This window comes from Emydura macquarii, unplaced genomic scaffold (genome assembly GCF_026122565.2).
Source record: "Emydura macquarii macquarii isolate MOO-44397 ecotype Brisbane River unplaced genomic scaffold, CSIRO-AGI_Emac_v2 contig_499, whole genome shotgun sequence".
In the NCBI taxonomy this organism is placed as follows: Eukaryota; Metazoa; Chordata; order Testudines; family Chelidae; genus Emydura; species Emydura macquarii.
Genome location: NW_027130636.1, coordinates 14,995,592 through 15,056,539, shown reverse-complemented (window position 1 = coordinate 15,056,539; position 60,948 = coordinate 14,995,592). Strand labels below are relative to the sequence as shown.

The 60,948-nt window shown below is 40.7% G+C and overlaps 1 protein-coding gene and 1 long non-coding RNA gene across 4 annotated transcripts; both read left to right on the top strand.

Moving 5' to 3' along the window:
• The first annotated feature begins 2,440 nt into the window (after nucleotides 1-2,440).
• Nucleotides 2,441-25,404, top strand: LOC137147008 (uncharacterized). 2 transcript variants are annotated; one of them, XR_010918130.1, is made up of 3 exons: nucleotides 2,441-2,589; nucleotides 11,063-11,197; nucleotides 25,271-25,404. It is a non-coding gene; the product is annotated as an uncharacterized lncRNA (long non-coding RNA). The 2 variants fall into 2 exon arrangements; XR_010918129.1 differs by lacking the exon at nucleotides 25,271-25,404 and adding an exon at nucleotides 12,251-12,425.
• Nucleotides 25,405-46,851: 21,447 nt separating this feature from the next.
• On the top strand, nucleotides 46,852-52,766 carry SCG2 (secretogranin II). Of its 2 annotated transcripts, none has more exons than XM_067538658.1 (2): nucleotides 46,852-46,907; nucleotides 50,437-52,766. In XM_067538658.1, the coding sequence occupies exon 2, from the start codon at nucleotides 50,451-50,453 to the stop codon at nucleotides 52,320-52,322; it is 1,872 nt and encodes a 623-aa protein (XP_067394759.1). In that variant the 5' UTR covers nucleotides 46,852-46,907; nucleotides 50,437-50,450; the 3' UTR covers nucleotides 52,323-52,766. The 2 variants fall into 2 exon arrangements, with proteins under 2 accessions (XP_067394759.1, XP_067394760.1); XM_067538659.1 differs by having other exon boundaries at nucleotides 46,877-46,907; nucleotides 50,442-52,766.
• The last annotated feature ends 8,182 nt before the right edge of the window (nucleotides 52,767-60,948 follow it).

Genomic DNA, 60,948 nt, shown 5'->3' with positions numbered 1-60,948 from the left:
CTATTCAGATGCTTCCTCTACAGGCTACTGCTAGAGGCAGGATCCCAGACCCTGCAGACTAGTAGAATGGAAGGTATGGTAATCCCAATGCTTTCAGTCTGTGCAGCCCTGAGGTATCCTCTGGGTCTGTAGCAACTCAGGTGATATTTCCATATACATAAGCATGCAAATGTCCTGTCACAGAGCATGAGTTGAGGCCAGGAAATGGTTGGGGCTGACTGGTACCTCAGAGTCTTTCTCACATAGAGTAGCCTGCTCAGTGTTGCATTCATTTTGCTTTGTGATGAATTTTGCTTAGATGAATGACCTGTTCATGGATGTAGATAGAATTCACGTGAGAACAATATGAAGCCATAGTCTGAAAACATTACAAGCATGAGTTGGTTTCTTTCACAACAGTTAATTCTGAATTAAAAAATGAATAGGATGCCTTTCTTCTTACCACCACTAGATGTTTGTCCTCTAGGTTCATGTCAATGGGAAAATAGTCTGAACTTGATTCCTCTTTAGCAGAAATTGCTTAATTCTGTGTAGTAATCACTTACTGGTCATGTAAAATTCTAGTATTGATAAATGCATACCCAGTCTTGGCTGCATTTGAAAAGCATGGTGGAATATACAGGATTAAACATGTTCAGAATGTAGAGCTGGAGCAAAAATGATAAGTATGTTTCATAAAACACTTCCAAAATGTTTTGGCTTTTAGATTTTGCATGTTAATGTTTCCCTTTGAAAATAAGGTGAGCATTCTCCCCCACACCACTGCCTTCTGGGACAGGTGTAACTGAGGGCTGCAGATCAGCAGAAGATTAGAAGACCATTATGAGAAGAGTTTGAAATGGAATGTGCTGGCCCACAATACATTAAAAGGAAATCTTTATTCATGCTGACTCCAGGTAGATGCTATTGTGAGTTCAAACACCCGACATTGGTTACTGAAATAGCAGGTTGATGGTCAAGGGTATTGAACTGGGAGCTAGAGAGGACACAGATGAATAAACTGGGCACATGATGGTTAACGTCCTGTAGCCTTGAATAACTGTGTACTGATGTCACTTTTACAATACTCATTCAACTTGATGTATCAATATATGATTAACTTAATAGATTGAGATGAGATATATACCTGTTCCTGATCTCCCTTTGCTGGAATTTTGAAAAGCTATGGGCTTAGAAACAAAAAAAAACATGCTTTATCCAGATGATTGTCAGTCCTATATTTTCAGTTTTCCTGTGCACTCCACATGATCTGAAGGAAATCAAATCATACAGATGTTGACAATGACACAGGCAAAAATAGAAGAATATTTCCCTTGTGGAATAAAGGATAAAAGTCATAGAGCCTTGCCACGCTATAATGAGACATGAATTTTTAAAGATGGAATTTATAGTTATTAGGTTCTAAGCTTATTTTGTTAGCTCTCTTAAGAAAATACAATAGAAATACAATCCAATTGCTTAGGCTTTCATACAAACTGGCTAAAAGAGTAGGACATTCAGTCTCTAGTAACTAAGTACGTTTTTTCATGACTCATTTCCCTTAGTTAGTCAATGAGTCAGAGCTCATGTTTATGCTTAAAAACGGCATGAAAATGTCTCAGAATGAACTCCTGGGTACTTCATGTTCTTTTTCTTTAGATACGGGAGGAGGCATTTAAATATGCGTTTCTTTCTTTCAGCTGCACTGAGAGAGATAAATCAGTTCCTTTAAAGCGATTATGCATTTGCCTTTCACCTATGGCTTCCAGTTAGAGATGAGTCCAAACTCAGACCCTGCATCCAAACATCCCACAGACTTTGAGCTAGATCTAAGTCTACATCTCTCAGTTTGGGTCTTTATCTGTAGCAGACCTGAACTAAAATCCGGATTGCCAACACCAGCAGCCTTTGAGGAAGGCTTTGGATCCAGACCCAAATTTCCAGGCTGGGACCTACCTCATGTTAGCTTTTTTTCTCAGCAAAATGTGCTTATACTACAAAAGCCAGTCACTGAAGGAAGATAATATACTGTTAGAATTCTCCCAACCCAGTTCTAAAGCATTTAATTGTTTTTCTTCCCCAGGTCTGCTCCATGGATGCTGACACTTAATAACTTCATCAGTCTCATAACACTATGCTGAGCATGCCAGACAGTTCCTCTCTCACCTTGTCCTGGTGCATGAGCTACAACTTCAAGTGAAAGCAGCTCCTGGCATGGTTTCTGAGGGGACTTGCCAACCTGATGGGGCCACATAATTGGCTGAATGTGTGAAGGCCCTACATTCAACTAGAGATGTTTGTCTGAATGTTATGCATTACATTTTGGATATTGCAGCCTGTGGCGGGGTGGGTACCCTGCACCCGTTAGGAAGGGGTTAAGAAGGCTGGGGAGAAGCAGCCAATGGGAAGGGGCTGCAGGATAACCAATCAGGGCCCAGGAGTCCAATATAAAAGGGAGCTGTAAGCAGAACAGAGGTAGTCATTCTCAGGAGCTCAAGGAGGGAAGTCCGCCCGCCCTGCAGGCTACAGGAGGGTAACACCCTGGATGGAGCAGTGGTTGACTGCTGGGGCTCTGCATGAGCCAGAGGCCCTGATACAAGGACAGAAGAGGTAGTGCGGTTGTGGGGAAGTGGCCTGGGAAATTCTGTTAAGGAGCTGGGGGAAGAGGTGGTGCAAGGTCCCTGGGCTGGGGCCTGGAGAAGTGGGTGGGCCTGGGTCCCTCCACGCCTTCCCCAGACTGCCAGTGGAGTGGTGGTGGACTGTGGTGACCACTGAAGTAAGTGATGGAGCCGGCACTGTTGAATCCCCTGGAAAGGGGGGGAAATGTGGGTTGTGGCTCGGCCGGAGGGCCAAGTCTGGAAAAGGACACTGTGGGTCTTGATGACCGCAAGAAGGATGACCGGGGAGCCCCAGGGAAGAGTGATGGAGCACAGGTCATGGATGGGGTGGCTGCTTGAGCTAATTCCCAGACCACCAACAGGAGGCACCAGTCCAACAGTGAGTGCTGTGAGTCTGTCACACAGCCATTCAATTCCAAAATGTCAGGGAATGTTCTCAGCATCAATGATCAAACCCTATTGACTTGGGGGAAAGGAACGGGGGGTGCCTGAACTCTCACTCACACCCATTGATGCCTTCCAACACAATGCTCCGATCTCCTCCCTGCCTAGCATCCCAACAGAGCTGAAACTGCTGACACCCTGAATGACAGTTCTCCCTGACAGAAAGAAGAAGAATAGGGGGAAGTGGCATGCACAAAGCTCCTGGCATGGAGGGAGAGAAGGGGGAGGGAAGAGAAGGGACAGATGGAAACCCTAGCAGGGGGAGGAAGGAATAATGAGGGTTCATAGAGTATCTGCCATGTGGGGAGGGGGAAGAAATGCAGGGTCCTGGAATGGGTAAAGGGATGGGGGGGGGGGGCGGGGGGAACCTGGTATGGGGTGGGAGGAAGGGAATGGAGGACATGAATGGGGGAGTAGAAACATGGGGGAGGGAGAGCACAGTGCTAGTGGAATGGAGAAACCTGGCATGTTGTGGAGGAAGAAGGGAGGACATACAACTCCAGACCCAAGGGAGGGCATAGGCCAAATTTCAGGGAGTCCCTGAAATAGAGGGGGTTGCGAAGGTGGCACATAGGAAGCTTGTAGGATGTTGGAATGGAAGGGGGCCCTGGGGTGTGCAATTTAACTCAGCCTAGAGAAGCTGAGCCGTGTGAGATCACTTAGTTAAGAGCTGCGTCTCTTTCTTCTTGACTAGCTAAATGCGGGGGCTCACTTATGCTTTGGTCCACAAATGCTGCCATCTCCTCACAGCTTGTATCTCATCGCCAGTGCTTTTCAGGACCCTGCCAGTGACTATGGGATGAGCCTCTCTGACCCCGTTTGTAGACCAAGAAATTGAACTGTCAATTCAAAGCTGCCTCTGCTTCTCTTCAAAGGCCAGTCAAGATCCTATTTCCTTCACAACATGCTTGGTGAGCTATCCCAGCTATAGCCAGGGAATCCAACTGTCTCAAACCAAACCAGCTTTATTTTGAAAATCAAGAGAAGGCCAGTTAGCAAATTATTTCTTACATTTATTTTAATATAATGTAATCTCTCCTTCACTGTTGCTGTTCTCTTGACCTCTATCAGCACAATCGCTCTCTTCTAAAAGATTTTAATTTTCTCTGTTGAGAGTGACCAATCTGCAAGCACTGTAAATCCAGTACAGTTGCCAAAATGGCTCACTCATTTGTCTTCTCATAAGCTCCAGAGAGCAAATGCCAGTTCAGTAACGGAAAACCATTTATAGACTGAACAAGAGCCAAATGCATTATCTACCCCTTAATGAAAAGCAGGGGTGTGAACTCCTGGACGTTTGGATGAATCACAAGAAACAAATGAGAAGGCTTGTCTTAAAGAAATCACATCCCTTCACTCAATCTTGCACTTAGTTGCAGTAAGTTCAAGGCAGTGCTCCCAGTCTGCTTTAGGATAATTTGCTGGAGGAAGACTTCTCCATATACAAAATGAACTTCCTCAAGTAGATGTCATCTTAACTGGCAAATAACAGGCCTAATTATGAGAGATACTGGGTCAAGGATATTGTGAGTACTCAGGACCTTTCTAGATCTGGCCTACTTTTGCTAAAATAGTTACTGTGGAATTCGTCACCTGTCATTCGAGGACATTCAAAGTAAGCAAAGAACACTCTGCAAATTAATAATAGTTCTCTGAAGAGGATGAGGAAATAAGAAATTTGCAAGAGACATTGAATATTGATGAATCAAGATCTAATAGTAAGGCTGCTCTCTCACAAAGGAAGAGTTTGGTTCCTAAATGGATAAACAACACATCCTTCTCTTTTGTGATGTGCAGACCTCAAAATGTGTATGAGCTGGATTCGTTTCAGTGCCTCCAAATCTGGGAAACAGATCAATTTTCATTTTAGCAAACAGCTGGGGGAAGAAACCTTCACCACAGGTCTCCTTCCTCTCAACTTGAATGAACTTTACTCGGGGGAGGGGAACATCAGAAGGATCCATTTCAAAGGTTCATTGAGAAAGGTGAATGATAACTTTGTGGTTTTTGCCTAAGATGACAAAGGAACAGAGCACTTTGGACTTTGTGGGGGATCCTGACCAGTGAGATGGGCAGCCATCTAGCTGGAAGATAGTGGGGTAAGAATCTTAGTCTCTAAAAAGTGGTTTTTTTCACTTTTATTTGCTTGTAACTATCTATAACTCTCATCCTTTATACTTGAAGTCACTTAAAATGCTATCTTCTATTAATAAACTTGTTTTGGTTTAAATCCAAACCAATCCAGTGCTGTTTTTGAATTAAAATGTTATTTAACTCCAGTGAAAGAGAAGCTGTGCAGTTTGCCTCTTTATAGAACCTCACTATTCCTCAGAAAAGTCCGGGAGAGGGCTGGACATTGCAGAGCATGTATTGTGGGGGCAATTCAGGACTGAGGGGTGTTGGGCTCATCTTGCCAGCTGTAACCAAGGCTGGTGGAGCCCAGAGTGTGGTTGTGGTGTAACAAACAGGCTTCTGGAGTCAAAGCTGCTGGTCTAGGATTTCTTAGCACACAGACACTGTGTCATCTTGCATGCTGACTGGGAACATTCAGACAAAACAGCAGACTGTTTTAAGGCACCGAGGGTCACAGGGCAAGAGATGACACAACTCCTTATTGGGCTGGATTGCACCCCAGAATGTGACAGGCATACTGGAGATGTTTTGAGGCAGACTCAGTCTCTGTGTTTGCTCACATGGTACCTAGTAATGACTCATTAACCACAGTTTTGGGATGCTTACCAATTACTACAACACACAGCAGTAAGCTGGACTAGTCTTTCCATCTCTGCTACTACCAAATTATTTTATTACAAAAAAAATTCTTTCCAGATCCCCTAATTAAAATGTAGCTATATGAGCTGATTAGTCAACATACATATTCCCCTCTCCTCCCATGCCAACATATCACATGAGATACTTAAAACTAGATTGCACAGGCATTAAAGTGAATAACTAGTGGGGATCAAACCTGCAGTGAGGATGAATTCTGAGATCTGGTTAGCCATTTCTAGCTCTCCCACCATTCCTCCACTATTTTGTATCTCTAGGTTCCCGTGTTTGTTTAGCTGGCTATTGTTTGTTAACTAATGTTAAACAGGATAGATTCTGGAACTCCCACTAGGGCTGAGCGCTGCAGTCCTCACACAGGCAAAACGCTCACTGGAGTCAATTGTGTCCACTGTTCTTGCTTCATCTTGTGGGCTAGTTTAGTACAATCATGGCAGGAGTGCATGGGGAGAAAGGCTTGCCCCTTATTTTCATGCTCTGAACAGAGTTGTGGCCACAGGGAGGAGAACAGGGGCTGCTGACCCGATGCTCTCTGCTGTGATCAGGAAGGGGCCAGATAGGGGTAGGCAATGGGAAAAGTGTGGGCTGGGCTCTGCCTCTCCATGCAGGGGAAAGTAAGATGCTCCATGCAAATAGAAATTACCCCTTCCCCTAATCCTCAGAGGAAGGGGAAGCAATTTTGTCCCTCTGGGTCACAGTTCTTTCTCTGGCCTGCCCCTGGGGTAGGGACAGCTATGCACCATTGGGACTGATGAGAAAGTTACATGCTAGCCCTACATGTGAGTGAGTCATACCAGCAGGAAGGTGGAGACTGCATTGCTCTGCCATATTGTACCTGTATTGTTCTGTTGGTAAAGGGAAAATCCCCTCCCCCCTTTTGCAGGGCTGTCAGGTCAGCATCTTTTCATTGTCAACAAATTCATTTTTTAAAAAGAGATTGGCAGTGCTCTTCTATTCTGGTTTCAGAGCATCTCTGTCTCTCCGATATTTACTAATACCAAACAGAAGCTCGGCTGAGAGATTTCTTCAGCCTAAGGACTTAATATGTTCTCTCCTGTGATATACAATTCTCTGTGTGCCTGCAAACCAGAGTACTTAATACCATCAGTAGCTCCATTATGTGAGTCAGCTAAAGAATTTCTATGGGGTGGAGAAATAAAACAAAACAAAATTTGGTTCAATCAAACTTGATTAGTAGTTTGTTTATTGTAGGGCTGGCCACAAAGCTTCTGTTTCTTCACAGTTGCATAGAGATAGACCAATCCTGAAAGGCTCCCATCCTGCAAAGATGTAATATGTGCTTAACTTTATGCACTGTGAGAACGTCCACTGAACATCTCTGCTGGATCAGGGTCTGGAACCCTAACTTTCTTCCTCAAAGTTCATGGGTGTCCAAATCCAGATTTTTGGTTCTGCTCGTTATTGACCTTACTCTGGCACCCATAAAGTAAGAGCAAGAGTGACTATATGCCCTATTTGGGGGGAGAGGGGAGAAGAGGAAAGGGCCAGCTATTAATTCTGAATCCAGATCAGAACATTTCCAAAGTTTTGAGGAGTTTATAGCTATGGTTTTGCTTTGGTCCATCTCTGTTGTTACTCTGTTGAGAGTCATAACTCAAGGTGAGTTAGTAATGAACAGCTAGACATCACTGAAATCCTTTTAGCTGTCCAAAAAAGGTTGGTGCTCTTTTTCTGTCATTTTTTAAACATGATCGTATGACTTAGTTCTTTTTTGGAGTAGACCGTTCAGCAGTCCAAAGGCAATTAGAAAAAGAACTGCTTTTAATAGCTAAATTAACTACAGGAGCAGGCTGGAAATCTAAGTCCATTTCAGAATGCGTTTTTTCCATAACAATCTCTCAATAAGATACAGGAACATTACATCACCAGAACAGTCTCTCATTGGCAGAATATACCACAGGAGCAGGCCACTATTGCCTAGCAACCACCAAGACCTGATTAACCCTTTCCCAGATGTCACACAGTAAGTGAATAGAACACATCTCAAGATATCTTTATGCATATAAGTAATAATTAACAGTGAAGGAGCTAGTAATAGTATTCTAAAGATGGATACCAGATTTTATTTTTTATGCATATTCACCGGTAGGAGGAATAGGGTGTTGTTTTAATTACTTAAAATAGAGGATGGACACAGCAATAAGTTTTAATTACTTTACTTTTTTTTCTCCTACATAGATTACTTTGTTTGAGTTAAAGTTTTGAGAAATAAACCAGTTCATAGTACAACTTACATCTTTATTAAAAGATTTACGCAAGGACTTAAAACTTTGTATATAAGTAAAATGTCACTAGCTAAGTTAAAGTATAGTTTTCCTAACTTAAATTAGGAATGATCAAATTGAGGTTAAAATTGAAATAATCAATAGGTTCAATGGTTCTATTTATCGGGTATACCAGTTCCTGTACTTAATAACTAAATCAAATTATGAGTAAATGAAACAAAATAATTATTTTAAGAACTTACAATCAGCGGAAGGGGAGAATCTGTTTCCTTTAATGTAAGCTTTTTAACTCAGTGTTTGTTAAAGGCAGAGGATGTTATTTGCCTTACTTTTAAGGAAGTACATCTCTCAAAATAATTTCCTTGTAGCTTCCTTTTTTGGCTGTTTTTCCCATAAAAAACATCACTGTTCAGAAAGATTACATTAAGCTTGATTTGCTTAATATATTTCCTTCCCCACTTTAACATAATGCCTGTATCTTTCTAGCAGATTGGCATAGACACAGAATGATTTCTAAAATCCCAGACTTCTAGCAGCTATAGAACAACACTGGTCCAGAGATATTTTAATAACAGACTTAGAGCTTATTGTCCATGTTGGGAGACAGTAAATAACACAGAGGGAGAGAGAGAGAGGGAGACGCTTACATTTGTGGGCATTGGAGCCATTCAAGCATCCTTGAGTTGTCCTACAGAAGGATATTCATGCCGTCTAAAAAATCTGTAGCCCAAGTGATTGGTCTCAGCTCTTAGAACAAGTAAATGTTTACCCGTTTCTTCATCGATGATAAGATGTAACTTGTGCTTTTGCATGTAGTGGGCTTGATCTGTCCTATCTCTGAGTTGCACTGCAGGCTTGTCTTAGTTGATGTTCAGAATCTTATAGCGCTCTTCCTGTGGATGGCCAGTCCCAGGAGGAGGAAAGCAGGATACCACTTCAGGTGTCCGATGCGAGAGAAGGACTCCTCCCCACTTCCCTATATGGTTGGCATCTTTTGTAGAGATCTGAGACTCCTCTACTGAGCCCCAGGGCGAGCTCCCCCAGCTGCAGGGTGCACAGAAAGTGCCCCTCCAAAAGCAGCCACGTGCACATCCCTGCACTGAAGATTCCACTCTGGTACATACTTGGCATAAACTGACTCTTTACTACTGCAAACAGACGTGTCTCAAACACAGGATGCAAAAAGGTGACATAAGGACCTAGTGGGCAAACTTCTGCTTAGATCCCAGACATAAGTCTTGATTGTTTAAATGAAAATTAACTAGCCAGCATTACACACTCACTCATTTTTCACACATTCTCATGACACTGGGAAAGTAGTCTAAGAAGTGGGGGCCCAGTCAAATGAAAGTGAGTGACCTTATTCAAGTAATTTTTTGCCTACACAGCAACAAGATGTTTCAAGCATCGCTTAGAAATGCTAACTTTCATTAAACATTTGGCCAACTAAAATCATTCAGATCCCAGTCCAAATAGGGGATATGTGCCTGACTGTCTTAGCATCTTGCAGGGCCCCCATATGGTGGGGGGGGGGGAGAGAAAGGGTACACTTTGTCGGGACCCAGAGGCTCTGGGGGGCCTGACCCAGGCTGCAACCCCCATGGATATGTGTGTGGGAGGGGGGCCTGTGTTACAAGTTTGTACTGGGCCTGAAAAAATTATGCTTGGACCCTGGCAGCTTGTCAAATATAAGGCTGAAGGAGATACTTAAAAAAATACGTCAGTAATTATGTCACACACTATAAAGGAGGGAGGAGAAGTGAGGTATATGAATTACTCATGGGTGGTGGGTAAAGCAACAAGGATAAGACTGTTTTCAGTGGACTTTGCTGTGCACCCAGGTTACCCTAAACCTGCTATTTTAGTTTTAAAAACTAATGTGTGAAAAATGTATGAAGACTGTTCTTATATAATATGCCTTAAAACTAAGCTTTCAAGGGCAACAGGATTTGAGGCAACCTAAGCACAACATTCTCACAGGTGGGATATGGAAATTCCAATGACTACTTCAGCTCGAAGAAAAAGGAAACTATCCTCTTAAACTCAGGACTAAACCTGAGAGTTCCTGGGCTAGAGAACTCCAGTTGGTTTTGGTTTAAGTTGCCAGGTGCTCAGTGACTCTTAGGGGGTTGGTGTGGTTTGGTGTGTGTGTGTTTTAAGTTGATGCAGCCCCTATTCTGTATGAAGTTTTGCTACTTAGTATTGATGTAATTTAAAGATATTAGGGGGAAACAATTCTTTATTTTTCAAGTTTGATTATTCTGTAAATTCACCAACATGTACAATTTGTTTCATTCTAGTTAGTCTCCGTTGTGTGATTCTGTTGCACAATAATAGTTAAAGGAAAAACATATTCTAAAAATGTGGTGGTGATAAAACTACAAAAACTAGTATGGGCATTCAGGGGCAGATACAGCACCTGACGCTACAGTTAGCTCACTTTTAGAAATTGACTAGCTTTCCAGTTGATAGTGTTCCTGTAAGGTGAACGAGAGAGCTTCTGCATGTTACTCATCTCTTCCTAGGCATCAATTTGCAGCAATTAATTCCTCCTAATATCTGTCTCAGTCCTGTAACTCACGCTCAAGCACAACACCGTGACCACAGAGAACCCCACTGACACGCCATGTGAGCGCAACAACTGCAAGATGAAGAATGAAAGGCACAAACTTCTTTCCACTTCAATATCTTGGGGATGTTGACTTCTCACAAGCAGAGACGCATTGCTGCATAGATATGAATGTGAACAGCTCCTCTGTTTGCATGGCTGATTATCAAAGGCAACAGACGATAGACAATAGCCTCTTGCCATGCACTTAACAAGAAATAGTCTTGTTTAGAGGTGATATTTAAGAGAACTCTTTGCTTGCATGAATTACTCTCATGACCATAATAATTAAACACCAATAGGTCTTTAGAATTGATCTAGTATGAAATTGCTGCAGGTACAATCTTTTTTTTTAATCTGTCCTTCGATGTTTTTATTAGAAACAGAGATGGTCCCTGCAGACAAATGCAAAATCACAGGAGCATCTTGTTTCACACGTCTTCTCGTATGTGATGAACAATGGCAGGATTCAACGTCTCCAAATCCAGAAAATGTATTGAAGAACAGCTAATATGGTAAACAAGTTGTCTGATGTTCTGCACAATTGCTTTCCTGATAAATCTCAGCTACACTGGCAGATCTCAAGAGAGGACACAATTGCAACACAGCCACAAACTAATAGGATCAGCTCTCTAAAATGCAGGGCATAGTATTTATTTACTGCTGTTCCACACACACTTCTTTTAAAGCAATTTGGGGGAGGGGGAATAAAACTACCATCCATCACTATTTGACTATCTTCTTGAAGCTATTGTTAATATAATTTTGCAAATCAAAATGATTTGGCATTTAGCTAAAATGGAAAGATACATCCAGCTGGGTTTCAAATAGGACTCCAGTAAAAATAAATTATGAAAAAAAGCACATCTACCTGGCCTTATATTTTCACACTATTTATTTAATGTCACATAGCACATACTAAGGGGCAATTGTACAGCTAGCCTTCTGGTGATTTTTATGTGCCTGTGATTGCACATAGTCATTGTAAAATGACTATATGGTTATGAGTATTTATTTGACAAATGTACCTGTGTTTGTGCATGCAGAGTGGTAGCTGTCCCTGGAACTTCCCAGTTGATGGGAGGAAATGTACAAAAAAAAATATGCAAAACTGGAAGTCAGAACTAAACAATGTGGCCCTTATGATTAAATTGGGGGAAGGGGAAGCATTGAAATAATAATATCAAGAATCTCAACTAAACCTACACATGCAATAAAAAGACAAATAATCTGCCTCTCAATCCTCATTTTATCCAGCTCTGCCTACATATTACTGCCTGGGTAAGACAGATCACCAGCTGTCCTCAATATTTATATGTACCACAAAGGAGGCAGTAACATTAGGCTCTCATTTCCTCACATTAATGAGCTGATGTCCCAATTTCTATGTTTATTAACATCAATTTTTGGGATGGGATTTTCAAAAGAGTTTCAGGTAGCATAACTCCGCTGCTATTGAAATGACTGGTAAAGTCCTATTCAACAGGAGCAGAGTTAGGTCAGGCTGAATGCTTTTGAAATTCACACCTGTTTATATTGGTCTCCATTGGCATTTTGTATGGCCACAGAAGAGCAGAAGGCCTGAGTGAGTCCACTGGAGAACGGACAATGGTCTCCTTTCTGCCTTTCTTCCCTCAAGTGGATTTAAGCAGAGGAGGGCCTCATGATTTGGGAGGAGAAGAGTAGCTCTCTGGTTCTTGTAGGAGACTCTAAAAACTGGAAAATCTGTAACTTGAAAAAATTTGATGACGTTTTTCATTAAATTTACCTTTCTAATTTATGTGTGTTTACACTTTGTGTGGAATCTAGATCTCTGGATTGGAGAGACAGCATTGTCCATCCAATGGTTAGAGCACTAGCCTAGGCCATGAGAACTGAGAGTTAAATTTCTGCTCTGCCGCAAACATCCATGTGTCTCTGCCCAAGACACTTAGCCTCACTGTGTCTCAGGTCTTCTATCTGTAAAATGGGAATAATAGCACTGCCTTGCCTCACAGGCGCATTGTGCAGATACATATGTTAGATTGGGATATTATCAGATACTGTGGTGACGGGTGGCCAGATAAGTACCATATATAGAAGAAAGGTGCTGGGAAAATTAGGAAAAAAGACCATGTGCAACTAATCATTTGAACTAGTTGTGCTTTTGTCATCTGTAACTGTGAATAAAATAGGAACACATCAAACAGTAGATGGTGGAAGTGATGTAAGACTGCCTGAGAAAAATAATGGTAACTGCATTTAAAAATGATTGATCCTTGATATTTAGCTATCAGCACTGCCATATAGCAGAGTCGCAGTTGTGACCTTAAAATGTGAAACTGGCAATAATGAATGGCTGATTTCATTTCTGCTTTGTTTAATTAATGGGCAAAGTGGTGTGTCATCCAAATCTGAGGAGGAGAGTTTCCATTTCAAAATGTTCACAAAGATGAATTAATACATGATTCCAGGTGAAGCTATTCCTTTCAATGCTGTCAACAGTGAGCCCTGGGAAGTTTGTCTTTTCAATATAGATGACAGCTAGTGACAGATTTCTTAATATTTACAATATACCCTTGATGCCTTTAGCTGTACAGCACATCAGTGGAAAGTGCTCTGAATAGATGAACCTGGACTCTTTCTTCTCATATTTTGTTTAGGGAGACACGGAAAATGTGAAATTATCAAATATTATGATAATTAGAAAGGTAAAAACTGCCACATTCAAATTCATTATGCTTCAGAACTTGAATGATCTTAAAACAATAACCTTATAAAGCATCGGAATGTTATCAGGTAACTTTGTGGTGGAATGATTTTGTACATAAAGTTTCTTTTAAACATTTGCTGTTTAGTTTTTGGTCAATCTTGCACCTCACAAACTTTACTTTCCTGCAAAGTGCCTGCGCAGGTGGGTGGAGGGCTTGTGTGGTGGTTTTTGTTTATGATGATGATGAAGACACTTGTAGGTAATGATTGCCATACAAGTACCTTACCGTGATGTCTGAGCACTTCAAAATCTTTAATGTATTCATCCTCACAACACCCAAATCCTAGGTGGCACCCAAACCACTAGACCATTTTTCTCCTCAAAAACTCTGACTGATTTGTCCTGACTTGAATTCCAAAGCCATCTACTGTTGAGAAATTGATTATTTTTACATGAAAAAAGAGGTCAATGCCCAAGCAAATGCAGTCTTGAAACATGACAAACTTCAGGGTGAAATTGGAGGAAAAACAAACCCCACTTTTTGTTCCATGTGCCTTTTCACTGTAAATAAGACACGGTGACCCACGGGCCTCTTGATGTCCGAACACCAAGTGCCGAGTCCCCACTGCTTGTGCTGGGCTTTGGCTTGGCAGGTGGGGTGTCATGATGTGCTGGTTCTGCCTCTCCTCCATACAGCAATAATGGAGACAAAGTGCCCCATAATCTCATTTCATAAAAAGTAAACATGTTTGCAGTGTCTGGAAAGCCTCAGTGTTTGTTTATTTCAAATGACTTGGGTGAATTTATGGCTTAGTTTTCTGTTATAACATAGAACCTGCTGTGTCTTGATACTGTGTGAGCTTCCACGCATTAGAAGAAACTAAGCAGATGGTACTGTCTCTTTGCAAAAAGTTGTTTGCATTGAGGTGTGGAAAGTTGCTGAGAATGTTGTAATGTGTGCATGCCATCACTGACTACTGCGCACTATGCACAGGCTTGAAAATTGAAAGTTGTTGCTTAGTTTTTTTTTAAAGAAATATCACCAGTGTCTCAGTTTTGTCTCTGTTAAGGTCAAGCAGCCAGGGGATATGAGTAGGAGGGAAGAGGAGATGATGCTGAAGTCTGTGTTTTGTCTCGGTCTATGTGCTTTGTCTCAAACTTTTAAGCAACTATTTGACTCTTCTAAAAGCACTTTAGAAAGTCATTGTCTCCCAGCCTTGTATAATATTCAACATACAAAGGTCAGCGGTAGACAATTTTCCAATAGAGTTGCTCAAGTCCAAATTCTGCAATCTTGAGCAGTAATTATTCATGTGAGTAGTTCCAGCTTAAGCAAGGACTGCAAAATCTGGCACCAAGAAGTTAATGAAAATAGACTATAAATGGTAATTGGATGACTTGATGGTAAATTTCTAAACTAATTTCAGTAGTAAAAAACCTCCTCCAAAAACATGTTAAAGAAGTATTGCACAGATTCAGGAAACTAACAAATCAATTTAACATTTAAATAGGAAGATAACTGTATTTGATGATAAGGAATAGGACAATTTTTTTATGTGGAGAAGGGTCAAGAATAAATCACAGCAGTACACTCCTGAAAAATAACCTGGTGTTGGACAAAGAAACAACTAAAAATAGGCAGCTTGGTCATATAAAACCTGAGGCGAGTGCTACAGCTGCTCTCCCACTTGCTAATTTATTGTACAGGCGTAAATACCTGCCCTTTTCCTGGTTACTATGCGGCCAGTCCGCCGTCCAATCTAGTATTCAGTAGCTAAGATAATCTAAAATCAAGATCTAACCTATAAGTAATATTTATTATTCAATTAATTAAATTAAATTAAATTAAAGAACAGTTAAACATAGCCAACAGGTCAATAGTATAAAAACTAAAGCCCATTGATAAAATTTAAAATATGGAGAATAAATATATCTATATCTAAAATATATCTAAAATCCACAGGATACACGAAATGAATGTTCGGGTTCACTGTTTATCGCTAAAAAGAGCCAACATATCCGTCGTAGCATACATAGCAAGTCTGCACACACTTTCTTTAAAACTTTTAAATTTATCAATACCTAAAATTTTAAAAATTTCATCATTTCTTTCACTCCATTTACCTCTCGCCCCAAACACAAATCCAAGGAAGTGGATGATCTTCCCACCAGTGAGCTGCAGCACCTCCTCCTCCAACTCAGAGTAGTATGCCTCCTTCTCACTGTGGGCTGCCTCCACACTGTCAGCATTGTCTTCCCATCTAACTGTGACATCCACAACGGCTACCACTCCTACCTTTTCAATAATGAGGTCAGGTTTTCTCAACTTCCCTTTTTCATTATGAAGGCAAGGTTCAATCCAAATTTTACATCCTTTATTTCCTACTTTATCAATTAGTGCTTTAACTATTCTATTATGTCTTTTAATTCTTGCTTCTTTCATTTTTATGCACTGACCAGAGATATGAGGAATTGTCTCTTTGACCTTACCACACCATCTACATAACCCTTCCTTCATCTTCCGTCCTCTTGCTAGAGCTTCCCTGGTGGGAAAACATTCGCTCTCGTTTGCAATGCCGCAATCAGAGAGGAGGACCTGGCCAAGCAAGGATATTTTAAAAACGAATTACTAATACAATCATTTTAAAAATATTTAATACCAATTCCCTGACATCTTAAATTACTCCATTTTAAAAACTCTTCATCTCTCCACGTTTTAGGATTAGCTGTTTTAGCACTATATATTAAAATTTTCTCCACTAAATTTTCCCCAGCATATAAAAATGAGAAATCTATCCAATCATCTTTGGAGATAATATGTCTCCTCCATTTACATGTTTGGAATTTGGGTACTAAATTTTGTAAGTGCTAAACCCCCATCTCTAGTTCTAGCATAGAATAGCCCGTCAGTTGTACATTGGGGGAGATGTAAAATCTTTTTAAGAGTGTTCCTAACTAAAACATCTAATTCATTTAACATATAAAGTGGCGGCTCGATTAAAAGTAATTCATAAAAAACTCTCGTTAAAATGTAAACTTTTAAAATGATCAATTTCTGCGCAGGTTTTAACGGAGCCTTACATAAACTTTCACACCAATCAACTAATTTTTCCTTAGGGGAATTATTAGCCACTCCCACCCATGGATCTATTCTTGCACCTAGATATCTTTGAGACTCACCAGGTTGAATATAATCAATTAATTCATCACCTAATCCCCATTTATCTTTTGGGTTGATAACATATGTTCCCATGCTTGGGAAAATATGAAAGCCCTTTGTCTTTTTAACATTTACTTTTAAACTTGAATTTTTACAAAACTGATTAAGAATTTTTAAATTCTTAACCATCCCCTTATAGGACCTACTTAATATAGCGATATCGTCGGCAAAGGCCAATGAAGTTATCTTTCTACCCTGCACTATAAAACCATCTCCTTCATCTTCCAATTTATATAAAAGAGGGTCCATGGCTATATTAAAAAAAATAGGGGAGAGCGGATCACCTTGCTTAACTCCACTCTTAATTAAAATAGGTTCTGTCTTATCCTCACCAACACTAATTTCAGTGTAGCAATCTGTATACAAATCCTTTACAATATCAATAAAACTCTCTGATATCCCAAATCTCTTTAACCCCTTTAAAATGTGACCATGGCCAACTGAATCAAATGCCTTAGCAAGATCAATAAAAACAACAGCTATTTCGTCTTTATTTTTCTTGCCCCCTTTAATTAACTTTTCTAAAATCGATATATTTTCCTCACAGCCAGAGGCTGCGATAAAACCTTTTTGTCTGGGGCGTAATTTAACAGCACTTGATAATCTTTTAGCTAAAATTTTTGTATACAACCTAATCCAAATCGAACCAATAGTCAATGGCCTCCAAGATGATATTTTCTTCAACTCTTGTGGATCCTTGACTTTAGGAATTAGGATCGTACGATTGCCTTTAAAACACTCTGGAATCTGTCTATTTAAAAACCAAATATTAAAAATCCTTACTAAAATCCTACTGTCTAAATTATAAATATCCCATAAATCCTTAACCTTAATTCCATTTGGTCCAGGATCACTACTATTATCAATCTCTCTTAAGGCTTCTCTAATTTCATCAATTGATAAAGGCCAATTTAAAATTTCATTATCTACCACTTCTTTTACTTTTGGCCATCCTCTGGTATTCCCATGTCCTTCTCTACCCAAAATTTCTTTATAATAGGTTTCAATCTCCTTAACTGCTATCTTACACGTCGCTTTATCAGGTTCTCCCATAATGATCCTAGACAACCTTTTCTTATCTTTTTCAAAGAGGGTTTGATAGAATCTAAATTTAGCTTTTCTCCCAGCATATTTTCTATTTCTATTATATTTATCAGGAGGCTTACCCACTTTTCTTCCTTGTTTCCCATTATCATTCTGTATATTATTTTCTTTATTATTTTCCAAATTCTCTACATCTTCATGAGGAGAGTTCATCAATAATTTACATAATTCCTCAAATAATCCCCAACCTTCTGCTACAGTGGCAGAAGCATTTAATTGCTGTTCAATAAAATTCAATTTCTCTAAAATACGAGCCCCATTACACCTAACTCCTCTTAAAATCCTATCAATTAAAATTTTATCTTTTAAGGGTTTAATTTTATCACGTGGAGGAATATCTTCTAAAATATCTCCCATCCCGCCCTCTTCCCATAAAACCATAGAATCTTCATCCTTTTTAACCTTATTCTTGGCCAGGTCCCTCCTCTTATCTGATATTTGCTTATTTGTTTTTGTTTTTAATTCACTTTCTATACACTTATTAATATTTCTAGTCCCCGCATATTTTATTTCAAGATGAATCAATATTTCAATTTCCTCTTCTGTCCATACCCGAGAGCGAATTATTTTCCCAACCACTCTAGCTTCCTTTCTTTCCTCATTCCTCACCGCGGGATGCCTATGTCTGATGTGTTAACTCCGCCCCGAGCGAGTGTAGAAGGCAGACCCACAGACCATGCAGGCATACTTCTTCTCTGAGTTATCCACCTCCTTGGGCCTGCACTTGGGGTAGTGGCAAGCTATGTTATGGAACTGCGAATGTTTACCACATTTTTTGCAAATAACTCTTATTGAAGTGCTTTTATGTACATTATTTATATGCTTCGCCCATTTACCGAAACTAGCTAAAATTTGTGAACATATAGGACAATTAAAACAATCTAAGGGATACTCTAAATAAAATATTCCCTCTTTAAATGAACTACTCTCTTTAAAACTAGCTGTATTCATAAAATTTGTATTAAAATTATCTCCTAAAATATTTCTTCTATTTTCCATAAAATCATGTTGTAAATTATTAAAATTGGTATTATTATTATTAAGATTATTAAATTCTATTAAATATGGATCATCAAAAGAATCTAAATATTTGTCATAAAAGCTAGATTTAGAATCGATTATCTTAAGGTCACTATATAAAACATTCGTAAAAGCCATCGGTAAAAGATTAAAATCTAAAACTTGGCTCTCACTAAAATCCTCTTGTTCCTCCCGAACAACACTCTTCTCTCCAACTTGGAGATTAAAATCATCCATAAAACCAGCTATTCCATCTTTTACTCTATCTATAGCATAAGGAGATAGCATCGGTCCGGCTCTATGAATAATACCCCTAATCAATTTAACACTACTAGCCGGGGCGTCGAAACTAGTAGCGGGGGCGTTTTTAACCTGGTCCAGCACCAATCCGGTATGAAATAAAATTTCTGTTTTCTCCATAGATTTAAAAGATACTACCCTCTCACCTTAAGTGATCCTCTCATACCTTTAGTGCTGGCCTTCTTGAAGGCTTGCTGACCCCCATTCTCTCTGCAAGACCCCACTTGATATGACCTTCTATCTCAATTATGAACCATTGACAACTACTCTCTGAGCATGGTTTTCCAGCTAGTCGTGCACCCATCTTATAGCAGGTTTTCATCAAGGCTATATTTCTCTAGTTTGTCTGAGATGGTCATGTAAGACAGTATTAAAAGCCTTATTAAAGTCAAGAGATATCACATCTATTGTTTCCCCCCCCAATCCACAATGGCTCGTTACCTTGTCAAAGAAGGATCTTAGGTTGGTTTTACCATGATTTGTTCTTGACAGATCCATTTGACTGTTACTTATTACTTTAACTTTTAGGTGCTTACAGATTGATTGTTTGCTCCATTATCTTTCTAGGTACCGAAGTTAAACTGACTGGTCTGTAATTTCTTGGGTTGTTCTTTGTGACACCCTGTGTCTGAAAACAACACTCCAGAAAAACCCCATGTTTACCAATGTCATGTAATTATGATATGTTCTGTACAAGGTATGCCATGTTTGGTATTATTTTAAAAATCTTGATCTGCTAAACATTAATATTATTTTGGATTCCATAGTATGTGAAGTTATGAAACATTGTTGAACATGCTACTAGAACATGTTTCAATGTGGGAAATTCCCACAAACAGCCTTTCAGGCACAATCGCTCTCTCTCACCCATTCAGGAGTAGATTTCACTAACAGGAATTGTTTACAGTGAAGGCTTCATTGTAGGATGCATGTTCACAGTGGGACTTGATTTACCAATGAGGATGACCCCACAGGTCACAAGCCCGACTATTCTAGCAAGCTGAAATGGACTATAAAAGGGGGAGCATGACATCATCACTTGGCTTCACTCCCATACAATTGAACACCTGAAGGGTTGTCTGACAAAAAGACTCTGAAAGTGGGGAGGGGAGTCTCAGGCAGGGAAGGTTGCTTAGCCTGTGTTTAAGAAACTGCTTGTACCAGCTAACAAGGGTGAGACATTGCTAATTCAAAAACTTGTTAGTGTGTAGAATTTAGATTGCCATCTTTCATTTGTTAACTACTTTTAATCTCTTTACACCTGCCATTTACAATCACTTAAAATCTATTTTTCTGTAGTTAATACATTTGTTTAATGTTTTATCTTAACCAGTGTGTCTTTGAGTAAAGTATTTAGACAAACTGCTCAGTAACACAAGCTGGTGCACGTTCCTTCCACTTTTGAGGAAAGGGTGGACTGGATAATAACCTTCACTGGTCAGGCTTTTTGACCAGGATAGATGGTATAGTCCTGTGGTCCTGGGCTGAGGAGCCAGCTAGAGTTTCTCTATTGTTGGTTCGTGAGCGGCTGGAAAGCATTCACTGAACTGAACTGGGTGTGCTCCCTGCCTGTGGAGGGCTGTGTAAGTGCAATACCTGCCAGGGTTTTGTGGATTGTCACAGCATCATGATGTGAAAGAGAGCCCAAGCTGGTCAGACAGAGGGCTCAGTGGTATCCCAGTTCCCAAGCGATAACCCAGGGTTTCTGCATACTGTCACATCCTTATTCCTCATTTTATAGGTAGGTACAAAGTTTGCCCTTTTCCAGTCCTTTGGTATCTCATAAATTCTCAAAGATAATCTCTAATGGCTCAGATCTCTTCAGCCAATTCCTTAAGTAACCTAGGATGTATTTCATCAGGCCCTGCCAACTTGAAGACATTTAACTTGTCTAAGTAATTCTTAACTTGTTGTTTTTCTATTTTAGGCTCAGATCCCATCCCCTTTACACTGATGTTCACTATGTTAGTTTTCCAAGCACTGCTGACCTTTTCTGGTGAAAAACTGAAACAAAAATGGCATTTAACATTTTGACCATTGTTGCGATTTCTGTTCTTGTCTTTCCCTCCTCACTGAATAATAGGCCTACCCTATCCATGATCTTTCTCTTGTTTCTCAAGTATTTGTAAAATGCTTTATTTTTATCATTTATATCCCTAGTCAATTTAGTCTCATTTTGTGCCGTGGCCTTTCTAATTTTGTCCCTACATGCTTGTGTTGTGGAGTTATTTTTAATATTCATCCTTTGTAATTTGACCTAGTTACCACTTTTTGTATGATTTTCTTTTTTGAGTTTCAGGTTATTCAAGATCTCCTAGTTTTATCAGGATGGCTTCTTACTATATTTCATATCTTTCCTATCATAGAATCATAGAATATTAGAGATGGAAGGGACCTCAGGAGGTCATCTAGTCCAACCCCCTGCTCAAAGCAGGACTAACCTCAGCTATATCATCCCAGCCAGGGCTTTGTCAAGCCACAGCTTAAAAACCTCTAAGGATGGAGATTCCACCACCTCCTAGGTAACCCATTCCAGTGCTTCACCACCCTCCTAGTGAAAAACTTTTTCCTAATGTCCAACCTAGACCTCCCCAACTGCAACTTGAGACCATTGCTCCTTGTTATGTCATCTGCCACCACTGAGAACAGCCTAGCCCCATCCTCCCTGGAACCCCTTTTCAGGTAGTTAAAGGCTGTTATCAAATCCCCCCTCATTCTTCTCTTTTGCAGACTAAACAAAAGCGTAGTTTCCTTAGCCTCTCCTCATAAGTCCTGTGCTCCAGCCCCCTAATCATTTTTGTTGCCCTCCGCTGTACTCTCTCCAACTTGTCCACATCCTTTTTGTAGTGGGGGGCCCAAAACTGGACACAATACTCTAAATACTTCCCGCGACCTGCTGGCAATGCTCCTCCTAATGCAGCACAACATGCTATTAGCCTTCTTGACAACCAGAGCACGCTGCTGACTCATATCCAGCTTTTTATCCCTGTTACCCCCAGGTCTTTTTCTGCAGAACTGCTGCGTAGCTCGTCGGTCCCCAGTCTATAGCTGTGCATGGGATTCTTCCTTCCTAAGTGGAGGACTCTGCACTTTTCTTTGTTGAACCTCATTAGATTTCTTTTGGCCCAATCCTCCAGTTTGTTTAGGTCCTTCTGTATCCTATCCCTATCTTCCCTATTCCTATGCATTGGGATAGTTTGTTCTTGTGCCCTTAATAATGTTTCTTTAAAAAAATTGCCAGCTGTTTTGACTCTTTTCTCTTACACTTGCTTCCCATGGAATCTTACTTACCAATTCTTTGAGTTTGCTAAAGTTCTTGAAGTACACTATCTTTATTCTGCTGTTGTTTCCTCCTATCATTTCATGATCAATTTTCATCCAAGCGGCCTTCCACCTTCAGATTCTCAGCTAGTTCCATCCTATTTGTCAGAATCAAATCCAGAATAGCCTTTCCCCTAGTTGCTTTTTCCACCTTCTCTAATAAAAATCCAGATAATTATAATGCAATACCAAGGTTTGTTTACAGCACAACACACCATCCCCTGCACCATTTATGGTCATGGTTACCCTGATTAAAAATAAGCAATTTTCCCTCTGTTGGAGATGTTTATTACATGATATCCCGCGTTAAATAAAATTAAGCAACTCATCAATATTACATCATGGATAAAATCTCCATGCATAGATGAGTAATCCCCTTAGTCCTCAAGGTATGGAAAGTTGCCACCAGATCTATATTTTCACATACTAGCTAATGAATCTTTTTTGTCTTGGGTTAAAAATACAAATTTTTGGATAAACGATGTTTCTTTTAAGGGATCCCTCACTACACAAGTTCAGGAGATGAAAATGCAGAGGCCTGTCCAATTTGGAGGATGGCAAAATAATGGTAGATGAACACTTGGTGATCCAGTCTCACAAATGCAAGCATAACTGTGCTTTTCAGAGGTGCGTGCATGCAGATCTGATTACAGACATATTAATTAGTGGAACGGATGTGAGTAATTGTAGCATATGTTTGAGAACTGTTTAGAGCCAAAGTCAAGAGAAGAGGATGGTCTAGCACTCTAGCATCTTTGGCCAGACTCTGATAACCTTCCTTACCTTGAATATTACTTACACCATGGGTGGCATCACTGAAGTCAATGGAAACTTTTGTGGATTAAGGTACTACTCACCATGAGTAAGGGCCCTTTGAGTTAGTCTAGTTAGAGTAAATAAAGAATCTAGCTGAATCCTATTGAAGGCTTGTTTACTTTCACCAAAACCCAATGGTGGATTCTGGCTCCTGGAATCTAGGTAAACATTGCCTATGAAGTTTTATGCTTGTTGATTGTGATGCTCATTTTGAATGTATCATGGGGAAAATCACAGATGTGGGAACACTGCAGATTTGGAGAATGACATTCAACTGCATGTCTGTTTGCTTTAAGAATTTGTACTCTTTTGAAATTGAATCATCAGACCAACACTCTGGCAGTTATTTTCATGACAAGCCTTCTGTTGTCTCTGAGGATTCCTTGACACAAACAGTTTGTTTGAGTACATTTCATTAGCTTGGAAAAGTAGCATATGTCTAATGTTTTCTCAGTTATGCTGTACATTTCTTCCACACTAGTGTGGAAATGATTCTCTCTATAAAATCTTTCAAAGTTTCATGAAATTCCCTTATTTGGGAGCAAAATCATACATTGTTTCCTTCTTCCCTTTCCCCTGGCCTTATGCTTAGTCTGAGAGAGGCTAACATGCTTACCTACTACTGCTGAGGTGAGCTAGTGGGTGCACTACATCATGGATGGGTATCCAGCCAGTCAAGAAACCATCCCCTATAATCTATGATTCCTATCCCCCAGCTATAGACTATAATTCGGCAAAGAGCTTTGATCCTTTCCAAATTCTAAGGCAGATGGAAACTCCCTTTTCCTTCCTTATACCCCTTCCCTCTCTCCCCCTTCATCCCCTTGTACAGCAGAGATTGTTTCAGGGGAAAGTGTTTGCCAAATCCCCTCGTGATCAGTGTGTCAACAGCAGACCAAGGTATGTGAGCAAAGGTCATTCCAACGTCTGTCTATGCTGGCAATCCTCCCTGCTGTCTGCTCCACTATATGTCTACAGTTAAAGTTTATGCTTCCCACAGAAGAGACTTGCTCAAAAAGGGAGGGCATGGAAGAGCTCAGCAATGCCTGTGGAAGAACACAAGTGCTCTCTCCTCTTATTGGTTGCCTTTATCCTATGGGAGGGTGTCCAGTCCAGTTAGCATAAACTGGTAGGGTTCAATTTCTCCAAACATTATCTCAACTTCTAGTACATGCCCACAGAAACTAACTGGTACTCTAAGGGATGATTCCTAATCAATCCTGATAGAGCACACCAAAGCAGAAACCTTCTGACTATGGGAGACACTATGCTGATCTCTAATACGATTAGGTATTACTGTAGTGTAATGGAAAATCACAACACATTCTTCTCATTCTATGTACTATACCTGCCAATCAAGACCCTGTCACCAGAGAGTGAAGCAAATTAGGGATTTTAGAAGACTACTAGCTAAAGCAGAGAGGTCTATCATTAATTCTATTTCCTGTCCATCAGGGATTATCTGGAGTACAGTATGGAGGTCTCAGGCAATTTCTCTCTTCAACCTGCAGATGTAGTATTAATTTTCAGCTAACTTGCAGTTAGTTTGGGGGAATCATATTGATTGATTTCACTTTGACTTTTGATAGAAATGTGTAGAGCAATCTGTTTCTTTTAGCTCATATGAAATTTTCTAGACTGTGTGATATGAAACAACACGGTCTAATCATTAACTGAGTTTTCAAAATGATAAAACATCATAGATATAATTTCTGGTTGTTCACAGCCTTGAAGAATTGTCACACTTTTAGGTTTCCCTTATTTGAAATACTTATTTTTTTAAAAAGCAGCAAGTCAATCATTTGCAAAGGCACATTCATTTGCAGACAAAAACAGTATGGAGAAATGTCGATTGAAATGGCACAGTGATGTAGCCTTTGTCAGCTCCATTCTGATCTCAAATAATTCTCCTTCCTCTTCCCAATTCTATGTTTGGTTTATGGATTCCGTATTTCTGTCAGAAATATTAAAGGTGCTGAATACGCTCAGATACTATCTCTGAAGTTTGGTGGAGAAAATCTTGCAGCTTTGGTTAACAAGTATTTTAAGAACCAGTAGCTTTCTGCCAACCTGGAGGTAGCTAATTAACCTAGATCTCTTCTATTGTCTTTGCAGAGTTGCTTGAGAGTTGTGGCTGCAGTTGTCCTGATTTTACATTCATTACTCAGGCAAAAATCCTATCGAAATCAGATGACCTTGTTGACTGACTTATTTGTATTGAATTATATTTGTAATGGATTTTTTTGTGGTCAAATTTACTAAGCTGCCTAGATTCACAGGCACTTTGATACATATTGTACTAATGAGAAGTGCAGGGCGCTTTGGTCAAATTAATATGCACACTAAGGATCCCATAGAAACAGGCCTGGTGCTATCAGGAGGAGGACAAAGGGGACACTTGCCTCTCCTTCCCAGATGATCTTCAAGGGGACACAAATTATTGTCAGGAATGCCCAAATATGTACAAAGTTATCCAGTGTCAAGCAGTGGAACAGCAGCAGATTGATGTCTTCATCCTTTGTATAAATTATAAATCATAGCAAAATACTGACACAGTAGCAACATTTTAAAAACTCTTAGACCCCTGGAAAACCATGGATTTTAACTAGCCCTTGGACTTTTGGAAAATTGTTTGTTTTTCTTAAATAGTGACATTGAGGGGCCCCAAAATACTCACTTCCCCCTAACAATGGGACCCTAGAACAGGCCCAGCATAGAAAAAGTGGGTCCAATTTTCAGCAGCACCCTATGGTGCAGTTTTTCACAATCAAGATGTTGGGCATGAAATTTGGATTTGTGTGCACTTTTGAGATATGAGATGATTAACTGCCTAGGTCTTGATTAGAGCAGGTTGAAACTCAGACATTTTGTTTCATGGAAATGTTGACACATAAAAACTTGTTTTCCTTCTGATTCATAATGAAAACATTTTTGAAACTTCCACTAAAACAAAAAATCCTAATTTTCCATTAAGAAAATATTTTGAAATTTAATTTCAAAATGAAACTCTTTGAAATGACTTTTTAAATTTATTTTACTTTACATTATTTCATAATAGGTTCATAATGACATATATTATGACATGGTAAGACATATTCTGTGCTATGAACATGTTATAATATGACATAATAATAAAAGTATTCTATTTTGCTTTAAAAATCAGTAAGAGCAGCTGCTACTTAGCGATGATTGAAAAATCTTATTTCTTCTTGTTCAAAGTATCTCCTGCTTTTTGTTGTAATGAAATAATTTGACACTTTTTGACTTGATGAACAAGAAAAGAAGAATTAAACACTCAGTGTATTAATTAGAGGAACCGCTATTTTCAGTACCCTAATAACATGATTCCAGGCTAACACAAGGTATTGATAGTAAAAATAAAATATAAATTTTTCCAAAACAAAAACTCTGGAAACAGCAACAACAAAAAATAATTTTGTCACTAGATTTTGATTAAATCAATTACTTTTTTGCAACAACAAAAAAATCAGTTTTACAGAAACAGCATTTTCCAGTTGAAAACTTTCAACAAAAATGTTCCATCCACTTCTAGAAATGTTCCATCAGCTCTGCAACCCCACAGAGCAGCTGTTATAGCATAAGAATATGGCATGTGGCTGCAGAGATCACAGATCACCCTCCATTTTGGAAGGTGGGACTCAGCACGCCAGAGATGAGAGTGAGGAATAACATGCAAGTCATGGGAGGTGATAGTACCGCTCTATTCAGTGCTGGTTAGGTCTCAGCTGAAGTACTGGGTCCACTTTTGGTCACCGATGTATAGAAAAGATGTAGAGAAACTGAAAAGGGTCCAAAGGCCAATGATAAAGATGATCAAAGGGATGGAATGAAAGCCATATGAGCAAAGCCTGAAGGAACTGGGTATGTTTAGTTTGGCAAAGAGGAGATTGAGGGGGGACATGATAGCGGTCTTGAAATACTTGAAAGGCTGCCATTAAAAAGATGGAGAAAAGTTGTTCTTTCTTGCCACAGAGGGCAGGACAAGAGGCAATGAGTTCAAACTGCAGCATAGCAGATTTAGATTAAATCTCAGGAAGAACTTCCTAACTGTCAAACTAGTAGGACAATGGAACAGAGACTGCCTAGGGAAGTTGTGTAAGCTCCTTCACTGGAGTTTTTTCAGAAGGAGGCTGCATAGCCATCTGTCTCGGGTGGTTTAGGCACAACAAATCCTGCATCTTGGCATGGGGTAGACTAGCTGACTCTTGTTGTGATTCTGCAGAAAACTTTGAAATTTTGGCTTTTTGTCCTGATTTAGAATGATTATTTTTACATTGATTTTTGTAATTTCCTGTGGAATAGAAATTCTGGTTTCCAACTCTCTCTAAACACACCAGAAATGGGGGGAAGAGGGGGGCAAACAAACCCATGTGGATATGTGTTCACAACCCATGCTTATGTGAACTATCCCAATACTGACAGCTGTCATGCTTTCCAGGGCACCCAGGGTTTTGAGGTACCTCACTATCACCTGCCTTTAGCATGAGGTATCCTTGTCTATGCTTACCGCGTGTCAGCACCCCCCTTCCACTGGCAACACTCCCTCCTGGGCCTTATGGGCCCGACTGTCTCTCTACAGCTGAGCAATAGGCACACGCCAACCCTGAGCCATCCAAGCATCTCCCTGGAATGTCCAGTCCACTCCACTGGATGCTTGCAGTATTCACGGATTCACTGCTTCCAAAGAAACAGCACACCTCAGCTTACAACGTTCACCTCCAATCACTGTTCTGCTTGACCCAGCACCTAGTTCTGTGCACAGTGAAATCAAGTGCAAGTTTATTAAACAGTGCATCAAGATTCAAATCACAGCAAGATGAAGTATTGGAAATAGATGGTTACATAGAAAATCATAACACATTCTAGAACCTAGATTTAATGAATTAGATACTCTGAGGGCTTTTACAACAATGCTCACACAAAGTCCTTGCAGTATTTTACTGCCAGGATTAGCTGTGATTGTCTTTGCATGAGACACACACAGGGTCAGCTGGTCTTCTTGGTGAAGGCCCCTGTGTGTTCTTTTGTGTTCATTTATAAAGAGGATGCCCTCTGCTGTTTGTTCCATTCTGTGAATTTCCTCACTTGTAGATTTCACAATCTCTTCTTTTGCCTATGGCTCATCATGCAAACAGGCCTCCCTTTTGAGGCAGATGATACTCATATGACTAGATGGGAGCTTGGTCTACATTATAGTGGTATAGGGCCAGCATGTAAATTTTCCACACTCCAGAGAGACATAGTTCTACCGCCCTACCCTCCAAGTATAGACAATGCTATATCGACAGGAGGGTTTCTCCTCTTGACATAGCTACTGCCCAGTGCTAAATTTGTAATGAAAGAGGTGCTGGGGCTCAAGCAATTTTTTTTACTTTCATAATGGATCCAGCAAGCACAGAAGTGCCAGGACTATGCACTGCCAAATCTAGAGGTGCTGGGGCTCAGCCCCAGCAAGCCCTGGCACAAATTAAGCACTGCTACTGCCTCTCAGGGAGATGGAGTACCTATGCCGACAGAAGAATGCCACTTCAGCACTGTAAGCATGGACAGCCAGGGAGAAAATTGTCTGCTACCTTCTGCCTGGAAGGAACATGTGTGAGGTATGTCAGCTCTTGGTGACCTGCTTTAACTTCAAGACCTTAAGAACATAATTTTCAGTGTAGAGACATGACTTCTTAAATATTATCCATCCAAACAATGATTATGACACTCAGTAGGCTACTGGCTTCTGGTAGAGACTATCTGAGCCATGCTTCAGTGAACAATTATGCATATATCCAACTTAGGGGATCCCTGCAAAACCCTATGCGCAACCCCTGTGCCCTTAACGATTATCACCTTGGGTCACAGCCGTCTAATGGCATTAGCTAAAACAAACATGAGCAAAGGACGCAAGATGAGTCTCCTGCTGAGCTTTTGGGTGAACAAAAACTTGGTCATGTAATATTGCTTTAGAAGTTGAGTTCCATCTAGCTACATTTCTAAAGAACACATCATTTTAGCACCTTGGGGATGGATGAGGCCCCTTTTAAAAATTTGGCCTCTGTTGTGTATATGTGACCATGTACTTTGGTCGCTGGGTTACGCTTTGTGAATTACTTAATTTCTGAAACAATTACATAACATAAATTGTATTAATAAATGGCAATTATGCTACTATAAATTGCTGCCCCATACCACTAGACAGACCTGCTGATAAAAATGTGAGGCTTTGTATGCCAGACACATCCAAAAATCACTGAACATTTTCAGGTTTGTGAATGACTCGTGCTACCTACTGAGGTTTTAGTATAAGTGAGGGGAGCAGAGTTGTGGAGCAGAGTTTCTGCAAGTCTTTATCAGAGTAAGGATTAATTTGTAAATAATCCTTGTCCAAAAACATTAAAACAATTCTATTTATTTGTTTATTATGTAACCAGCTCAAGTCAGTGATTACAGCAGAGGAGTTTAATGTATACACCCTTGCTGAGCAAATTTGATTTCACACGCCCACACAGTGTATTTGTTCATTCACGAAACCCTCACTGAAGGTAAATTGTTGATGGCATACACTGTGAAAATGTACGTTTTACATCATAAAAGCACAATACTATGTCAAAGAAGTTCATTAATTCCTCTTGAGCTTGCCAATGCCACTAGAGAGACTGCTGTGGTCTCAGTCTGTTGTCACCAGTGCCAGCCTGAACATACTTATGCCAAGACTGTGAACCATTTTGCCACATATCCCCCCCATACCAACCACCCCCATCCTCAAAATTACTGACTCCTGAGCCACCTCCCACACCCCTAAACTAGCTTTCATCCATGATGGTTGCACCCCATTCTGCATGTTTATAAAGTAATAGGATAAGTATGTGTCCCTGTTTTTTCAGGGCCTGTTTCTATGAGCCCATTACTTTTTCAGAAAACAGAGCTCCTGGCTTTTGTTAAACCCATTCATAGTAGCTGCCTCAAAGAGCAGCCAGCAGAGTTGGTGAAATTGACTGGGGGGAGTGTGGGCACTTCAGAGACTACCCCCAGATCTGGCTCTCACTAATGCTGTCACCTTACCCTCCATGAAGTTCCCAGAGAACAGCCCTCTCAAGCCAGCTTTCCCCCATATAGCAGCTGAGCCATGTTGAGACTGCTGTGGGTGGAGAGCCAAAAAGCAGCTTAGCTTGCACCACAATCATATGCAAGTGGCTACAGACCTAGGCTAGGAGCAGCAGCCATGCACCTGCTCACCTCAAAATTCCATTGCCTTTAGTGGTGTGTACTGATTTTATACCAGGTGAGGATCTGGCCTGTAGTCTTATCCCTCCAGCAAGATTTGGTAGCTCATTTGTCCTCAAAGACAGAATGGTTCTTTTCTCCATTAGTAGTGCTATGGAGCTCAACACAGGATCTAAACTTTGCATTCTTGGGTGGGCTTGCAAATCAGTTTTTTTTAATTGCACCCTGCCATAAAGGATTTTAATACAAGAAGATCACTGAGGACTTAGATGGGTTAGTGAGCTAATTCTTTGATATATTCCTCAAAGGGATTCATTTTATGTAAAGCATGTGGAATCATAGAATCATAGAATATTAGAGTTGGAAGGGACCTCAGGAGGTCATCTAGTCCAACCCCCTGCTCAAAGCAGGACTAACCTCAACTATATCATCCCAACCAGGCCTTTGTCAAGCCTCAGCTTAAAAACCTCTAAGGATGGAGATTCCACCACCTCCCTAGGTAACCCATTCCAGTGCTTCACCACCCGCCTAGTAAAAAACCTTTTCCTAATGTCCAACCTAGACCTCCTGCCCTGCAACTTGAGACTGTTGCTCCTTGTTCTGTCATCTGCCACCACCGAGAACAGCCTAGCCCCATCCTCCCTGCAACCCCCTTTCAGGTAGTTAAAGGCCGCTATCAAATCCCCCTCATTCTTCTCTTTTGCAGACTAAACAAGCCCAGTTCCCTCAGCCTCTCCTCATAAGTCCTGTGCTCCAGCCCCCTAATCATTTTTGTTGCCCTCCGCTGTACTCACTCCAACTTGTCCACATCCTTTTTGTAGTGGGGGGCCCAAAACTGGACACAATATTCTAAATGCGGCCTCACCAACGCCGAATAGAGGGGAATAATCACTTCCCGTGACCTGCAGGCAATGCCCCTCCTAATGCAGCCCAATATGCTATTAGCCTTCTTGACAACCAGGGCACACTGCTGACTCATATCCAGCTTTTTATCCACTGTTACCCCCAGGTCCTTTTCTGCAGAGCTGCTGCCCAGCTCATCGGTCCCCAGTCTATAGCTGTGCATGGGATTCTTCCTTCCTAAGTGGAGGACTCTGCACTTATCTTTGTTGAACCTCATTAGATTTCTTTTGGCCCAATCCTCCAGTTTGTTTAGGTCACTCTGTATCCTATCCCTACCTTCCAGGGTATCTACCACTCCCCCTAGCTTAGTGTCGTCCGCAAACTTGCTGAGGGTGCAATCTACCCCATCCTCCAGATCATTAATAAAGATGTTGAACAAAACCGGACCCAGGATCGACCCCTGGGGAACTCCGCTTGTGACCGGTTGCCAGCTAGACATGGAGCCATTGATCACTACTCGTTGAGCCCTATGCTCTAGCCAGTTCTCGATCCATTTTATAGTCCATTCAGCCAACCCATACTTTTTTAACTTGCTGATAAGAATACTGTGAGAGACAGTATCAAAAGCTTTGCTAAAGTCAAGGTATATCACATCCACCGCCTTCCCTACATCCACAGAGCCAGTCACCTCATCATAGAAAGTAATTAGGTTGGTCAGGCATGACTTTCCCTTGGTGAATCCATGTTGACTGTTCCTGATCACCTTCCTCTCTTCCAAGTGCCTTAAAATGGATTCCTTAAGGACCTGCTCCATGATTTTTCCAGGGATTGAGGTGAGGCTGACCGGTCTGTAGTTCCCTGGATCCTCTTTCCTCCCTTTTTGAAGATGGGCACTATATTTCCTTTTTTCCAGTCCTCAGGGACCTCCCCCTGTTCCCACGAGCTTTCAAAGATAATAGCCAATGGCTCTGAAATCACCTCAGCCAACTCCCTCAGCACCCTCGGGTGCATTGCATCCGGCCCCATGGACTTGTGAATGTCCAGTCCTTCTAAATAGTCTTGAACCCGTTCCTTCAGCACTGCGGGATGTTCTCCTCCTGTCCCTCCCAACACCAGCCTCCTGCTATGGGAGAAATGGAGCTCAGTACCTTATGCTGGAAGCTCTGTTTATGTGCTGATTTTTAGAAAAGCTTTGCAACTGTATAAATAAGGTGGGTTCTGAGGCCACTGGAATGGTTTATGTACTGAGGTGAGCAAGAGGTTTATTCAAGCTCTGACACAGCCTTGCTTTGTGGCCTTGGTTTAAAGTCATAAATGGTTGGCCAAATTTTTCTAACTAACCTTAAGCACCTAATTCCAGAGGGAATTACAAATTGGAAATAACACCGCTGAAGTCAATACAATTACACCAATATGAGTGAGATCAGAATCAGGCCACCCAGTCTGTTGTCTTTACTCTAAAAAGCAGAAAAAACAAGGCTTCACTATCTGATGGTGCCCTTTGTGACCACCACCGTGGTGAAGAGTTCAGCCGTTTGGTTCACGTAAACACATGCCTTAGGTGGTTCTCCAGTGACCCAGCATGTGAGGAGGTACATAGCCTTATTTTCCTGTTATTATTTATTTTTCAATTTTGGCTGAACTTTTGGTATGCTTGCAACTTGTTCTCCCTTCTGTCTAACTTGATGGGACAGGACTGTGTTGTGCTGCACCCTAACGACACTGAATGCTCCAGTAAGAGCAATTTGTGCTAACGTTCATGGATGAAGAAGTATCATTAAGAGTTACTAGTGAATAGCAGAACTTTTCTTTGAATACAAAGAGCCACATTTTGATTGGTGCTAATGAAATCAGAATCTGGCCAACAGTAATTAAAATCTTTTCTAAACTCTCTTTGGCAAGATGCAAATAAATCCTCTTCATTCCGGATGACTAAAAATAAACTTTTGAATTTACGAAGTGGCAGCATGACTGAACTTAGACATTCACTGTCATTCATGTTTGCTGTCTATTAAGCTGTTCTCCTCACTCTCAGTAGAGTATGACTCAGACTTTCTCATTGTCTTATTCATTGAAACTGTGTTTTGACTTTAAATTCAGCTGCCTGACGCAAAGCAGTGCTGAAATCATGACAGTTTGATCCAGCAAGCTCCCGGAAGACTCTTGATCTTTGCTGGCTGGTAAATGTAACTCACTCATAGCAGTTATGCAAAATAGATATTGATATTTTTACACCAAATGTTGGCAGCCCATGTCATATGCCTGTGAAGGCATCTAAACTGCATGGGGGAAGGAAAGGGAAGACAGGAAGGGGATAAAAATACTTTGCTACTTATGTTGTTTTGCTGCCTTAGTGCACATTACTCAACTCGGGGGCAGAACTGGAAAAGAATAGTGGAAATCTATTCGTGCTGGTTTTGAACTCTCCTTTACATTCTCCTTCCTATGGTGGGCTCTGTCACCTTCTCTCTTCCGTAGTCACTGCTGAGCTCATTTTGGCTTCTCTGTCAAGACCAGGGGTTAACTAAGAGGAAAGGCATGAAATCATAAGCTATTTCCAGGCACCTTCCAGAGTGTGGAAAAGTGTTCCGAAAGAATTAGTGGAAGCCCCATAATTGAAATGGACAAAACATTAGAGGGAATAATGTAAGAGACAAACCCACACTGGCAGTGAGCTGAGTCAGTGGTAGTTTGATCATTGATATAAACGTGCACAGGTTCACGCCTTCGATGACCAAATAGTTTTATTCCATCTTTAAATTCTATGATTTTAACCACATTGATAAATAGTGAGGTAACCAACAATTGGGGCACTTCAACTGAAAATTTTGTCATCAGATTTCACCTCCTGCTGAGATGAAGTGGATAATTCACATCTCTCTGAGAGAAACCGGGCCAGAACCTGGCCTCAAATATGGGCTGTGGTGATTCATTGGTTGCTGGGAGTTAAGGACCATTACCATCTGGTATAAATCATCTCTAACTTATGCCAGGGGTTGAAGCATCTCATTTGGATCCAAGGAATGGGCTAATTGTTCTGGGTGGCTATAGACTCAGGAAGACAATGCTGACCTGGTACCATTGAGAAGACTAACTTTGCTTCCGCTAGGGTTAGACATAGACATTTTAAAAAGTCCTGCAAGAACTGATAGGGTCACCATAAAAGGTCTGCAATAATTTCCAACATGTTCTGTCTCACCGTTAAGTCGTTTGACCCTTTGACCCACACACCTGTTCCTGTTTTTTTCATTTGTTGTCCCCTGTAATTAGTTGAATCATGGGCTCGGTAGCTTCTCCCCTTAGGCTGAGGGAGGGGCCTTCATCAGTAGGTGGGCTCGCACCCGTCAAGTTCCCAGAACTCAGTAGGAAGTCCGACTTGCGTTGAATATACTATTGTAAAAATATGGGCTGACTCTTGGGAAGACATGCTGTGTATTTCATTTTTGGGTTACACAAGTTCCATGTAGAGGCCGTTTTGGGGCAAGGGAGCTGAGAGAACAACAAGTAAGTTTGCTCTGTGCCTTGGTCTCCGATCAGAATCAATTCCTCAGGCTGACCTGCTCCCTGGAAACTGAAAGCAGGGATTGTGGTTCATGTTGTTCGACCATTTCATTTGAGGAATGGTGTAAATGAAGACTCTGCATGGCTTCAGATCTTAGCTACCACTCACCAGAAGGCTGGTACTGGAATCAGAGAAAGGGGCAACATTAAAAACATGAGAGAAGATGCACCCCACACACTCAATAGCAAGATACTTTAACTGACAAAGGCATAAGTTTTTGATACATTTAAATCTGGTGGAGATTTAGCCTGGATGGCTAAATTAATTCCTGGTGTAACTGTATTAATTTTCTTGCCTTCAAAGGAGTTACACCATGGGGAACTTAACACATTGGCTTCCCTTCAATGGAGCAGGAAAGATTTACAGCAGCTGAGGATCTCGCCTGTTGTCTTTAGCATTTGCATCTTATTTTATCATGGAAAACCCTGTCTGTGTAGCTAGACAAATTGAGATGCTTTGGCATCACTCTCAGGATGGGCATTCCCCAGTTATGAATACAAGCAAAGCAAGGGAGTCTTAAAGTGCTAAAGGAGAGATAAATCTAGAAGTCCAGATTCTCATCAGTTATAGTAGCAAAAAACTATCAAATTCAATGAGATTACTTCTGATATGCACAGCAGTAACTCTGATTAGTATCTATTCAGAGCCTTTTGAAAACAGATATCCTTTCAAATACACTGTTTGAACACATGGTTTCTTGGGTTCTGTGGGTTTTGTGCTGGCTGCAGTTAGACAAAAACACCCAAACTCATACGAAGGAGCCATAAGGCAACAACAATGGAGTAGGTCCTCAAGGAATCCATTTTGAGGCACTTGGAAGAGAGAAAGGTGATCAGGAACAGTCATCATGGATTCACCAAGGGCAAATCATGACCAACCTGATTGCCTTCTGTGATGAGATGACTGACTGTGGATGTGGAGAAAACAGTGGATGGAATATACCTTGACTTTAGCAAAGCTTTTGATATGGTTTCCCACCATATTCTTATCAGCAAGCTAAAGAAGTATGGGTTGGATGAATGGACTGTAAGGTGGATAAAGAACTGGCTAGATCACCGAGTTCAACGGGTAGTTATCAATGGCTCCATGTCTAGTTGGCAGCTAGTAACAAACATAGTGCCCCAGGGGTCGGTGCTGGGGTCAGTTTTGTTCAACATCTTCATTAATGATCTGGAGGATGGGGTGGATTGCACCCTCAACAAGTTTGCAGATGACACTAAGTTGGGGAGAGTGGTAGATATGCTGGAGGCTAGGGATAGGATACAGTGTGACCTAGACAAATTAGAGGATTGGGCCAAAAGAATCTGATGAGGTTCAGCAAGGACAAGTGCAGAATCCTGCACTTGGGATGGAAGAATCCCATGTACAGCTACAGACTGGGCACCGACGGGCTAGGCAGCAATTCATCAGAAAAGGACCTGGGGTTACAGTGGACAGGAAGCTGGATATGAGTCAGCAGTGTGCTCTGGTTGTCAAAAAGGCTAATATCATATTCGGCTGCATTAGTAGGAGCATTGCCAGCAGATTGCGGGAAGTGATTATTCCCCTCTATTTGGCATTGGTGAGGCCGCATTTGGAGTACTGTGTCCAGTATTGGGCCCCCCCACTACAGAAAGGATGTGAACAAATTGGGAAGAATCCAGCAGAGGGCAACAAAAATTATTAGGGGGATGGAGCACATGACTTATGAGGAGAGGCTGAGGGAACTAGGCTTGTTTAGCTTGCAGAAGTGAAGAATGAGGGGGGATTTGATAGCAGCCTTTAACTAACTGAATGGGAGATCCAGGGAGGATGGAGCTAAGCTGTTCTCAGTAGTAGTACAAGCAGCAATGGTCTCAAGTTGCAGGGCGGGAGGTCTAGGTTGGATATTAGGAAAAATCTTTTTCACTAGGAGGGTGGTGAAGCACTGGAATAGGTTACCTAGGGAGGTGGTGGATCTCCATCCTTAGAGGTTTTTAAGGTGTGGCTTGACAAAGCCCTGGCTGGAATGATTTAGCTAGGGTTGGTCCTGCTTTAAGTAGGGGGTTGGACTATATGACCACCTGAGGTCCCTTCCAACCCTAATCTTCTGCGATTCTATGAACTAATTTGGCCCCAAGAGACTGTATGGTCTAGTGGATTGAGCCCTGGACTGAAACTCAGAAATATTGCGGGGGTCCATTCCCAGCTCTGCTACTGGCTTTGGGCAAGTCACTATGCCTAGCACAATGGAGCCCTGATCTCTATTTGAGTCTCTAGCGGTTAGTGTAATATTACTATAACTACATAATAATAGTTTTATCCCAACTGTCATCTATACCGGGGGAGGAAGGTGCTGAGGTGTCATTGTGACAGTCCCTAGCATGTGAAACACACTTATCTCAGAACTCTACCTTTCCCTAACCTTCTCCAATGCTTAAAATCAAAATAATCATGTTCACTCATTGGTCATGGTGTAGGACCTCTCTTTCTTCAATAATCTTATTCTCTCTCTATTTGGGTTTGAATGTTTTATTCTCGCACGTTTGATTTTCATCTTCTGCTCAGCTCCCCAGGCATGTTGGCACCATAGAAGGGGGTTGTGAGAGTAGGAGCAGGTGCTATGAAACTATTGTTATGATATGTGAACACTCCGTCTTGGCTAGTCCATTATGTTTTATAGATTCTTGACTTGAGAGTGATCTTGGGTATATGGTTCCTAAGCAACATAGGCAAGGAAGTGTTGAGAAATCAAGGTCTTTGGGCAAAACTCTGAACTAAACTATTATGGAGAATGAGACAGATTGGGAGATCTATGCGGTTTATTACAGGAGTGGGTGGGTGAGGGTCTGTGGCCTGTGTTGTGCAGGAGGTCAGAATAGATGATCATATTGGTCCCTTCTGTCCTTAGAGTCTATGAGTCTGTGAAATCTGTATTATTTTGTATGACTGTTATGTGTACTCTGCTTACCTGCCTGATATTATTCTGTCTGACCACACAGAATTAAATCAAAGGAAGCTTAAGAAATGGGCAGGAAATGAAAGACTGACAGAGATAAAATATCATCTGGGAAAATACCAAAGGTCCTTAAGAGCACAATGGAGGAGCTGTGAGTTCAGAAATACTTATCTGCCTGATTTAAGATTAAACAAATCTTAAACCGAAATGTTAGATCCCTGCCTAGAAAGGAAGGGTGGGGGTAAGAGGGCGGCAGCTGCTCAGGACAGAGACTGAGGCCAGTTCTACACTTACCTGGAAATTCAGCTGCGGTTGACCGGAGTTATGGAAGCTATGCAGCGTAGCTTGCATAACTCCCATCGACTTCATAACTCCTCTTCTACACAGCATCTTCACTGTGCTGTGCCAGTGGGAAATGCATTTCCGTCGACTGTACTCCACCGAGAAAGAGGGTTTGTGGTTTGAGATCTCTCTAATGAGAAAAGAGCAGCCGGACAAGGAAGTGCCCACACAGTTAGTTTATTCAAGCTATTATTACAACACTCAAGCAGTTAGAGTTACAAATCAGGTGCTTACCACAATAAGGGAGGGGAAGTGAATCTGGGAGTGAATAAGGGAGTGAATCTGTCACGCAGCACCCGCTGGATCCTCCACAGGTGTGCGGAGAGCGTGGCAGGGTGGCACCTGGGGGTCCCAATATACCCCTTTCCCCAATTCTAACAGTAAGCTCATTGGTACATCTCAATCCACTTGGGCTTTGGTTCTTAACACTTGTTATTTTCTTTCCTACTGGCAATTAGCTAGGGACCAATTCACTATAAGCTGCAGTTACTTGTTTACTACTTTAGCCAGCTTCTAGCTGGTTTGAACCAGTTCTGCGGTCAGCATACTTCCGCTTTCATTCTGAGTTTATGCCCAGGTCATGAGGCCTGGTCTTGCTCATAGGGCCCAGTCTTGCCACTCATGCTGTTCTCGCATTACAATAATCTTCTGTGCCCTACAGTCGACGCAGCGCTATGCCACTTGAGGGGGTGGTTTTATTGCATCAACTTCCCGATCAATTGAGCAGGTCTTCACTGACTACTCAATTGATCCAGATAGATCGATCTGACGGCAGTGAATTTGCCATCGTCAATGAAGACATACCCTGAGAGAGATGCAGAGAATTCTGTGGTGGCTTCCAATATCCCCCAAACCATGAGTAGGAGTGTCTGGGATGAGGGGAATTTGCCAGGAAAGAATAATATTTAGATGAGATCCCAGGTGGGGAGGCCTTTTATTGTTTTAACTCACTTCTCTGAAGGTTTGTACTTTGGGTGAATCAATCACACTGTGTTTTGAAGAAGCTGTTTGGAGACCCTTTAATCCTAGGATCCCAGAGGAAAGGTCATGCAGGTGCCCAATACAGCTGAACTTGTTCATTTTTTTCCCCTAGTGACAAACTGTGTGGCTGCAACCTAGAGCCTCTGTCTAAGAGTAGACTTCCAGCCAGAGAGGGATGAAGGTAGCAAAACCTGTCATTAGAAGGATGCACTTGAGAGGGACTAAAAGGGGTCTAAAAGCACAAATTGCCCTGTAACTATCACAACCATTGAAGGGGAGAGCCCACCACTGTCAGAGGGAGTTACTTATGTGCATGTGAGGACAAAACTTTCCCATAGCCTTTGAAACTTGAGCGCTTGCACTTCATGCAGGGATTGATATTCTGATCTTGCTTACACCAGTTTACTTGATGTAACTCCACTTAACTGGAGTTACTCATGATTTACACTGGAAGAACAAAACAAAACTGGGTGCTCAGGAGGATATCTTAGTGGAAAGGACTACGAGGTCAGTGCAGTTGCTGTAGATACTCACCCACTTATCAGAAATCAGAGTTAGGCTTCTTTTTTAAAATGCAAGCAGAATAAGATCCTTAACGTGTAAACGTTGGATGAAAATAGATTTGCTGTTCCCAGAGATCCGTGTTCTAGAAGTGTCCCTGTGGAACGAGCACTAGCTGATCAGTGAAGCATGTTGGCCAGGATGGCTTTGAACCTATTTAATACTGTTGCAGGGTGGAATTTCTCCCACTGATCTGAGAACCCCACAGGCTCTTGCCCTACTGTGCCTCTTTGGTCCTTCAGGATTGTCTTACAACCTGAAACCAGCAAAGCCTAACTTTTTTCTTAAGTTGTTCTTTTATTTTTTTCTGTATGAATCAGACAATGAAATGTGAGTCTTTTACTCTGAATTAAGTTTACTGAGGTCAGAGAGACTTTCATACAAATGTGTCTGATCTTTCTAGCACCAATAATGTGCAAGAAATAAGTGGTCCAATATAGGACTAAAGTTTGATGTCAAATGTATGTATTATGTAAAATATCCATAGCTGCAATTACAGAGACAAGGTGGGTGAGGTAATATTTTTTATTGGACTGATTTCTATCTACAATGACAGTCATTTTCTGAGTTAAGGCAAAGCTCCCCTTCCCCAGAATTGTTGATATGTAGAGAGCTCCCTAGGTTTACCTGAACATCTGTAGCCTGTTACAACTTCCCCTTCCGCGCTCCCCAGAAGAAAAGATGTTATGGATATTGATGTTAGATAAGAAAGCAATTTTGAAATGTTGTGACTGCATATAAACTACACATTTGCAGTAAATTATTTTTAGTTGTCAGAAGGGAGAGAGTGACAAAAAAAAAACCAATTTACTTCCCATTTTATTTTAAAGCAACATTGACCTTTGGTGACACCAATTATATGAAGTAGGAAATTGACTGAGGTTAACTCTTCACAAACTGCAAATCTCTTTGGTGTTGGCAAATATAGTTACATCAACAAATAAGCATACTGTCAGTCGTTATTTGTTACTAATACCAACTGAGCTCAGGGCCCAATCATGTTACAGGTTGTGCACACTCTGTGAGAGAGAGATCCTGCCACTAAGAGCTTTAGTCTGAATAGACAAAATGGAGAAAGAGTGGGAAAAGTAAAATAGGCATAGAGATGGGAAAGTCCTTGGCCAGGCTCAACTGAAGGTATGTCTATATCATGTGCTACTCGGCGATCGATTCAGTGGGATTGATTGAGTGGGTAGTGGAGACTCGCTCAATCAATCCTAGATAAGCTCTCTGGCTGATGTGGGTAATCCATCTCCCCAAAAGGAGTAAGGCTGCGTCAACAGGAGGGCATCTCGCATTGACGCAGCACCATGAAGACACCGTGCTATGTGAACATAAATACATTGACGGGAGATATGTAAGCTACGTTACATAGCCTACGTATTTCCTGTTGACTGCCAGCGGCAGTGTAGACCAGGCCTGAGATGGTAACAGAACCTAGATGTTCTGACTCCCAGTCTTCTAGACCATGATGGCTCTCACTTGTTTTCCAGCAGCAGCTCTTCCAAATTGTTTTTATTCCCCACCTCCATTATTATTCCCATGATGGTGCTACACATGACACTCACAATCTGAAGTCATTTTGCTTTGGTTTACAAAAAAGAGGGGGGATTTTTTTCTTAACATGTGACATAAAATTTCTTTTTGAAGTTTGCTTTCAAACTCACACGCAAGGTTCTGATTCTCTTAGATTTTACGTGATGCATAGCCAGGTAAGGTGGAGATTTTACTTACTATATTAACAGATGTACATCGGGCTCTCACTTAAACCCTATCTACACTACAAAACATGCCATATAGCTTTTTTAAAACATTGGATTTGTCTATTGTGGCTTTGCCCCAAGTGTAGTGGAGAGCATAATATGGCTAAAATGCTTTTGAAAACCACTGTCAAGACTTGATTTTATTACTAAGGGACTTCAGGCTGGAACAATGTATGTTTACCCTACTCATGTTTAAATTAGGTTGTGATGCAGCTTCATAGTCATGTATAAAATGCCATGGAACTTTTAATGACCACATAGCCCAAGTTATCTGCTTCATGTCTCATTCTTTAGTCCTAGTTGGTCATTCTTTGCCCAGCTATACTCGTATCTCTAAACATAACGGACCAAATTCAACCCCAGTGTAAATCAGTGGATCTCCATGACTTTTTGTAGTCATGAAGTTGTATCCATTTACACCAGGACTTAATGTGACCCAAGTAGGCTTGTTGGCAGGGCTGGTTGAGAACAGTCAGACAAGATTAAGTAGAATAAAGGTTTTTAATAAACTTGAAAAAATTACTATTTTCGTGAAATCTTATTGTAAAAATTTTTAAAAAGTGGGTGAAATTCACTCCTATGCAGAGAGCCTGGACAAGGCATATGTGTCACTTAAGAGCTCAGTATAGAGCTTAAATGGTTCATATCACTCTTTCACTTTCTGCACACAGGTAAATTTCACCAATTGGCCCATATCTTCAAAGGTACTTCAGTACCTAACTCCAGTTGAAATCAATGGGAGTTAGCCACCTAATTGCCTTTGAGGAGCTGGACCCATTTGTTACAAGAGTGCTCTATATTAGTCTGCATTGGAACTCTTTGTAGGCCTACAATGAGTAGGTCATGGGACAGAGGAAGTAGTGAGACGGATGTGCCAATTAATCTGTGCTTTCTGAAGTGTACACTGAAACTTCTGTGGATGAAAGGTGGCTGAAAGGAAGCGAAGACTTATCTAGGAAAATCTTTGCTATGCTGTTGATAGAACAATTACGGCAAAAACTAGCTTAGTCCAGTCCATTGTTACTATATAAAAATAAGGGGCAATGATCACAGAGGGACTTAAGCCTTGGGGTGCTCAGTTCACAAGGCTTAACTTTTAGGCACCTGGAAAATAACTGGGATTCAGAAAGCCCCAGGCTGCCTATACAATGCATCCCTAATAAAGGGATGTGTAAAAGGCAAGCACACTGAGTGGCAGCTACCTGAGCTAGCCAATGAGAGATGTGAAGGGGGGGAAGTTAAATCCCTCCCCTCTCAGGGAGATAGGTGAGTAGGTCTAGTTGCAGGGAGTTGCCTAGCTCCACTTGGGATTCACAGCCATGAACTTTCCTCCTGGAGTTAGACACCAAAGGTGTTTCTTGCAAAAAACAAAAAAGGAGGAGGACCGCCTTTCTTTAGCCCAGGTTTAAGGGTACTCACCAAGGATGTGGGACACCTCAATTCAAATCTGCCCTGCCTGATCAGAAGGGATTAGAATAGGGATCTGCCACATCTCAGGTGAGCACTCTAGCCCCTGAGTTATGAGATATTCTGATACAGGGGACGGGAGGCATTCATCAATTTCTCTGTTGAAGCTGTTGCACTTTGGATAAATGGCCATTGAAGCAAGAGGACTGATGAATGCCAGGCTATAGAGTCATTCTCTCTCTCTGGCCTAGTGACTCTAAATTATTTATTCACAGTGAAACAGCTTCCAGAAGAGAGAGTGATGGAGACCTCATCAAAACATCCACTGTTAGAGCACACACTTTAGAGGTGGCACATCCCTTCTCCTCCAGCAGAGGGGGGGGGGGGGGCCTTGAACTGGGGTCTCCCACATCCCAGTTGTGTCCCTAACCGCTGGGCTAAAAATCATGAAGGAGCGTCACCTTCTTCTCCTATCAGTTTGTGTGGAGTTAGGTGGCCTCTGGGCATGCTTACCAGATGAGCTTTGCAGGTGAAGTTAGGTGCAGGAGTACCTATCTTTCCCCAGTTCATGAATAAACTGAGTCTTAGGAACCTAGATGCTTAGAGTGAGGCAGCCGTGCACATACCCAGAGATAGAGCCATGGGCAACTAGGGAACTATTACTGGGAAAAAAAAAGTGCTAAGTGAGTTGAGGTGCGCACAGGGTAAGGCAGCAGCTGAGTGGGGATTTTGTGAATCGCAGTAAATCTGGGGTTTTGGCACTTACTGTAGCAGTTAGGCAGATAAGTCCCTTTGTGAATTTAGCCCAAAATTTACTAATGCAAACTGATTGGATGGATTTTAAAATTTTTTTAAGTTGGGAAGGAAGGAAGCAAAGAAGTCTATTAGCCAATTCTTTGTATTTTTTACAAGAAAGCAAAGATGGAAATTTTCTTTAAAACACCTTAAACTTTGCTCTTCCATAGCTGAATAAGAGAATTACTGTTATTCCAGACACAATATAAGAATCTTTTAGAGAAATTTTCGAGTATGAGAAACTCTATGCTTTGGGGCCAGATCTTTGGCTGGGTAAAGGGGCACATTTCCTGAAGGCCCAGTTTCACCAGCTGATGATCTAGTCCATAGAATGACATGGTGGTTCTGTAACCCTTACTCATGCATGTAGTGCCATGGACTTCACTAGATGTGGAGAAATATCTCTTTAGAGTCACTCGGCATTGTCTGGCACTGGGGCCTAACGCCCAGATTCACAAAGTTACTTAGACTATATCTACACCTGCTGCCAAATTCGGCAGCAGTCGACAGGAGATACGCAAGCTACATAGAGTAGCTTGCATATCTCCCTTCGACTTCCTAACTTCTACTTACTGCAGTATCTTCAGTTCACTGAGCCAATGGGAAATGTGCTCCTGTCGATGCAGCATTACTCCTCCTAGCAGAGATGGATTAATATTGTCGATTTCCGGGTCAATTGAGTGGGTCTCCACTTCCGCTCAATTGATCTGGATAAATCAATTAGATGGTGGCAAATTGTCTAGCCTTAGTCTCGGGTGTCTAACTCCCATTGATTTCAACTTAAGATTAAGTGATACAAGGAGAGACATGATTTAGGGGCCCTGAATGAGGACTGAAATCTCAAGGAAGGAAAAAGTTGGATGACAGCTGCAGCAGCTGATATATGTTGAAAACCAGTGAAAGATACTGGTCCTATCACTAGAGGTTCAAGGAGAGCAGGTTAAGGATGTCCACGCTACTGATAACATCGGGGAGGAGGAGTATAATGATGTAAGTAAAAAGAACAAAGATTATGATGCTTCTCTCACTGGGCATTAGTGTCACTGTAGAATTGTTACAGTCCAGAGTGGCATTGCTGCAGTGGGAAATATGTCCCAGAGAAGGCTAATGCCTCAAAGTTTTCTTTCTCCAGGAGCATACCTGTAAGTGTAGCCTCTTGAGAGTTCTGAGTCCTTGCTGAGTGCATTGTATTCAGCAGTCCACTCCACATTGCTTAATCCAGGCCATGACTTAGATAGACTGTGTGGGGTAATACAGCTTCACAACATTGTGCTCAGAAGCCTGTAAACCAGAGAACCAGCAAGCTAAACAGCAAACATCAAGCACCTCAAATGAAGAAAATCACTTTTGGGTATATTGCAGCTGAATCATTGTCTCTGTCCTGTCAGCAGGGGTGCTGCAAAGTGTCACAGTTTCTTTGTCCACTCTCCCCCACCCCTTTTGTTTGAAGTCCTAACCGAAAGGCCTGGATTTTGACCAGATCCTGAATAGGGAATGGAATGGAAAAAAAGGCTCTCCCTTGTGTATGCACACAGGGGCCAGACACAATATGGCCTCATATTTTACCAGAAGCATTACATTAGGTAAAAAGGAAGAGAAGACTGTTACACCCTTCAGAGGTCCATGTCAGGTACACTAAATGCAATGAGTGTAGTGGATGGGTGGGTGGTTTCAGGATAAAGTTCTTCTCTGCCTTACTGTTCTTATGACAATTTAATTTTGTAATATTTATTGGTTTGGAAGGGGCATTCATCCTAGTTTTTGCATTTCGTGCTGTAAAAGGTCACAATTGTCAGGAAAGATTTATTTAGGGGAAAGGGAGCTCGTTTTACTAGCTGAAGTAAAATAATCATTATGGAATAGAAAGAAAGTAGAAAGAATTTACTAACATACAGAACTCAAGTTCAAGGAATGGCTTTTACTTGAGCATTATATTTTGTACTTTCTGATTTACAGCCAATCAGTATTTTTGTCCTAGTTGCCTACATGTACAAGCTTTGGTATTTTGATAACTGAGTATCTAGTTTATTAAAATGACACACAAATGCTTACATGTAAATAAGTTAATACTTAGGAGAGAAAAGAATGAACCTTTCTTATCCTACTTCTGGATCCAGAAGGAAACAAAAGTAGGACAGAGCAGGGAGTGCTAGTCCTGGAGCTTTGTTTCATCCCTAAGCCAAAAGCCATTCTACTGTCATGATGGGATGCAGTAGAATCAGCATTGTACTCTGCACTTCTATGCAGAGGTTTTGGCCAGTGAATTAGTGTAGGAGACTGGCTACACACCCTCCCCCCACAAACACACACAATATGCAGGTGCTGTGGAAACACTCTTTTTTTCCTGTCTTTTTCTCTCACCCCTGAAAGCTAATGAGGTGCTTTTTTCAGGCCTTCCATGTGAGCTCAAGGGGAGATGGGAATGGAAGGATTTACCCCTATGAGATTAAGAAGTGGGAGTTTCATACATGTTCAGTGAGGGTCTGTTCAAGTACTTCTGAAAATCCCACTCAAACTATGGTGGACCAGCTCCTGAGAGGCACAGTGCATGCACAGGAAAGGCATACACAAAACTGCAATAGTTAGCCTGATCCTCTGTATTATGTGAGCCCCTCCATACGGTGTCCTAATCTTTAGCCAGCAGTGCACACACTTTATAAAAACTCATGTATTGCTACTTGGATGTCCCGTCTTTTGCTCATGTAATCCAGTCACCATTGTGGCCTATTGAAATCAAACTGGGAACAGTTGTGAGGGTTCTTTCCGATGTATACATGGCAGGGGTTGTACACAATTTAAAATCTGGGGCAAGTGAATAGTGACCTTATGACCTGAAAGCACTTATTTTATTAGATTAGAAATTTTTTTAGCTCTTTTGGCTGGTATTCTCAAAGAGGGTGCTGGGAGGTGAAAGTTGTGGTGAGTTGGGTGCCTTCTATTCATGGTATGCAGACCACAGAAACTTTGGTGTGTTTTTTTTAATTTTTGTTGAGAAGTTTTTCCCAATAGTCTTGTCTCAGGTTTTTATGTCTTTGTTAGGGTCTCTTTGCATCTTTTGGATGTTATGAAGCCTGTAGTGTTCTCTAGAGGCAGACAGGGGGCATAATTGTACAAAAGAATTCTCTCAAAAATAGACAAAACCATTATTTTTCTCCAGCATTCTCTCAACAACTCCGTTGTGCTTGTGGCTTGTGACTGGGTGAGGTGACGTCAATGTGGCAATGCAGTCAGGTGATGTACAGTATAAGCAGAGGGAGCTGTCCTAGTGCTGAAAACAGTCCACAAACTCGCAGCAGAAAGAGAAGGAAGACCATGCTTTGGGTTCACTTTGCTATCTAAGTCACACAGGTAAGGGAGCTTTTTTCTTTGTGCTTTCAAACACTGAATGTAATATTCTTTGTTCAGAGCTTTTTCCATTCCATTTGACACTAGGAAACCAGCACAATCAGGGACCATAACAACCTGATGCACTTCAGTTAGCATAGAAATAGTGCTTTCCAGGTGGCTGAATCTTTCTCTTTTTTATTTCTTACCTACAATTTAAAATAATTAAAAAGTCATAATTAAAATATTGAATAAGTGGGATAAGTTAATGGTTCTACAGCTAGTGATTACAGCTAGTGAAATCAGCTTCATTTCTTCCCTGCAGCTACCAAACATCATCATTTAATGTTTGCCTTTGTGATTTTATTCATGCTCAGTGGTTCACTGACATATTTAAAAGAATTGTGTAAAATAAGAAGTTGTCTTGGCTACATATACAGTTGAATTAATCTTTCACCCATCACAGCAATAAGTATGCCAATTCAGAAATCACTTGATTTACAAAATACTAAAACTAATCTGAATATAGACCCTAATTTGTATATTAGAAATAAAACAAAATTTAAAGAAAGCTAATTTTATGCAATCAATGTTAATTCCTCAAAAAGTAAACAAATGATGAAGAGGGTGTGTTGCATTTTTACATTTTCCTTATGGACAACTCCCATAGGGATTCATGTTGTGATCACAGAGTATTATGAATTCCGTGCAAGTTCCATAGGAAAGCTTATGAGTTTTCATGCAAAATTTTAATTGGAAATATGATGTTCCCATCGGAGCACCATGTGAATGTACAGGAAAGGGCTCAATGGGAAATATTATTGCTGCCATGGAAACACCCCAGAAAAGGAATTTTGTTTTTGTTTGTTTGCCTCTTCTCAGAAGACCTCCCCCACCCTATCACTCTGTATTTCCTTTGACAGCACACATTACAATGAGAACTCAATCCCCTCATTTTACGAATGGTGTCTACTTAATTTGATGGATAAGTTTGGGTAAGAGATGACTTCTCTCTTTGTTAGGAGCTAACTGGACAGGTTGCACATTACAGATGACTATGTTAATCCGTCCAGAGTGGCACCACAGTTTTACAGCAGTAGGGAAAACAGCCGTTTTATCATAATGTGCTTTAAAAGGAATAATAATAGAGAACACTTTTTATAGGTTCTGAAGTCATTCAAAATGTACTCTATTTTTCTAAGATTTATGAATTAAAGTTCTGAAAGACTGGGGAGGAGCCCCTTTCCCCTAAATAAGGTATTACGTTTAATGAAGTGATTTTTGTAATCTTGTTTCAGAGGTTTTTAAAACAAATTATACCCAACTATTATTTTCAAATATTTCAAATAACATCTACCAATAAATTGGAAGTGAAACTGATCCAGACAGAAGTGCATCTGAAATATTCAGAAAGGAATTTATAAGATATGATTCTCAAAATGAAATATTTTAAAATAAATACTAGAAGAATGCCAGTGTACACTTGCCTGGGTATATCTCTTATGATTTTAATTAGATTTTCCTGAGTTTTACAGAGGATATAATATTACATAAATTACATGTTCTGTAAGAGGTTGAATTAATCATCTTAATCAGAGGGAGGATTATAGTGGACTGTTTTACCTGAAAGTGCTAGATGAATTATAATGAAATAATTTTTCAACAAATGAAAATGCACTGTATTTTATTTAGTAATAAATTAAAGGTTAATCAATAACCAACATCTCCACTGAAATATATTTGCTCCATTCTGTTGCAAGTACAGGTTCTAATCAACAGAAAAATTGTAACTCTGCCGGTTTGGGGGGGAGGGAGGGAGCAAATTGTACTGGTTTTTATCCCTTTCAAAGCTAAAGCCTTTTCCATAATAGGTGGTACAGGATTTTCTTGCTTTTGTTTAAAGATAAAGAGAGATGGTGCTATTTACTGCTCTGAAATAATCTTTTCTAGATATCCATTCTGGAGTATTAATACTTGATTGGGTAAAGTATTTGATATTCAAAATGATAATTTGCTGCAGGCATGGAGAGGAAAAAAGCAATTCTGGATAACTGAGTTTACTTTATTTGCTTTATTTTGTCAAATTATTTCATGTTAAACTATAATAAATAATCATCTGTATTGAAACCCTGTGAGTGAGCTGAAGTGAACATATTCACTGTAATTTTTTTTACTTAGATGGGTAAATTCTAGTCTATGTAGGTCCTTCTAGCATGAATAACTAACATCTCAATAGGATGTTTTCCATAGGGCTCACGGGAATAGTGTATGAAACAAAATAAGTCAATTAAGCTAAGTATTTTTTTTGATCCTCACCATTTTTCTCATTTACTGTAATTGATTCATGACTGATGGAATAATATAATTGAACTGTGTAAAGGAAGAGGCCAGTATTTCATACAGCCCAGACCTGTGAGGTGCTAAGCATTTCCTAGAAGTCAAGTCTTTAACCTCAGTAGCAGTTGAGGGTGCCAAGCACATTGTAGGTTTTGGCTTCTTATAGAAATATTTTCATATATTGTAATGACATGACTATGTTGCTTATATATGATGGGCAGAATTTTATTTCTTTTTTTAACAGAGCAAAATTCTCTGGTGCCATGCAACTAATGGGACTTCCACCCACCAGAGAATTTGGTCTGTAATGCCAAGATTCCACATGTGTATCCATCCTACTCCCCTGAAGTGAATGACAAAACACCCATTTTCATTTCAAAGCAAAAATGAAATACTATTTAGCCACCACAGAAGAAATTGCCATTCAGTCTCTGCCTGGCCAAGTCCACTTAATAACAATGTTTTAGGAAGATATCAACATATGATACCCTTAAAGGACAGAATAGATTAACCAGCACAAAGGGTCTTTAGTCTTCCTCACTGCCTAGAGAAAAATTAACAAACTTGTGTATTAATATTTTTTGAAACACAGCATAGGATAATATTATAATATTTTTACAATATTGATACAAGTAAACTTGTAAGTCACTTCATGAATTTATTACCCAGATTCTCCACACTATCACATTGGCATTAGATTGGAATAAAACCATTCAGTGGAGTCAGTGTTGCAGAATGGACAATTGGGCAACAGGATTCTATATACTGTTTATCACTCAGCTTGTATTAATATTTTAGAACAAATTTTCAAAAGCTGATGCTCAAATCACTATCTAGATGAATAAATGGATATAGGATTTGGATTTTCTGTTTAGGCACCTACACTGAAAAACTCAAGTTCTGATATATATATAAACTAACTTTATCAGGGGCTTTTTACCTGCCAAAGTAGCTTTATGCAATGGTTTTATCTTTGCAAACCAATAGGTTCCAATGACCTTATCAAAGGAATGACCTGAAAGACTTCCAGATAAACTCAAACAATAATTCTAGGGTTGCCATAAAGGGATCACATGAGAATTCTATTGGCTTTTCATAATTAATAAACCATAGCTACCATGAGTTCCTGTTTAAAGCAAAAATCTCAAAATTGCTTTTGCTTCACAATTACTAATTTTATCTCTGTATGTTAACTGTCCTTTTTCTTTATTTTAAGGAAAGATTTCAAACATGGCAGATGCTAAAACCAACTGGTTTGGAGCAGCCTCATCTCTTACCTTTTTCTTTGTCCTAATCTGTTGTGTTGATGCAGCTTCAATTCAACATTATCAGATGCTTCAGAAAGATCCAGACTACTTTGTGAAAAATTTGCAAAGGCTCCCAAGCCCAGATATGATCAAAGCCTTGGAATATATAGAAAATCTTCGCAAACAAGCTAACAAAGGAGAAAATGGCCCAGATTATCATTTCTATCAAGGTGCCCCATTTCTTCAGCAGCAGAAAGAAAACAAAGATCAGAACCACCTATCAGATAATATAAGTGATTCTTTGACTGAAGATGAGTCACAGTGGTTTAGGTCAATGTTGGAAGCCTTGAGGCAAACGGAAAAAGAGTCAAAAGCTGGATCAAAAGAAAACAAACCATATACTATGAATTCAGATAACTTCCCAGCTGGAATGAGTGATGATTATGAGGCTTATAAGTGGCCTGAGAGACAACACAAACATGCCAAAATGCCACATGAACACTATGAAGAAAGTTCAAGAGACAGTCCTTTCAAGCGTACTAATGAAATAGTAGAAGAACAATATACACCGCAAAGTCTTGCTACTTTGGAGTCAGTCTTTCAGGAGCTGGGGAAGATGACAGGACCAAGTAATCACAAAAAAGAGAGGCTAGACGAGGACCAGAAATTGTATACAGAAGATGAAGATGATGTATATAAAGTGAATAATATTGCTTATGAAGATGTAGTGGGAGGAGAAGACTGGAATCCAATAGAGGAAAAAGTGGAAAGTCAAACCCAAGAAGAGATAAAAGATAGTAAAGAGGAAATTGATAAAAATGAAGAGATTGATGATGAAATGAAGAGATCAGGGAGGCCTGGCTTCCTGGAGGATGAAATGAGGAGAAACAGTAAAGATCAAATGTCAGATGACATTACAAAGCTCATGAATTATTATCTGAAGAGGCTGATGAGCAATATTGGAAATGCCAGACTAAGAACTGGATATGAAGAAAAAAGGGCAGGTACATTTTTGGAAAAACTTGATCCTCAATCTATCTCTCAACTAATAGAAATCTCAAGGAATTTACAAATCCCTCCAGAGGATTTACTAGACATGTTGAAAACTGGAGAAAAGCAGCAGCAGAGTGAGAGGATGGAGACAGAGCAGGAACCAGCGCTCCCAGAAGATCTTGATGATGACATCTCTGAAATTAATCTAGACCACACTGATGTATTTAAAAATAAAATTAACCCAAAAAATGTTTACATGAAGCAACCAATTAATGTTATGCCAGAAAATCTACCTGAAGACCTTAATATTGACGATATTGTCAGTCTTTTAGGGACTGATAATTTAGCTAATCAGAAACCCTCCTACTTTGTAAATCAGCTTAATGAAGAGAATAGTTTTCCAAGACTTTCCTACATCCCTAGAAGACCTAAAGGACATCAACTTCCTAAAGCTGCTTGGATTAGTGATTTGGAAAGACGACAAATGGAATATGAAAAACTAAATGAGAAAGATGAAGAACTAGCAGATTACTTGGCAAAGATGTTGGCAAAATACCCTGAAGTTATCAATACAAACCAGATGAAACGCATTCCAGTCCCAATTTCCTCTGAAAATGATCTACAGGAAGATGACCAGCTTGAGCAAGCAATCAAAGAACATCTAAATCAGCTGGGACCGCAAGATTCTGATAAACTAGCCTCACTCAGCAAAAGGCTTTCCATGGCCCACGAAAATGATGACACACAAAACAGGCAGTATCTGGATGAAGATATGCTAGTGAAGGTGCTGGAGTACCTAAACCAGGAGCAATCAGACAAAGGAAAAGATCACATTACTAAAAGGGCAATGGAAAATATGTAATTGTTACCACAAACATAATTTCTCTTCAATGTTTTGATTTTTACCCCAATTCAGTTGTGATTTTTCCCCCCAAAACAACTTGCAGTTACCATTGAACAGTCTGCATAACTTTCTCAGAGCTGTTATTGTTTATGGGTATACATATATGTTATAAATCTTGGATCAAGTAACAAATTTGTTCAATTGTTTTAAGAAACGGGGTTATGAATTCAAATAAAATTGTAATATGTAAACAAATGACCATTGCATTGTTGATAAAACATGATAAATGAACAGTGCTAATGATCATATTTGAAGTTTTTAAAATTAATTGGATTATTTTGTTACTATCTGTAGTGTTTTTCTTGTGGAGTACTGAATAAAAATACAGCATATACATAGTTTTATTTATAAGGCTTTTTCTATTCTGTGTTTTATTGTTGATGAATAAATATTATTTCTGGACACCAGACTGTGTTTCTTTGTAACAGTTAATAGAATCAGTTATTTTTAGGGGAAAGCAGTTTTTACTTCCATAGCCAATCTTCCTAGCTTTAAATAATTTTGAATATAGTAATTACTCAGCAGAAAATATTTCTGCCTTTTGGGCTATAGAGACATTTACTGGCCTGATAACAAAGGTGCAGAGCAACTGCATTTCTCCTGACGTCTACTGTAGCAGAGGCTTTTTGGAATCTTCTAAAAAATCTGGCCACAAAAGATGATTGATTATGAATCTATGGGAGGCTGATCTATTCAGCAGAAGAGACACACTGCGGTGGAAGCCTATAAAATATGTAAAACCAAATGAAATCCAAACTTCATGACGACTATCCATCCAGTTAGGAGAGGGAAAGTTCAGGCAAGTAGGTTCTTCAATGAAGAATTTCAAAATGATCACAAATTTAATAAAAATTTTCCATATGTTGCTGCATAGCAATCAGAAGTTACCCCACAGCACCTCTGAGCTAGGACAACTTCTTTATGGTGGCACAATGGATGGGGATGCTTTCTTTATATACTTTTTGTGTTTATAAAAATGATGACTGTTTTTCTTGCCATTTAAAAAAGTTTTACCTATTCATGGGCCCAACTCTGCATGGAAGTTTGTTCCATTAATCAAGCTCCTGCTAAAGGCAAATGGCTGCCCTACATGTCTTTCCTGGGTTATGTTGCTGAATGGTTGTATCAGTCAAAGAAGAATTCAATAGCAATTTATAACTCTGGACCCTTTAAAGTTCTTCTCCAAAGACCTTTTAGAGGACTCTCTGAAACTTCTAAGGTGTTATTCCTCCAAACACTGATGTATATGAGATGTCCATTGATTTTTAGGGGGACTTTTCACGGGCATAGTTAATCAAGTATAAGTATTTCCAGGACTGAGGCCTAAGTAGGGTGCCTCCCATATTCTCAAACATCTGATCACTACTTATGGATGGATATAGGAGGGTCTGGTTTTAGCAGATGTGGGTAATAGAATATCTAACAAAGATACTACAGAAATGCTGCAGAGAGAAACTTTTATTTTAGGTCTCATCCCATTCAACTGCAGTTTTTCAAGTTTCCACTACAGTCCTTGCTTTGGGTGGGATTATTTAAAAAATATTCTGTCCTTTGCATGAATAAAAAAAAAATCTATACACAAATTAAAAATATCTCATTGGGCCAAATTCGCCTCCGGAATAAACTGGCATAACTCCATTGCTGTTAATGGAGATGCGCTTCCTCATAGCAGTGGTGACTTTACTTTCTCAAAACAATTTATGGTTATCTGGTTGGCTAATATACACATTCTCCTAGTTTGAGTCAGCTGCAAGAAACCATAACATGGTTAGAAGGCTTTAAAAAAAAAAAAAACAACCAAACACTTAAGAACTAACCCACTGCTTGCAGTTTTCAGTAAGTAGCAACCTTTAGATTGTTCCCCAGGACATATATTCCAAAGACAGCTGTCTTTAGCAAATGCTGATCTTCTGATGTAAATTCTAAACCAACAAATGATTGGAATGCATTCTGCCACTTTCACGTTAAAGTTCAACTTAAAAGTTTCCAGAAGACATCACCTGAGTGGACAATACTAGGAGATTCCATATTTTGCCTGTGCTGTAAAACTTATTTTCCTCATAACAGAAAAGATTTATGGCATACACATGTTTTAGTGGAACAGTGCTCAGCCCAAATAGAATGATGGTACAGGAAAGTGTTCTTCATTAGCCTCCACGCCAGGCTGGGATGCCCAACATGAGGCCAGTTACAGACATAGGATATAATGGGAATGGCAGAGGCAGCCCACCCTTCTCCCCCCATAAACAACGTCTTTCACACATGGCTCCAAAGTGGCAACATTTACCCACTTGTCCCCTTCAATACTCTAGAGGAGAGACTCTACTGCATAGTGTGCCGCCATCTAGCAGAGGTTCTCTAGGGCCTGGGACCATTACTATGGCAGTAACATTGTTTCCACTACATTTGTGCCGCTAAGTAACCATACCAGGCCAATTGGGATTTACCATCAGGATCCAGGCTTACGTCTCCGCCACTGAACCCAGCTGGTGTTTGTCTGCTTTTCTTGAGTGTAGTTGAGCCTGGGTCCTCCATGAAAGGCAGTGGATTGAAATTAAATGGAGATGTGGTGGGCAGATTGGGGCAAGCATCTTGAAAGTGAGGAGAGTGTTGCCTGTGAGGATTACTAAAAAGATATGCCCCCACTTGGTCACAACTGGGGAGTGCTTATTTGAGCTTGGTGGCCAAAAAATACCTCCCTCTCTTTATGGCTAATAAAATGAGACTGAAGTTTTGTTGGATCTATATCCTACCAGTTAGCCATGGTTGACGTCAAGGGTAAAATAGTCCTAAAGTCCAGTTTTCAGAAATGACTTAGGAGTCCAATTCCCACTGACTTTCAATGAGACCTAAACTCCTAAAGGTGGGGTCCACAAAGAGGACTTAGACGTGACATTGCAATGCCTAACATTTAGGCACCTTGCCCCTTAGTGGAATCCATAGCCCTGAGTTATGTGCCCAGGCTCCCTGTACACTACATGGGGAGCAATAGGCACCTATGAATAGGCTGCACAAAAGCCAGCGCTGCCTAAACTAGCCAGCAGAAAGGGTGAGGAGAGGGGTGTGGTCTAAGCCTCTCATTTACCCAACTGCCCAGGGGTTAGAACACTTATCCCAGGTATGGAAGACCGGGCTTAAAATTCCTACTCTGCCTTATTTGGATTATGATTTTGAACCCAGCTTTCCAACTTCCTAGGTGTGTGCTCTACCCACCAGACTATGGGCTATTCTGGGATGTGTCTGTCTCTCTTGCTGCTGAAACGGTTTCATGTGGTATAAAATCTGAAATATTCATTGGAGCAGGGACTGGAATTTGGCTCTGCTAGATCAGTACGCTAACCATGTGGCTCGAGAGTCGTACTCTTGCGCTTTCTCTGATGTCAGGATTAAAGCAGCTTTGTGCACATCCTCCAGCAACAATTTAGGCACCTGCAGGCTAAGGCAGCAGCTGAATGAAGGTTCTGGGGACTTAAATTTTGGATTTAGGTGCCTCAATTGGCAGTTAGGTCCCTATAGCCTTTTGTGGATCTAGCCCTAATTCTCTTTGGAAAATTAATCTTGAGCTCCCCAATCACTTAGGCACATTTATAAATCTTACCCCTAGATTAAATTACCATTGTATACTGTATGGGTCTACCCCATCCCCCCAGGAACAAAGAAGTAGTTGAATCAGCCCCCTGGGACTTGCCCCAGCTAGCAGAGAGCGGACATAGGCTCTGCACCATTCTCTCGGCAGTTCTCAGCATCAGGCTATAGCCTCAAGGCTGAATTAAGGCAATCACACACACCTGGAGTGGCAGTGGCAGGGGGTGATGGAGCTTTTCTCCCCTACTAGGAAGGTAGGGGCAGTAGCAAAGGGCAATAACACTTCCCCAAAGTGGCAGCGGGGCAGAGTCTCCACGCCAGAGCATCAGAGTAGGCAGGAGAGGGTCACTCCCAGCCTGAGAGTGGCAGGGATTGTAGCAGAGCCCCCTCAAGACTTGCTGGAGGGATGCCTGTTGGGTGGGCAGGGGGTCCTGCCACACAGAGCCTTCTGTTGTGGTGGTGGTAATGGAGAGCGCCCCAGAGAAGTGGGTCTTGGAGTTAGCACCGTATACAGAGGAACAGAAAAGTCTGCAGCTCTCGGAGGCATCGTTTCAGGTGGGCTGGAGACTCAGGCAGACATTCACATCATAGTTTCAAGCTTGTCTTCACAACTGCAGTAGCTAGACTTTCTAAGATGTCATTAAAAAAAAAAAAGCTTGTCTTGTAAGCCCAGGACTGCATACCATACGTTCTGACAAGAACAATTGACTTTCTGGGTTTGAGACTGTGACCCAGACACCCAGTTGTGGTTCACTATTCTGCAATAGCAGCGCTTGTCAGGCCTGACATATTTACTGCACCCAACCTACTTTTGTCATAAATTGTATTTAAGTGGTGTCATGTAACTGGAAAGCTAAGAACTCACTGATCATAATATTTTTGCATGATGCATGTACAGGCTGTGTACAAAGAGTTATGGATATGTGCTAGAACTATGTTCTGACAATGTGTTTGGGCAGCAATGCATAAGCCCAGTCCGCCATAGACAACGGAATGAGTATTTGCTTGGCTGACGAGCCGTGTCATCAGGTAGAGGCAATGAAGGTGCATTTACATAAAAGGCAAACAAAGTCATCAAGCTAACTGGGAGGAAACTATCACCAAGGGGAGGAAGTCTTCACTAGACCGTAGTCTCTCTCTTCCCAGAAGAAGAAAAGGAACTTTATCTGAGAGTAAATTTTAATGAATTACTGGACTATAAAGATGGCGGGGGGGGGGGGGGGGGGTCTGAACATCAAATGACAAGTAATTGAATCAACTGATTGTATACAAAATTACTGTATTATAAAAGTGTATCAAGTAAGGTCTTCTATGAAAGCTAACTACAAAAAGGATGTGGACAAGTTAGAGAGGGTGCAGCGGAGGGCAACCAAAATGATTAGGGGGCTGGAGCACAGGACTTATGAGGAGAGGCTGAGGGAACTGGGCTTGTTTAGTCTGCAAAAGAGAAGAGTGAGGGGGGATTTGATAGCGGCCTTTAACTACCTGAAAGGGGGTTCCAGGGAGGATGGGGCTAGGCTGTTCTCGGTGGTGGCAGCAGGAAAGGCAGCTATCTACCTGTCTCCAATGAAATTAAACAAAGTGTGACCAAAACCAATGGAAGCCTCATTTACTTATAAATCATCGGGGTGAAAGAAATCCACAAGAAGGGAAGAACAGCATGAGGTCATCCTGAGCCTGGGACAAAACAGTGAGTTTGAGAAGAGAAAAGGAAAGAGAAGAAGCCATCTTGGCATCCATCAGGGAACAGACCCAAGGAGCCAGAACTCTTGCAAGCTGAGAAAGACGGATCCTTCAGTCAAGGGAGTTGACGTCTCTGGGAACTGAATATAGGTGAGAAACCTGCTTAGGCAAAGACTGTTTCACACAGCTAGAGAAGGGAAACCAGCACGCTGTACTTCTGTGAAAGAGCCTGACTGAGAGAATGTCAGTCATGACTTCAAAGACGAAAATTGGTAAGAAATCTACCTTGAATCAAGGCTGTAGCTTGTTGTCTTAGCCACTAGAAAGTGAGTTTTGCTTTTATTTTCTTGTAACTACTTTGGCTTTATCCCTGGTACTTGAACTCACTTAAAATTATTTTCCCAGTGCTTAAAGCATAATCCTCAGTTAAAACATCAAGCGGTGTGAACATCCTGTTTGCCTACACCCCGGTAACATTAAGGGTGCAATTCAGACCAGTAAGAGGTTGTGTTATGGCCTGTCCTGTAACCTGGGTGCCTTCATGCTCTGCTGCTGTGGCTCACAGCCTGGACCCCAGCAACCTCAGACAAGCACACAGTTCCCTGAGTGTCTGTGTGCTGGGCAACCTGGTTCAGCACTTTGACCCCCAGTAGCCTGCCTACAATACAACAGCCCCACCCTGGTCTGCACCAGCCTTGGTTACTACCTTGCAGGATGACCCCCAAAACGTCTCACACTCACCTATACCTAATTCAATGATAGATAGAAAGATAAAAAATAGTAAAGCTCAGCAAGGTACCATGATAATGGTATTCTTTATTGTTTAGGGACCTGATGCAAACAGGATTCTTTCCCAGGAGAATACATTTCTCAATTGTAAGGCTATTTCATACATTATTAGAAGCTCATAGAGAGATTTTAGGCTTGCTTTCTTGTGCACTGTGCCTGTGATTTTAAAATCTATACACACAGTGGTTGTGGATCGATATTAAAGTCACACATCAGAGCTCACCTCCTGTGTCGCTTCTTGTACCTCAAAGTTACAGTGTAAGGATTTGTCTCCAAAGAGATTATAAAATAATTAACAAATCACCCTTTTTACTTGTCACTTGGAAATTAAAGTTTGATTTTTGCTGCCTTCATTTTCTAAATGGTGAAACATTTATGTTTATAAACATTTATAAAATAAACATTTATGTTTATAAAAATAACATCTATTCGGTTTCTTCATCAATGCTTGCTGAACAGAACTCATCAGAGCGGCAGTCTCCCTTCTAGCCATGATCCTAGCATTCAGTTCTGAACCACCAGGTTGCTATGGCAGCAAGGACAAGATCAGCACAGTGGGGGGGGGGGGGGGGAGGGGGTGCATTACTTTGCCACTCTGTTAGGTAGTAATTGAACAATGCATTTTAGCCCTTAAGAACTCGCAGATTAAAATTGCTTTAAAGTTTCAACCGTGGTTTCTGCTTTGTGTTAAAAATTACATAGGCATAGCCTTCAACCCAGACTTTCAGCCTTAACCTTGCAATTAGATTTGTGCAATCTCAATGAATTATTTTTAATTCTATTTTTCATTGAATCAGCATGTACAAGCATTATTAAGCACTGTTTGTTCTACTAATTTCACTGAAATTGGATAGATTCTAGTGACTTTGGAAGAGAGTAGAGAGTACTTCGCATGCATCTGATTAGTAGTACTCAATATCTTCCTCAGAAACCAACTCTTCATAGTGCATTTTTTACGCACAGGATTTTTAATTCATAGAAACACAAAAGTTATTTAAAAAAAATAAAAGGCATACATAACTCAGTTCATTGTTATGTCTTTAAGGTATTACATTTCTCTTGAGAGCATGTTTATGGCTGCAGGGAATCTGAGTGTCACAGGTTCTTCTTTGGCCATTAGTCGACTATTTTACCACACGATAATATACCTTCGTTTACAAGTCCAGTCAAATGATTTGTGTTTCAGCCAAAGCAACAGAAATTTTAAAAAATGTGTTGGATTTATCTTCCCCCTAAGCTTTTGAAGTTCTCGGTCAAAGGAAAGCTCTGTGAGGTTCTTTAACATGCACAGTGCCCCAAAATATTCTGTACAAGGGGATCTAAATTAGTCTTCTGGAAAAAAGAATAATAATCTGGAATCTACTTGACACAAGGGAGTTCCAGTTTCTTAAATATGTACATATGGACAAATTCTTTTAGGCACTGTACCTACAGTGGACTCCCATCAGAGAAAACACATCCAGAAGCAGAAATCAGCCATTCCTATTCTGCCTTCCTTCATGGTTTGTGAAGAGGGTGCTCTGGAGGTACTTGACAAAGGGAGCCATAGAGCGATTTTTCCAGGACCAGTCATGGCCTTGTTTCCTTTTCACATCTCCCTGCCACATTGTGCTTATGTGTTCATGATAGCTGAGGAACAGCAGTTGGGTCTGGCCTCTGTAGAGGGCATCTTTGTGTGAGGAGAAGACTCCTGTCACTCTCCCTTAACCCCTTAACAAATCCACTGAAGTCCAGTGACAATCTGGCTCGCAGAATTTAGAGAATGGCACTACAATTGTTTAAGGGTTATGTTAGAACAGAGTTTAGGAAAATTCAGATTGCTACATTATAGAAGACCCTCTCACTTACAATATTTAACCAAATCCCTTTAGGAATTTTTTCTTGTGTTTTTCATCTTTGCAAATAAAACACATGTTGAGGATGACATTTTAGGTCTTCAGGATATAATTGGGCAGCTTTGAGGTTTTACGTAGATTTAACATTAAAAAGATTCCCTAAAGTTTTCTACTCTTCCATTCTCAGAAAGCAAATACAGTAAATGTTTAATTTACTTGGGAAATACAGTGTAAATACAGTGTAAAGTGAAGAGAAGAGCTGCTGTTCCTCCCTTGCTGGGGATAAAACCCATTAATGATTGTGAGGCTCTCAATGACAAGGGTCATAAAAGTACATTCATGGATGTATGGGCTGAAGAGACGCCACTGTTCCCGGGGAGTGAAGAGGAGGCATTCCCTGCATCTTCCTGATGTGGTGAAACTTGGTTTACACAGTGAAGTCCACCTATGAAAAAACAGTTCTCTATAAATGAAGTATTTACATAAATAATGCTAGCACATCAATTCTTGTTTCTTCCATAGCAAAGGAAGCCTGTCTAGCTTGGTATCAGGAACACTGTGGGAGAGCAAAGAATACTACTGCCATCCACTTTTTTATCCATAGATCTTAAAACACTTTACACACAAGGAGGTCAGTATCATTATCCCTATTTTACAGGTAGGGAAATTGAGGCACAGAGCAGTGACGTGAC

What these genes read in the sequence shown, in the direction of transcription:
- SCG2 (XM_067538658.1), top strand. Translation starts at nt 50,451, where the DNA reads ATGGCAGATGCTAAAACCAACTGGTTTGGAGCAGCCTCATCTCTTACC.